The 72,089-nt window shown below is 40.2% G+C and overlaps 1 protein-coding gene across 6 annotated transcripts; it reads right to left on the reverse strand.

The window, feature by feature from the left end:
* Positions 1–10,369: 10,369 nt before the first annotated feature.
* Positions 10,370–38,634, reverse strand: SERTM1 (serine rich and transmembrane domain containing 1). 6 transcript variants are annotated; one of them, XR_003572014.1, is made up of 5 exons: positions 37,361–37,932; positions 30,773–30,868; positions 22,668–24,286; positions 14,528–14,531; positions 10,370–10,382 (listed from the first exon to the last, which is right to left on the reverse strand). XR_003572014.1 is itself a non-coding variant. In XM_027890900.1 (4 exons), exon 4 carries the CDS (start codon positions 24,104–24,106, stop codon positions 23,783–23,785), a length of 324 nt encoding a protein of 107 aa, XP_027746701.1. In that variant the 5' UTR covers positions 24,107–24,286; positions 24,949–25,091; positions 30,773–30,868; positions 37,361–37,917; the 3' UTR covers positions 23,660–23,782. The 6 variants fall into 6 exon arrangements, 5 of the variants coding, with proteins under 5 accessions (XP_027746701.1, XP_027746697.1, XP_027746700.1 ...); XM_027890900.1 differs by lacking the exons at positions 10,370–10,382; positions 14,528–14,531 and adding an exon at positions 24,949–25,091 and having other exon boundaries at positions 23,660–24,286; positions 37,361–37,917; XM_027890896.1 differs by lacking the exons at positions 10,370–10,382; positions 14,528–14,531 and adding an exon at positions 36,181–36,239 and having other exon boundaries at positions 23,660–24,286; positions 37,361–37,917.
* Positions 38,635–72,089: the final 33,455 nt, after the last annotated feature.

The raw sequence follows: 72,089 nt of genomic DNA on the forward strand, positions 1-72,089 counted from the left end.
AAAATGTGAGGTTGTCATGAGCATTTGTGACCATTGTGTACTAACACTTGTATTATTCATATTTTTTCTGAAATTTGTTCAACAAAACAGGGCTTATCCACCCCCTACTACCTGTTCCATCTCTGAATGACAGGATATTCTACATGAGGATCTTGTTTTGTTCTTATCTGTGGCAAGTCAGCATGATATCCATGACAGGAGACAGTTCAGGCCAATGAATTTATAGGTATACATAGTGACTTTTTTATCTTATCTTTTTTTTCTTTTTTTTGCACAAAAAGACATTACAAAGTAATGAAAACGAAAAGGAACAAGATTTCAGCTGCCTGCCTGACAAATGGCAATCCCAAAGTGGCTTGAATCTGTAAGACATTGTGTAGTACATCAAATGGGCCTTTTGTTAAATTCTGCATCACCATGTTCCACTTAAAGGAGCTGACACAGATTCACAGGGCTTTTCTGGGTGCAAATCCACTTAAAAGCCTTTTATGCCGTACTTAGTATCCTATTAAAAAGATATACTGCCAGTCTTTAGTGTGTCCTTTCTCCTCAAATATTTGAGCAAAAAGAGGCTGTGTTTTACGACCTGCAGATCCAAAATTGGGTTTAAAAAATCATCATGAATATCTGAGGCCTCAGCTTCAAAGATGTCTCTTTGTTTCTGTTAGCTGTGTGTCTGGATCCTGTGTTATGCCCATGCTGACAAGATCAGAAGATATCTGAGGCAGCCAGTAACCATGAAGATTTTTTCTTACACTGATCTACCTCCCCAGTAGTTTTAAGAGAAACAGAAAGTTAAAAACTGGCAAACAGTCAGTGAGAACATGTCCCCAGTTGCATTTTGAGTAGTTATGGTACTGGAATTTCCTTAACATAATCTGTCACCTTCCCACCCAAAGGAACTGTTGACAGCCTTCGTTAGCAATGGACCCATTTCTTCCTCACTAGCCCATAACTAACTTCACTTCAGCACCAGATTCATCATCTCTGTTAGAAACACATTTGATGAGAGTTGTTATAGTGGAGATTAAAATATTCTACATGTCCACAAGGCAGACAAGCCCTAATTTTTTTCATATGATATTATAAAAGTAAAAAATAACTGTAGAAGCAAATCTGTATGTTTTTTTTTTTTTCGGCTGTTTTGTGTTGCCAACAGGTAAATAGTAAGAATGTGTAGCTATTGAAGATAAGACTAAAGGAATTTATTCATTTATTCTTAAATTATGTGAGTATGATTAACTGATTTTTTTTTCCATCTCCCAAGCTTTTTCTTATAATCCTGCTGGTAAAGGCACTTTTAAGAATACAGCTTTGCATGCCAAAGTGTTGGGAAGTGTTACTTCGATTAAACATCTCTAAAAGTGTTAAGATTTTGTTTCCACTTACTCCTATTTGCCTACCATGGATTATCAGCTCCGATGTGGTGTTTTTCTCAGCTTAGCAGTGAGCAATACACCCAGTAGTCTCCTGCATTCTCTTGCAAAGAGCTCTGCAGGAGCCTACAATGTACACTGTAACCTTTCCTGGTGAAGTCAATGCAATAGTCATGTTTGAGTATACCTAGAAGCACATTCAGTCCCAAGGAAGTGAACAATCAAGGTTTAAGCACCCATGTAGGACTGACTCAGCCTAGTTGCACAAAGCTGGAGAACTGGGCAGGGATGCAGAGAATAACAACATCCTGCAAGAGGAATAGAGAAATTCTGGCTCCTTGGCCTACCTTGAAGGGACTAGAGCGACTTATCTTCTGTTAGTGTCGAATATCAAATATAAAGTGGTTCCACTACTAGAATACATTGAAGATATGTCAACATTGTTTGTCTTCCGGTGTGAATTAAAATAGGATTAAGAAGTTTAGGAAGGTAGACTGATAGAGCATGAACCTACAATCTGCCAAGGAACCAAGATATCCATTTAGAGTTTCAACTGTCCAGCACTCTGGATAGCTCTCAGTTTTGGTTCTCAGTGAGACAATATAGGATTTACCTTGCAGTTTCAGAAATTATTATCCCTTAACAATACTCTCAGACAAAAACTAGGTGCTTCTCCATTTAGAAAGAAATTTATTGACTCAGGAAGACAAAATTAGCATTGTTTCCTGAACTGAAGCCATTCAACAAAAAGGAATATGCAATTTGTTTTATTCCCACACTTGAAATGACTAACATGAGCAAGACATGCTTTCTCAGCAGACAACTCGTTCTTGGGTAAAAAACCCAGCTGCAATAAAAGTTCTTAAGGTTTCATGAAGGACCTAAAATGACTGTGCATCCTTTGTGACTACCATGACTCAGAGCACAAGAGATGGCATTTAAAGAAGCAGTTCAACAGGTGCACACTTTCATTAGAGAGGAACTATGGTATTTAATTTATTCTATTTTTAATTTATAATTCACTATCTCCCAAATATTTTTTTTCCAAAACCCTTGAGACTCTGTCTGCACTAGCAGAAGCATGAACAGGTTCTCGCCATAAATTCCTTAATTCTAGAATTAAGTAACCACTGAGGATTTAACAGCAAAATGCTGCTTCATTAATTTTACAGAATATATCAGAGTGCATTGTCAAAAATAATTATTGTGTAGCCATTCTCCGGAAAGCAGATATTTAAAATGCAGTCTTCTAACACAGGAGGTCACTCGCCTGTGAGCATGCAGTCCCTGTTTTGTGACAGAAATACTCTTTTTTGTGTTTCAGTTCTGCAAGCACCTTGTTTATTCAATATCAATAAAACTGAATATGTTTAATCCCTCAAAGGCATTCTCATCACAGTGATCACTGGGTTCATGGAGTTGTGCACAAATTTTAGAAAAGCACAGTTGGAAGATCTTGGGGCTGATGAATCTTGAGTGAGTTCACAGCTTGATTTTCCATAGGCATCAAAGCAGACATAATGAGAAGAGAATCTAGTCTAAGTTTTCGAAGGCAGGCAGAATTTCCAGAGTTAGAAAAGCACATCTCTTATTGATAGAGGCAATGTGTTTGATCTGAAAGTAATTAAGCTATAACAAATATGGAATAAAAAATGTAATTTTAAGTCACTTCCATTTTCAAACAACTTTATAAAATCAAACTGTAATTGTCCAGTGTTACATTTTATTGTGTAAGAGCCTTGTTTCAGCAAGGCTGCTCTCATAATCATGTTGCTTTATTTCTTTATTAATTCACATAACATCACATTGTAGGATATCCATCTTTCTTCACTGTTGACTTAATCCTTAAAATCCTGACCAATTTAGTTTCATGTGAAATATCACAACAGCCTGCTAGCCACCTCCCCTTCCATCATTCACAAATTATGTCAAATAGCAAAATGATCCCCCACAACTCCCTCCAGTCTGAAAACAATTCCTTCTGTTTTGTTTCCTGCCTCTTTATCATTTACTCATCCGTAAAAGCACTGTCCTGCTTGGTCCTTGGCTGCTTAGTTCCCTGATGATCTTTGATCTAATGATTTTTGACAATAGGCCTAATCAAAAGTCTTTTGGAAATCCAAGTAGACCTCCACCCATATTCTTGTCCAACAACTCAAAGAATTCATAAGGCAGTATTTCTCTTCAAAAACCCTTGATGATTCTTCTTCTATCATTTTTATTCAAGTCTCCACTAAATCTTTTCTTCATTATACTTTCATTTAATTTGTGTGGTAGAAGCATCAAGATTACAGAACTGGAGTTCCACAAAGCTTCCCCAGAGTCCTTTTCAAAATTGGCATCACACCAATTTGCCAGCCTTTAGTTTTCTGGTATCAAGACAACCCAGCACAACTTCTTCCCAGACTTCTGTGATTTATTTATTCATAGAAATGTAACAAGCAGAGAGACCAAGACTGAAACAAGCAGAGCCTTTATCCTTTCCCTTGCTTGCCAGCCTAGTAAGTTTTTCTAAATTGTAGGTTCCGTCAAGACTTACCTAAGCAAGTTGTCATAGAGCTTATTTTGTCAGTGTTTCTGTTGGTCTTTTTGCAAGCAGTTGCTGGCAAGTCACCTCTTGCGATTTCCTCATGAAACTGTTTAACTAGGAGAACAAGTTTTCAGTCTTGCTAACACCACTGTTTAACTTGTTTTGGAGCTTTGGTATTCCCATTTTGCAGATAATAGCTAACTGTTTTCTCTCAGTTTCTTTTTTTCCTCCATCTTGGGCTGTTTCTCATCCAGACTGCTGCTCTTCCTACCTACAACATCCTGTTACCAAAACAAGCCACTATTTGATCCACTGTGCCATAGCTGTACTTTGTAAATAGCTAGGAAAATATTAATAATATAGCCTATGCACTCTCTTTGAGCTCAAACCTGTCCTAAAATGGAGCACTGTAAAGGAACTTCATGTGGTTTGAGGGGTCTGTGCTGATTTCCCAGCATGGGCTACGAAGCCAGCAGGACAGGTCCGTGAGACACAATCGTGCATCTGGCATGGATGGGAAGCCAGCCAGCAAAAAGTAAACCATCTATGAGTTCCTGTAGTAGAAGGAGCTCAAAACTAAGCTTGGGAGGGCAGAGGATTAAGAGGTAGCTGAGTACAATATTCCCATGACACGGGGTAGTTCTGAAGTCCCAGGTTTTTAATCAGAAGTGTGAGACATGGATTTATTAGGGCCAGGTGCAGCTGCTGTTTCCCTGAAGCTGGAACACATTCCTCCACTCCTGTAAATGACTGTTCAAGCTGCTGAAGAGGTTTCAGTAGAGTCTGACAGTAGAGTCTGTGCTGACTCTGTGCTTAATGTGCCAAGGTACATTGACAGCAAGGGAAAACACAGAAGGAAAGGATTCCTCATCTTTCCACTCTTTGTGCAGTCCATTAGGATGCAGCCAAGCTAATGGATGGAAATATGGCATCTGTTCTTTATGTCTTTACCAACAGTTTAGTAACTCAGTGTGCTGGGTGTGGCCACAGGTGTTTTTCCTTGTGTAAATAGCAGAAGTGACAATACACAGCCTTTAACTGTTTGGCACTAATTTTACTTTAATAAGAAACAAATATGCATCTGTATGCAGAGTTGCAAGCTTCCCCCACAATACCAAACTACACTGTAAACCGCATTAAACAATAACAAATAACACAACACTTTTAAAAATAATTGTGTAGGTGCTTGCACGGCCGGGGCTTGGCAAATGGCCTGAATAACAGCACCTGATAACACAAAAGTGTGAGGTAAAGTGTGTGTGTGTGTGTATGTATGTGTTTTGAATACACAAAACTGTCTGTAGGACATCTGACCATGTTAACTGGTCATGTTAAAGGTGACAGTGACCATCAACCCCACATCGATGGTGTTAAAGGGAAAGAGAGAACTTCAATGGATTAAACAATAGGCAGGGAACTTAGAAGAGTGCTTTGAAACAAAGGAGGAGTCAGCCTGAAAAGAAATATGAAGGAAGCATGAAAATTGAGATGGGGGAGACACCTTGAAGGGTAACCAGAAGTAGTCAAACCTGGTTTGATATGTCCATAAGCTGCCCTGCCAGCACCTACATCCAACAGATCATCATCCCCATGGAATTCCTCGTGGAACGTGTGCTCAGCAGGTGGCATGACTGGATGGGATGCAACAAGCAGGAACCCACACTCAGGATGCAGCTAAGGGGTCTTGTGAAAGGGACCTTTCTTAGCCTGCAGGAGACATGATTTATCTCTTGTATTACTAGTATTGATCCTGAATGTTCTGCAGATGAGTTATGTGTCATTAACAAATCAATAAACTTCTGTAATCCTTATTTGGTTTAAATTATGAGAGCTGAACTGTTTTCCTCTGCTTCATTATTTGTGCAGTGGATGGTAACACTAGAGAAATCTTTCCATTGGAGAACTCTGCTTTGCAGGATAGGCTTATAATTTTCAACTGTCTAGTGGCTAGATAATGAGGTCCAGTCTGAGATTTGCCATACACCTCTAGTATGACCTTGGAAAAGACATTTAACATCCCACTTGAAAGACCCAATCAATTATCTGTAAAAAAGAAAACCAGCTGTTAGCTTTTTCCCCTTCCATTGTGTTCAGACTGGAGCAAGGATTGCTCCAGTTTGGAGCAAGGATTGCCCTACAACCTGTTGCAATTTCATTTGGGGCTGCAGGTATGACAAAATAAGTCCAAAAATCTGTTTCAGGAGCAGTGCTGGTGAACAAAAAACTGAGGCAAGGATGCCTCCATTGAAACACATTGCAAAGGTACCCTGCTCTAGTACCTCTCATGGTGAGGTCTAACTGTGACTCCTGAAAGTCAGTGATTTCCATTGCCCAATACAAGGACTCAGCAGACAGTAAATGGTGGCTGCACAACCTGATCCCAGAGGAAGGAACTTCAATGCTATGAAAAACTGTGGCTTTCTGAAATGTATGAGCAGGGAAACAGGGACAGCAAAAATAATACTTTGGCAAAGGCTTTCAGTTCATGTAGTTCATGCCAAACACTTCTCTAAGTTGATAAGTTGACACTGATACCCAAGCTGTATTTCAAAAAATTCCAAAAATCCTTTGAAGATTTGTATTTTATTACTATTTCATAGTGTTTGCTTCAATTAAAAATTTTCTATTTCTTTTAAGAGCCAGCTCTGCAAGTCATTGCAGAAGATACTGTAGTTGATTACTGAGGTTAAGAAGTGGCAAGCAACGTTTGAAAACACTGCTTTAAATAAAATTAAAGTGTTAGGGTTTTTTTTCTCCCTGAATAATGCAGTGAGGCTTAAATTGTGATATCTAATGCCCTATTAACTATTTCTTTAGGGTGAGTCAGACATTCCGTGCTTTAGGTAATCTTCTGTCAAAATCTTTGAGTTTAAAACAAGGTAAGTAGAGCACAATACTGCTGTACTGGTCACCTCACATCTTATGGTAAAACAAATGCCTCTGAGATGACAAAATGTTTTGAATTATTCATTTTCACTGTTGACTTAGGTGGGACAGAAGTCTGTCTGTAGCAAAGAAGTCTAATACCTTGGAAGGGCTGAGATTAGTTGAGTTTGTGATTCTCTTAGTCTCTTTCAGCTGCTTAACAGCAATTTCAGCAAATGCTTTTCCCTGAATGGAAGTGGACCTGTGTACTATGCTCTGCTACTGCCATTGCATGGCACTAAGTGGCAAGCTAACTGCATTCAGTGGCCAGGAGTGATGTTATCTCTTAGCATGGCTAAGCAATCCATACCAGAAGGCACTCATCCTTTAATCAAGTGTTTGGTTTTATGCTTAAGGCTGAGATCTCAGGAGTGCTTTTTATTTTGCTTCTTCCCCATCATCCTCATCTTCAGGTCTAGACCAATGAGCTATACAGAAGAGCTCAGATCAAAGAAAGTCTGCAAAACCAGAACAAAACAAAAAGAGAGAATCAGATAAGACTTTTAAGGAAAACATCTAAGTAGGAAAGCCAGTAGAAATGTAGTTGGAAATGATTGAAGGACAAATGAAAAATATAACACATTTTAATGAAAAAAACGTTGCCACAAAGAAAACCATCCAGAAATTGGTGAGGGGACTAAATTCACACAAGAGCTTTATCTGATTCTAAAGAGGTTATGTCATACTGAGAAAGAAAAATAAGAGCATTTAGGAAGTAAAGGAGATCTAATAAAAGACCTGTTAATTGCTAAACCAGACATGGACTCCTGGAAAATATGAAGGTGAAAAAGGCAGTGTATTCAGGTCATATGGGAACTGTGGTATTTACGCAGCAAATGTAGGGTTTAATTGGGAGCAGCCACACTGCCAGTTCCTGCAGAGCCTAAGCCATTTGAGATACTGTCTGGGAGGAGCTGTTAATCGCAAGTGGATCTGGATGTGCTGCCCAGACTAAGACGAGTGGTTGAGATACAGCAGAAAAGGAACAGCTGGCATGAGACTTCCAGCAGTGGTTTAAGGTTTGAACCAGGAAGAAGTGGATGAAGAGCTATGAAGAGCACTTCCACTCTCTGTATCCTACTTCAAGGAGAGGTCTTACAGAGACTGCCTGTTAGCTGGTGGTGGTGACCTCGGGGTGCAGGAAACTCCCCAGTAAGGCAACTCGTGCTCCAAGTTGTCTGTGAAAAAGAAGAGAAAATCAAATGTAGTTTAGTTTCACTAGAAGGGAGGAACAATCATGGCAGTTACATTTGGATGAGGATAAGCTCCCATCCTGCTTTATGCAAATTTTGCAGAGAAAATTCTGAGGAAAGAAAACCCTAGACATCTGTGGAAGGAAAGTGGGAATGACTGAGGACAGTACTGTAGACGTTTCCCATCCAATGCAGCAGTCTGTAACTCTCCCATCTGTACCTGCTCCAGAGTATCTCATGGATCCATGCACTTGCTGCCCAAACACTCTTCTTGCTCCTAGGCCATGTCTCTACCTAAAACAAGCAAATTAGGAAGAAGAAAAGCAGAAGAGTCTTCTATGAATATAACGTGCCTAATTCTGTTGATAGCTCTGACAATTTACACCAATATAATTACATTTTATTAACGCATTAGATAGAGTGAGTCATTTATGAAATATTACTCTGTAATTGTCTTGATAGATTGACTGGGATAAAAACACCCTGAACTGTAAACAAAGGGTAATGATAAACATTAATGTATCGGATTGGTGCTTGGTGGCTTACTGCTGAGACTGGCTCTCCATGCAGGCTTATTTAACATCTTATTTAATGATCTGAATGGAGGGGTAAACAGAGTATTAAAAGAAATCCCAAGGGTGAGCTGAACTGGGACAAGGTGAGCACAGTGGAGGCAAAAAGCTTATGAAAAGATCTTAAGGGAAAGGATGGTTTGGGGTTAATGGAGTGGAACAGGGTTCAGTTTTCTGATTATACCATGTGCAATACACCTCTGCCCAGGCTTTCATCCATGCTGATTGATTTGTGACTCAGATAGATGCTTTGGAGCTAAAAAAATTATTAAATCTGAGGTTACCACAATATATGACCAGTTTGGGTCTGTTTATGCAGAAACATGTCCTTGCAAAGTGAGGAATCCAGCAAATGCTCTACATGCCTGTGAGGTGACAGGAACTGCAACACTGAGTGGGATGCAGAGTATCTTCCTAGAAATGACTGGAAAATTCAGAGAAGAATGACAGAAGTAACTGGGAGGATGGAGGAGTCTGGTGACATACACACAAGCCCACAAATATAGATGTGTATGTAAGAGTGAGAGAAAATAAAATGAACTAATTTGGCATTGTCAACAAACATTTGCAGGATGTCAGACAAATCTGTATTTCATACATATGTACTGAAAGCCATCACTGGGAGGCTTGTTTTGGTCCATGGCTTTGTGAAATCATAGCCTTAGCAAGACTAAAAACCTGCACTGAAATTGTGTCTTTACTGTTTTTAATCCAGACTGTACTACTGGATTTTGCATGGAAGAAAAAGAATCCTGAAATTATAAGGAAGACTCGTTAATTAAAATTTTGTATTTCAACCCTGTAAACCTACAAATCTCTGGGGACTTCCAGAAAACCAGGATGCATCGGTGAAGAGGTATAACTATTCAGAAGGGGTGGGTTATGAAAACAAAATAGAAATTATCTGAAATAACTTAGAAAATAATATTTTCAGAACGCATATTATAAAATAACACCAGTGAGAAAGAGAGGATTCTCTCAGAGGTAATCCCACCCCATGAAGCCTGACTACTAGCAATTCACTTAACAATTCCTTCATTGGATTTTAGCCCAGAGATATAAATGACTCAGATTTTTACTTCCAGATTATGGGCAATGAAATTATGTACAAAACACTGACAGAGTTCTTTTAGTCCTTGTAGTACAGTTGTGGCCAAGAAAAACCTCAAAAAGTTTAATTCTTTCGGGGACCGAAGACTATTGCTTTCTCAAGTGTTACTTTATCAAAAACATATTCTAATTCCTTATCTATGAGCTGTTAATAATTTTATCATACTGTAATTTATTAGGATTATAATGTAAAATTTCTATAAAAATGCATATAATATAACACTCTATTATTATTAATATAAATAATAATGTTTTTCATTGAAAAATCATATTTGTACTTTCTGCTGTATAGCCAGATTATATTTCTTTAGACTAAGAATACCTTGTTGAGTGTCCAACTGAGATGTTTTTTTTTCCCCAGGCTTTCAAGAGGAAAAGAAAATGGGAAGAGAAAAAAATGCATTAATTTTCCAAAGTTCCATTTTTACTAAGTTTGTTTGTTTGTTTGTTTTCATGCACTGAGTCATGAATTTTGGATAGTCTTTTTGGGTTTTCCGTGAAAATTTTTCAGGTTTGTGCAAGTTATAAGGCCTAGAGATTGAAACAGCACATCTGTGTTTACTGTATTGTGCAAACCTCCATGTGCTGATTTTAATCATAGGATCATAAAATGGTTTGGTTTGGAAGGGATCTTAAAGATCATGCAGCTCCAACTTCCCTGCCATGGGCAGGGACACTTTCCACTAGACCAGATTGCTCAGAGCAAGCCCCATTCAACATGGTCTTGAGTGCCTCTGGGGCATTTGATAGAGCAAATCAGTACATCCATCATGGAGCTCAAATCCTGAGCTGCATTTGCCTAGCAATTCCTTCTCCTGGCTGTCATCCTTCTTGGTGCATGTATATAGGAAAGGGGCCTTGTATATACTCAGGCCATATATATTTGCAGTACTCACCCTGGGATATCTATCTATCTATCTATCTATCTATCTATCTATCTATCTATCTATCTATCTATCTATCTATCTATCTATCTTCAATACAAATTACTGTAGAACTAAGGAAATTAAATAGTCCCAGTAAATGATGGTAGAGTATGTAGTAGCAATAAGCACATTTTTCATAAAGGGCTTATAAATGTGACAGCACCACCTTTAATAAATGAAACTAATTGATTTTTATCTTACCTGGCAGACAGACAGCCTGAAATATCATTTGCAGCATTTCTCTATTTAACTGTAGAGACTTTTCCCATTATGTGCTCATCAGGTAGACTCACTGAGTTTACCAGGACTCAGGAGATGCTTGGAGAACTGGGTTGAGAAAGCTGGGGCTGTTCAACCTGGAGGAGGGGACGTTGCGTGGAGACCTCATAGCAACCTTCCAGTATGTGAAAGGGACCTACAGGGAAGCTGGAGAGGAACTCTTCATCAGGAACTGTAGTGATAGGACAAGGAATAATGGGTATAAACTGAAAGAGGGGAAACTTAGGCTAGATATTAGGAAGATTTTTTTTTACTGTGAAGGGGGTGAGGCATTGAAACTGGACACTCACCAGGGAGGTTGTGGATGCCCCAGCACTGGCAGACTTCAAAGCCAGGTTGGATAAAGCCTTGAGCAACCTGGTCTAGTGGGAGGTGTCCCTGCCCATGGCAGGGGGGCTTGGGAACAGATGGTCTTTAAACTAATCCATTCCAACCCCTTAACATTCTATGATTCCGTGATTCTATGATTCATTGTTGATAGAAATCCAAACCCTAAATGAGGTGCTGTATAGTGATATCCAGGTGAGAGGAATGTGGTCTTTATTAGACAACATCTCCACTTAAAATTTGCTACAGACAGGCAGGATGAGTAGAGTTGCTGGCAAGAAGTATTTGTTCTTTTGATCTAAAGAAGATGTTACTGATTATCAGAAGAAGGCTTGTGTTGCATGCTAAACAAAGCCAGTAATACTCAGTAAAGGGCCTTGATAAAGGTATGTGTGAGAGTTGATAGACATGTATTACTTCTGTCATGTTGCCCAACTGTTTCACTGCAGTTTTTATTGCAGAGGCTTTCTAGGCTCAATAAATTAGTGGGGTCAAGTCATACCTAATTACTGCATCACAGGGTTTAATATTGCTTAGCATAAAGTGCCACATACATAGGACAAGCCGTAATTTCAGGAAAAACAAAGAATCTAGGAAAAAACAAAGAAAATAGGGAAAAAAAAGGTTCCTGAAGTACCTACATACAAGGGGACTCAGCTGAAGTCACTGTCATATTTCATTTGAAAAACCCCAACATACTTTCTTTGTGTCATTGCTGCTGTTTTGAGTCACTTCTTTCCCCCCTTGTCCCCGTAGGCTGAATTAATAGAGAATGTGATTAGATCCATCCTGTGGACAATTCACAAATCATTGTCCTTAATGCAGATGATCCAGTCTTCCTCTTTACTGCTCCAAGGTCTCTGTATGGTGATGCACACAGTTTAGTTATTGACACTTAGTTTCTCAAAGCAGATGTTTTACACATTTTCAGGGATGTGGTTTTCTGAATACAAATTAGTTGAAGTGGCAACGGAAATGGCAATCGGTGGCATTTGTAATTCAAATGAAAACATTCGCATTTACCAATTGCTCTGTTTCTGGAGCGCTAATATGATGTTAACTATTTTTCTTATCTGATTACATTCCAGCATACATTTCTTTTTCCCATTAAGAGCCAGTAACTTGGTCTCCAAGCTGCGGAAAAATTAAACACCAATTAGAGGAATTAGAAAACCACTAATTTTGTCTGCTGAGTCTGGTTCTGCATTCCCTTTATATGCACAACTTCCATGGAGGTCAACAGAAGGTCTATGTGCAACCATGCATTAGGATCAAGTCATAAAAGAAAATTAGATCAAGGTTTTATTAATAACTGACTTTTCCTTTTCTTTTTTTTTTCCTGGATGAATTAAATACTTGAAAAAATTCATCACAGGTCTATCTGAAGTAAATTTTCTTCACAAAAAGTTGACCCTGTTTTTGAACAAAAAAATTTACTAAAATCTACTTTTAGCTTAAAAAAGATTGTTTCATTTAATTTTCATAGCAATCCTTTGGATACTTCTTTCTAAAGAAGATATTTTTGAGTCACTTTCAAGTATAGTTCAAAACAGTCTGATAACAATCCTTGTTTCAAAAATGTTGTAATAAGACATTTCAACTAATAATGGTGTTTATTTAATTCAAATTATTTTGGCAGTGAGCGTCATGCTTGTAGTGTTACTCTTTTCCAGCCTCTCTCAGCTGCAGTATGCAAAGACACAAACTGGTGCATTAATACTCCTGCAAAATATCTTTTGGATCAGGGAACAGACAAATTGGTAGCATATGGCAGGCTGAGTTGGTGTCCCGCTCAGGAACCAGAGTGCTGGCACAGGAAAAATCCACTTCTGTACTGAGGGCTTGGATTGACTTTAAGGCCAATGATGTTCAGGGTTACAGGAATAGTGGTGGTCTCCTTCACAGCCTTGGAACCATCACTTTCCTCATTTTGTCCCAGAAGAAGTGTATGAACTACCACAGGTTCTGCTTTCACTGGGACTTCAAAATATAATAAGAATATTAAGGATAACCATAGAAACTGCTTAAATCGTAGTGGGATTCATATTATGATTTACACTGAACTAGACCTTACTAAGTGGAAATGTAGATACTAAGTGTTACAACCTATAGCCGTGGACAAGTTTCAACTTCTACATTAATTTCTTCTCTCCTTATTCAGTGTTGGTCTCAGATTAACTCATATCATGGAATTCTAGAAACATTAAATTAGAAGGGAGATATAGAGAGCTCAGTTAGCCCAATTCCCTGCTCAGTATAAGGACACTTCAAAGCCAGAGCAGACTGTCCAGAGGCTTCCCCAGATGAGTCTTGAGTATCTCCAGGGATAATGTTTCCATAGTTTCTATAATATGTGCCTATAATTTAATGGCTGATATATATACCAACACAATAGAAAGAATTGAAAGCATGTGTCTGCAGGGATGGATATGGACAGCTATGAACTTTTTCTGCTGATGCTCTGAGCTAGGTGAACAAGAGGAGGTCTGTTCTAGAGGTTATACAAATTTTAGGCTGGGATAACACTACACCAACACAAGCTGTGGGCCCTACACCAGGCACTGTCTGTCACCCTGCACCCACCTGTGCAGACCCAACCATGTGGAGTAACACAGCTCTGGTGAGGGTTGGGGGGAATAGTTGGGTTCCTTCTAGCATAATTTCTTTACAGTTTTAATTTTGAAAAAAAAAAAAAAAAAAAAAAGAATAGACTAAAACAACTGCAAATCCTGTGATCCTTGGGAATTATGTAGGGCAAAATTGGTCCCTCACTTCTGTACTCTGCCTTGCTCTCATTCTCCTTTTATTTCTTTCTTCACTATGCCACAATCCTCATAGTAGCAGACAATTCCAGTTTAACAGAAGTCAGTATCTTCAGACACAAATGAGGTATGTTTTTCCAAGTCACTTTTTTATGCCTTAGCTTTAAAGCAAGCAACAACAAAACGGAAAAAGAAAAATATAACCCCCTTTTTTTTTCCAGGCAAGAGAGAGGCCAGATAACTACTTTAGGTGACCATGAAGCTGTCCTAAGGCATTTATAGCTGGTCACTATGCAGATGTTTCCAGGAGTCACACTGCCTCACAGCAGCTCCTGCAGCATCCTGGCTTCTGAGGAGAGGGGGAAGCAGTGGATGGCACCCGCTGGCCGTGGGCTCCTGAAGATGCCAGTCCAGTCCCTGAGGGTGTCTGGAAGGGATGTAAGTGGAAACAGATGAGAAACAGATCCTGCTTGCTCAAATCCCACTCAGAGTTCCTGGATCCCAGTGTTACTGAAGGGAGAGTCCACCTGCCTGCTATTTCTTGTCTGCAGAGATGGCTCTGTTTCTCCATTATCTCTGGCACATTTCCTGCAGCAGCTGAACACAGGGGCAGAGAAGACACCATGCTCCCCAAACATTTAATCATATCCGTTTTCCTAATTACCCTTCCACTTATCTATTTTGCATGGCGGGTTTCTAGTTGTAAATAGGAAGTAACTGGGGGTGGTTTGCCTCAAAGAAAAATTTTTTTCTTTTTTTTTTCCCTCTTCTCTGTCTGCAACCAGTTTTTTGAGATAGAATTGAACTGAATTTGCACCTCTTCTGCCTCTCTATCTAAGCATAATTTCCAACCCCTTTTTCTTGTTCTCTATTTATTTATTTGTACATCTATTTATTTATATATCCAGTTCTATTCTCATTAAAACGCCCTTGCTTTTTGCTTGTCACTTTTTCCTCTACTGGGATGTGTCTTTGGGGAAGAAAACCAAAGACCACCCCAGAAGACCATCTATTGGGTTACTATAGAACGACAACTACTCAGACAGACCAGGGCATGTGAGGGAGCAACAGTGGAGCTTTGCAGTTTTTGATAACCACTTTGAACAAGTCCAGATGACAGAAGCTAGGAGCACCCCAACTGAGCACAGGCCACTCTGTCTTGCTGGTTTTTTTTCACTTTCTCTCTGCAACCACCCTCTTATTACAAAATTATAATCATTTTCTGTAATGCAAAATCATGCAGAGCTAATTTTTTTCTGCTTTCTCTTCCCCTTCAACTGAAGCACTCTGATTCTAGTACCTAACTAATTGCTTTTGATCTTGCCAAAGTTCAAGTTACTGTATCTCATATTCTTCTTCATTGCAGCAGCCTAGGTTTCCACTTAATGAATACTGATGAGTTAGACACTAGGAAGCGCCTTTGGTCGAACAGCTTGCCTTGTTCTGAATTCTCAGCAGATCTAAGTAATTACAACCCTGTCAGTCCAATCTTATTTACCTTCAAAATGAGCTACAATGTGTTTTAAACGTTTCTACATTTCTAAATGTTTCTAAATTTCTAAAACTATTTACCTATATAATATTTTTTCTGGAAGTGTTTTTGCTTGATTAGATTACATACAGCTGTGGGGTGCCTTTAAAAACATACACGTAGCTTGAGCTATTGAGGACAGCTAAAGTGTCCATCAGTTAATTAACATTTTTATCTACCTGCAATAGTAGATTGCAGATTTTATGATATGGAAACCAGAAAAAATCTCTGCATCCTAGATGAAAAAATACATAAGTAAGAGGATGGCAGAGTCTTCTAGTCAGTAACATTTGACCCTACATGGCGACAACCACAGAAAAGCACTCAAAGACTGCAGCTGGGCTGACAGGGGTGTGGTACAGGTACAGTCATGAGAAATATCAGAGGGTGTTTCGCTTGTTGTGTGTATAAAGGGACACTTCACTGGCTTTGCTCTTTTTTAACGCACCTATGGCACTGTGAGGAGCTTATTTAGAGGGTTACGGGAGTCACAGAGCCCATCAAACACATGTGGTGTGGACTTGCCCAAGCTAGGATCCTTCTAGTGCATTTCTGCGGCAGCCAGGTCTGACCAGCCCATGGAACACCAGACAATGTGGGGGAATGCAGCAGTGCAGCAGGGAACCTGTGTACTGGATACCCGTTCTGGGTGAGGATGCGACCACAGGATCTCACCACAACTGCTGCAAAGCACAGACTTGCCCTTTGCTTGGTATCAGCAAGGCTGGCCCTTTCTTACAACAAACACCATGAAATTTGAAACACCTGGGTCTAACAAAATAGTCTGGCAAATCTAACCCAGCCTTTAACCCACTGTTGGGATCAGACATTGGGATTACCCTTTTTCCCTACAAGCACTTGTTTTCGTATTAATGGCTGAAATGGCAAAGTTGGACATTTCTTTGGGAATATAACATAGGGCTGTAATTTAAAATAGTGTATTTGCAAGCTTCTCAAATGTAGAAAAATCAATAAAGAAAAATTATTCCTGTAGAGATACAGTGACATGTTTGCTCAGGAGTTAATTTCTGAATAAAACTAACCTCTTAAAGCATGAATGGAAACTGAAAACCATGAAGCAGCTACTGTTTTAAAGCAAATACTGAAAATATCTGTTACTCATTCTTCAGACTTCTCACTATAGAGATTAGGCATAGGCCTTTGGGGTTTCCAACAATGTTACAATAACATGCAAAATTACTAGGAGAATAGAGGTATTTCTCATTGAAAAGACCTCTCTGGACATGTAAGGAACAGTTTTTGAGGAGTACTTAGTTCCGTGTGTGCTGAAGCGTGCTACATAGCATGAGAGCTGGGGCACTGACAGGTGGCAGGACAGGAAACCCCAACTCAGTGCCTCTAGATGAGGAGACCTGTTGGGCCACACCATTAGTGTTGTCTGTGTTTGGTGAAGCCAAACTTCCCTGTAAAGGTTGCTGCTTGCTGCTATGCTCGTGTGCCAGGTTCCCTGTGCCACTAGTCACAGCTGCCCCCTGCCTTGCCTGTGACTTGGGCTGAGGAGGGGCTGCAGACCCAGGGTAGTGTTAGTGGGGTGCCCTGGGGCGGCTGCTCTGGCTCCTGCCCAGGAGCCCAGGCTATGCAGAGATGCATCATGACAACCAGGGAGAGCCTTTCTATGATATCCCAGATGGAGTGCAGTTTCTTGAGCAACCCTTTGGAGGCTTCAGATGCAAAGAGACAGCAAAAGGAGCACTACAGCAATGGAAGAAGCAGGGCTCTCATACGGCCTGAGCAGAAAATGCTTTGCCAGAGGCAAAGGATTCAGGAGCAGAGCAGCAACAGCCAGAGCTGCAGCAGGAAGGGAGTGTGTGACGGGGTTGAGGGGGGGGCTTTCCCATGTGTTACTTGCCCAGATAACTAATCTTGCTTTTCCCCTGCCATTACCTGTCCTGTGGCAGGAGAAAAAGGGACAATGTGCGTAATGGGGAATGGTAGCCTCCCTTACCTTTTTGCTGCAGTATTGCCTATTTGTGTCCAATTCACCACCCCCTCTCACCAGAAGATGCTTTTCTGTCACTGCTACCACCTGTTTCTCTAGCCACCAGTGGTCCTTCTTCACTTTACTCCTGCTTCAGACACATTCATTTGCATACTTTTCAAGTGGCATCTCCTTTTGCTCTCTGCCATGCTTCTGTTCTTGCTGGGTGCCTTTGTATCATCATTCCTTTTTCCTGGCAGGTGTTTGCAGCTTGTCCTAGTTTAATAAGTTTCATCTTCTGCATTCTGATGAAGCTGTTTGGAAAAAGGGGGGGTCCCTTGGCAGAAAGCTCCCAGCACACAGCTCCAAGTGCTGGAACAGCATCCAGTGAGCCAGAGCAGGATTTGCTCTGAACAAACCACATGGGGAATCTCCAAGATAAATATGCCCTTTGCACTTATTTCTTACTTCTCAGCAACTGCTGAGCCCAGGCTCAAGATAAAGCCATGCAAATGATCTATGGGCTGTAACTAATATTCTAAGACAAATGACAAACTGATCCCTGTGCTGAAAGTGCAATGAGGGCAGAATTTGTTAACTAACAGCTGTCTCCATCTTATATTTAACTAATAATACTTTATGAGAAACAAATAAACAGAGAGATGTAGCTGTATTTTAGGATCTTGTCTATATGACCAAATCAGCATGCAGTATTAGGAGTGCAACTTCATAAGTAATATGTGTGGCAAAAACGCTCTGACAGACACCTATCTGTATCTTGAGGATAAGGCAGAGAAATAATTGGATAGAGTAATTTTAAGTCACCTTAAACAGTGAAAAATCTGTGGGCAAAAACATTTATGTTAGCACAGCTGGAATAAAATGTTCCATTTTTAACAACTCAACCAAATAGTTTTTCCATTATTCTTTAAAAATTTATATTTTGGCAAAAATGTAATTTTCCAAAGAAAACTTTCCAAGGGTTGGTTTTTGTTTTTGGTTTTGTTTTTGTTTTTTTTTGTAAAGAGGTATACATTAGATTATACATTAAAGGAGTATACTTTTTTTCCTTCTGAACTTTTAACTGAAGCTGCTCACAGATGTTTATTGTATTAAAGCCGCATCTTTTGGCACTGAAACAAATGCAGCCATTGTGTTGCTGCTTTCCATAAGGAACAGAAGGTGAACTGAAACCATTCAAAGAAGCCCAGTCCAATTTTCTGAAGGCAACTGGAGATCCTATGTATGTTGATAGCCACCTACTGTGATTTTCAGACTTACAGCGGGTAATCAGCTCCCATTGGTATAAAACAAAGAAAACAGAAGCGAAAAATAGCTCATCATCCTGGTCGTGCCTCACTGTCACCTGCATGGTGATTACTATGATTACGCTAATGCACCTACCTGGCCTTGGAAGTAAATACACAGGAGGTTGATGCTGCTTTTATTTCCAAAGCACAGTGCTGGGAGGAGCTGTGGAAACAGCTGGCATCAGGAAAGTGTCCCTAGTCAGGCCCCAGACTGGGGCAGCATCTAAAATGAGGTTTTAGCCACCTCATTTATGGGAATTGTGAGTGACCTAGGAGCTTTGAGGACTTGTGGTGTGAGCGTGGGGCTGTGGCTGCAGGTGGGTCCCACTGGCACATCAAACTGACTGGCATCACACTGATCATTTAGTGTAAAGCAACTTGAGGGCTGCTCTAGGCTAAGCCAAAGACAAAGGCAAGAGCAAGCCCACTTTTCTTGGAGAAAGAAAAGGGTGTTTTCAGTCTACTTTTGCACCCTGCATTTGGGGCATGTAATCCTCTACTGTAGCCACAGAGTGGGGCCGTTGTCTTCGGAAGCCTACAAAGGGCAGTGGATGTGAAAAGGTCATTCAGCTGGGGAAGCAGCTGGGCTGTGATTCACTATGTTTCCTTAGACAAGCATAACAGATGCAGTGAAAACAGTCTCATCAAGAAAAATGGGAGGTATATGGACCTCATAAATAACCTTCCCACGCAGATGTCATTCCCAGTGCTCTCACAAAAAAAAAAAAAAAAAAAAAAAAAAAAAAAAAGAAAAGACTCTGAAGGAAAAAAGCTCAAATATGGCACAGCATGATGCTCCATGGGAATTTGACCTTGCCAGAGTACCACGGGGTTAGACAGTGAGAGCAGGGCAAACAAGCTGCACAGAGGGGGAATAAGAATTATTTCCAAGTTAAAAGATATTTATAGGAAATCCAGACAAGACTTTCAGCTTACGGAGAGAAACCTTTCAGGTGAGCTGGCAGACAAAGAGGGATGAACAGCGAAAATAATTCCAGTGGAATAAACTCTTGACAGTTGAAGAGTTGCTAAAAGGCACTAAGAGCATGACATGTTTCAGGATGGGAATAATTTGATAATGTTGAGGACAAACTAACATGATGGGTTAGTTTCACAAGCAGGGCCAAGGTGGCCAGCAGTACAAGAAAGTCTTAAATATAGAGCCTGCTACTGCCTTCACCAAGTACTCTTTGATTAAATATGCTTAAATGGACCGTATTTTTTGAACTTTCCTCATCCATGCTTTATCCATATTTTTCTTCCTATAGATTTCCAAGTATACTTTGCAACTACCTGATGCAGTCTTGGAGTCAAATATTACCAAAGCTAATGGCACTGCTGGGAGTCAGAGGGCTCAGTAAAACCAAAAAGGGCTCAGGGCAAGAGTTGACTGTTAAATGTCAAAATTGAAAAAAAACCCCACACCACAAAAAGGCAGTGGAAAAGCTGGAAAAATATGTGGCTGCAGGCAGAAGGGGGAGCAGAGCAGCTTATTGAATTGAACAAATCATCTCCTACTCAGCTCCAGGGATGAGAAAACACATCAGAAGGAGGCAGCAAGCCAGAAGCCACTGAGTTTTTGCAATGATGTGATCCACAGGATCATAGCATAGATAGGGCATCTCTGAGGATTATCTGGTCCAGCCCTCTTGCCCAAAGCAGGGTCAGCTGCAGGGAGCTCAACACATGCAGATGCCACAGCCCCTCTGGGCAGCCTGTGCCAGTGTTTGACTACCCTCATAGTAAAATATTTTCTTGTGATCAGGTGGAATTTCCTGTGTTTGTTTGGTCCCATTGACTCTTGTCCTGTCGTTGGGCATCACCAGGAAGACCCTGGCTCCCTCTTCTTCCTCTCTCTCATGAGGTATTTATACGTATTGATGAGATTCTTCTGAATCTTCTCTAGACCAAACATCCCAGATCTCTCAGCCTCTTCTCACATGAGAGATACTCCATCCCTTAATCATCTTAGTAGCCAAGTGCTGGCCACTGCAGTATCTCCACATCTCTCTTCTACTGAGGGATGAAGGAATCGACACAGGGAAAAAAAATTCCTGCGAGAATAGAATAGAATAGAATAGAATAGAATAGAATAGAATAGAATAGAATAGAATAGAATAGAATAGAATAGAATAGAATAGAATAGAATAGAATAGAATATTTTTCCTTGGAAGGGACCTAAAGTGACCATCTAGTCCAACTACCTGACTACTCCAGGGTTGACCAACAGTTAGAACATGTTAAAAGCATTGTCCAAGCGCCTCTTATACACTGACAGGCTGGGAGTATCAAACACCTGTCTAGGAATCCTGTTCCATTGTTTTCAAGTTAACTCATGCTGAGGTTCTCAGATTGATCTGTTTTTTCTTTCCTTTTTTTTTTTTTTTTTCTTGAAGAACTGGTACTTAGCAATCCTCAAAAATGCCATGATGCTTTTTGCCTGTGGCTTCTCCTGACGCTATTTTGTTGGATCCTACTTGTTTCTACTCAAATCTGTCCAGAACAGGTACAAAGCTGAAATCATGATGACTACACAATCCCATATGTCACTGCAGAGTGGGAAAAAATTAACAGCATCTAGTAAACTACAAAGCAAAATCAAATGTGCTTTCAGTTATCATTGCTACTTTCTGCAGTCTGAAAAATACTTTTTGGTCTTGTGAAGTTTGACAACAGCCAATTGAACAAAGCCAATGGGGTTTCAACAGTCTATATTTTAGTATTAAATGTCTCTATATCTGCAATCATAAACACATTGCTGGGAACAAATACCCATCTCAACCTCTTGTCTCATCTCTGGTTTTGATTAAATTCCTGCATTTGTAGCAGAGGAAGCAACAAATTTACAACTTTGTCAGTAAGAGAAAGCAGTTGAACAATTGCCCTGTCTTGATTTACAGTTCATTTTTTTTTATCTGCCAGTCAACACACAAATACATTCTGCTACAGGTTTGGGATTTGGAAGAGCTTTCAGAAAGGAAATAATGTTTCCTAATCCCTCTTAATAGTCACCTCTTTTCTCAAAGCCTATCATCAGTTACAGTGAAAAGTGACATACAAGAAACTTTTGTCTGGATGAATAAAATATTCCAAGCAATAAATATATTCATCAAACCAGTTTGGCTCAGGGAACTTGAAGGGTTAAATTTTTTATTAGTCAGCAAATTCTTTGACTTCTGTAAAGAGTTAATCACCACAGTAAATCATTATCATTTACCATACTCGATACTCACTTTTGAAAATTGAAAACACCAACTTCAGAGTCATCTGTTGTTGTTTGGCACTGAGAAGCTGCATTTCTAATAATTATATTTACACCAAGCTTTCCAAATTTCTCTTTTAAAGCCTGTGTAGTTAATGACAGTCTGTCTTGTTGACGAACAAGCTTGGCAGGAGGTTGAGAGGTCTTCTGCAGCTCACTAACCCCTCAGCCTGATGGGCAGTAGGCTTGTCATGCAAGGGGAAGGCAGCTGCCCTGTGTTCCTGTCCAGACCAACTCATCACCCAGAGCTGTGCCTGCTGTTATGTCAGCAACAGAAACAGCAGCAACATCACCCATACCCTTCCTCAGGTCTCTCCAGTGGCTTGGATCCTGCCATGAGTGCAAAATTTGCATGGGCTTGAGTGGCAGGATGGGGCTGTGCTCTCACTGTGCAGTAAGGCAACAAGGCATCACACTGCAGTATGGGGCTGCAGTCTTAGCAGGTCACACTTGGCATTCCAAATCACTACTTTGAATGTTTGGCTTGATTTAAAGCCCAGATGACCAAAGGATCCTGTTCACAAAGCTTCTAGTTATTTCACTGCAGAAATTGAGTGATGTGCTGGGGGAATCATAACCCAGACTATGACATGGCAAAAAGGAGTGAGATTGATGAAACATCAACCATTTCTCTCCCATCTCTTCCTACCCTCTGCAGGTACAGCTCTAAGGGTCAGGGCACAGGTTTGCCTGGCCATAATGCAGATCTTCGAGTCCCCACTCCACCCTAGTGTGCATTTGTGAAACCAAAGGACAAAACTTGGCCCAGAAACTCTTCACCAGTACAAGGGATTTCTGTCCCTGCTGGCCCTGCTCACATAAGTACAAACATCTTGTTCCTAAAGGACAGTTTAGGAGCTATTTCCTTGCAAACTGTATTTGTTGAATGCAGGTCTTTAAAAAGAAACCACTGATTTGTCCTAGTATCCAGTAAGAATAAGCTATAGTATCACTGAAGAATGCAAAGGAGTCGAGTGGTATTTATGATTCAGCAGCAAAAGCTGCCCCCTGGAGGAAAAAGTCATTAAGCAAATGAGATGCAACAGAGTCCAAAAATACCTCCACACATTTGATAGTGAGTATTGTTATTAAAGTCGCTTTACTAAGTTAACCAGAGACTCAAAAACTGAAATACAGACTTTATACAGAACAAGTTGGGAGTACAAATAAACAAAGGCAATAATCTTCAAGAAATGGATTTTAGTTGTGTTTTATAAACATCAATAAATACAAAAAAGACATGAAAATTAAAAACAAAACCATCAGCTTTAAATTTTTATAATATTTATAATTTAATCAGATTTTTCATATACTTTTGCAATAGGGATTTCATTCAGAAGTCCTTATATAATTAAAAAATGAGAAAGAAAATTAGTCAGCATATTACTGACATAAAACCAAGGAAGGGGTCACAACTAGGGCAGAAAAATGACACATCCAGTTAAAACTGTGTTACAATTTGACAGGAATACTCTTAATGAACACCATATATGTGTGAGAAAGACACAGCATTGCTATTACAGGCAAGAAATGATGATCAGGTATCATTATTCATTGTCCAAAATGAAAATTAGTTAGAGGGCAAATGAAGACTAGAAAAGGAAATGGAAAAAAAAAAATAAGGAAACTTTAAAAACCTCCTCTTCATAATAGTCTTCTAAGGCAAATGTTGCATGCACTACCTCCCCAAGAAACTAGACAGAGCTCTTCCATTCCGCATGTATTACCTTTCATTTAGTTTCATGAAGAAAGGTTTGAGAGAGCAGAGCGCTGGGAAGAAATACTGCAAACCTCTAAATTAGTGAACGAACTTCCAGCATCACTATTGTATTCGGGGTAGGAGGAACTGGAAGAAATTATGTTTTTCAGCCTCTGAAGTGCAATGATCAATAGCAAAAGGAGAAAAGCTAAGAGACTAAGGAATATAGAAACATAGACATAGATATTGGATAAACGGCCAGGTGATGAATCCACAGAAGTTGAAAGGGATGTGGGATACAGCTCCAGAAAAGTCCCATTTTCCATGTTTCCTAAAAATCCAGATGAAGGGTCAGGTTCTGACATTACTGTGTTTGTGTTTTAAAAATCACAACAGATCTTGTATTCAAAGGTTTTAGTAGAATAAAAAGGGTTTATTTTAAGCAAGCATTTTTCCATCACAAAGGTGAGATGACAAGTCAGCCAGTGAACAAATTTATCCTTTACTGCTGAAGCCAGGACAATTTAAGATTATATCCTTTGGAACTGCAAGGGAAAAAAAAAGAGGCAAGATTAATACACTAGCAGATAATGTGCACCTGATACAATTTAACTCTTAAGAGTTACAAGTTATTATTCCTTAGCACAAAGCTGCAATTCTTAAACAATTAGCTAGCAACTATCTACGTATCTCAATTTTCCAAAATGCAGAGTCTAGGAAAAATCCTACTGAATCCCAATGAATTAAAATTGACTCTTCTCCATCATGAGTTGTTTAAATGAAAGGCACAATCAAAAATGTGCTTTATATGGGACAGAGATACCGGAATCCAAATTCATCTTATGGAAAAAATTTAGTCAAGGAACGAAACTCCTTCTCAAGACTTCAGCTTCTCAACCTAGATGGATGATGAATCCATTAGCCACTTACTCCATAGTGGCTTGCCAGAGGTACGCAGAATGAGAAAATCTGCCAGACTTGCTTTTTTACTATATATTTTTAAAATGGTTTGAATAATTTCAAGTATCAAAATGCATCTTGCTGTAATTCTGCCATGGCAGATCTCAATGGCAGGCAGGTTTCAGTGAAGTGATGCAGCTTCTGATACCTACAATCAAAATCCCAAGGGAATAGGCTGCCCTGTCAGCTTAGCAAGCATGAGGTGACTATTCAATTGCAGCAAACACTAACTGGGAAGAGATCCCACCTTTGAAAAAGCTTTGCTTCCAGCCGTTTGTCAGAACCTGGAAGTTCCAGCGCTGGCAAAGGTCAGAGTAGCACAGGATAAGCAGATAAGGAAATGCTAGGATACTTTCATTTAGACAAACCTGGTCAGTCCCCTGGTGCAGGCTGGGAGCATAAGAGAAGACTTGGTGATGGGGAATTGCTTGTAAAAAACTGACATGCTGTAGCTGAATTACATGGCATAACCCTTGCTTTTGTCTGGGTACAAAACAGATAATGCAAGTTGTACACAGGAAGGAAATTAAGATCATTCTCTCCATATAATCATCCACGTCTTGCCATCCATCCATTCATGGTCAGCCTCTCAGTGCAGATACCCAGGCACCGCAAGGAAAGTCAGCAAGCTTTCCTCCCACAAGGAAAACAATGTCCATACAGAACTACCTTCCCAGTGTGGCTCCTCTCATCCTGACCATGCTTTCAGCCAAGTCCTGTGATCCCAGGTCAATACAATTATCTCTAACTCACAGTTAGAAGCTTTGAGGAAAATTCCACTGATTTTCATAGTGATAGAGAGCACAAACACCATCAGCATCAGTCAGAGAGACAGAATCAGAGGCTTGAACTGATGATGTGACTGTCTGGAGTCTCTCCTTCTCCCAGGTATCTATCTGTGTTTCCATGGGAGGGCCCCACTAGTGTTCCCAGCAATGACCTGCCTTATAATTTTTCCTTTAAACGTGAAACTTTTTCTAATTTTCTTCAAGTACCTCTTTCTTCAAGAGGCTGACACTTTTTGACATCAGGTGTGACCATAAAAGACCCTGAACTAAGGATGCTTAAAAAGTATAAGGTATTTAAAATTGCCAGAAGTTTACTTTCCAGACACTGAAGTTATTTGCATAGTTACCTACTGTACTTTGGCACTGTAAATTAAATTTAGGTTATGCTAAATGCCATTAAAAGCCCTAAGTAACCTGAGTAAACAAATACTACATTAAGTGGTAAGTAGAATTTAATTGTACATTTTTAAATGCTTATATTATTTTCCAGAACTCTGAACTCACCTGTACTACTACATGAAACAGTTCAAGGTTATTTTCTGTTCTTGGGGACAACTTATGTGGCATGCTGCATCAAGATTGCTAAACTCCCTTTTATCTGCAGGGACAGGATGGCCAAATCACAGCTGACTTTGGGAATGAAAGATGGCCAATCCTAACCCCAAATATGTCCAGGCGTTGCTTGAAGGGTGCTAGCTGGCCAAAACCATGCCAGAAGGTCAGTTTGCTAATTCAACAGGAGCCTATGCCCTGGGCTGGATTAATTTACTAGTACACACACATCCATAATGCCTTTATGGACAAAAGGTTACATTCCAGATGTTATTTTATTGTTTATTGTTTTAATTGTTTTATAGTGGAGGTTTTGGTAGTCTTAAGCATCCCAGTAGCCTACAAGGCATTCAGGAGTACAGAACTGCACCTAAAAATACCAGAAAAAAATATTCTTACCCTTGTGGTATACAGCTCATACTGATGCATAAAATATACTAAACCAAAACAATTTTATAATCTTAATAGTATTTAGCCCCACAGGAAACAGTATTTTTGTACCTTGTGAAATAACTCATAACAGACTGAACAGAGAGAGATCCTTATGAGATTATACTCCTTTTGAACTTGTCTTTAATTTAGTGATCCAAAATTAACTAATGGAACAATATGAGTTCATTTCATGTTCTGGAAGTAGTTAAGTGTGTTATAGCTAATTTATCCTTTTTAAAAAATAAGCTTTGATATAGGAGATATTTATCCTTACTTACTCGTCATAATGAAAAGCAGATCCATTATTAATTGAATTGCTCCATAATAACTTAAGGAATTAATTCACATGAATTCTTTAACATGGCAGAAGTTAAAAGTCTTTAAATTTTTCACAAATTTTAAACCTACTACATTCTACTTTTACCATTAACACTTTTGGCTCTGGTACAGTACAACACATCTACCACTTCGACTGAGGTTCCTACTTCTGCTGGGAGATGGTGGTAAGTGGCATAACCATTTGTCTCTCTTACCCCAGTTCTCCCAAAGGAATAGCCCCCATAAAGCCAGATGACAGCTTTAACTTCATGTTTGGTTATTGGTTTTTTTGCACTTCAGAAAGTGAAACAGAACAACATCATAGCATTTCGCCCAAACCTAGTCCCAGAAAAACGTCTGAAAGATTTGTCACTGACTTCAAAGCATAATGGCAAAACTGGCTAACTGCAATAAACCCATTGTCTTTGTGAGAGCCACAAACTGATCAAGGAATTTAACAAAAGAGCCAAAGTTTTCAGTTTCTGTAGCGGTCCCTGCCTTTCCTTTATCTATTGTTGGAAAGCTGAGTTGGTTTAAGGCAAATAATTAATTGAAAGTGTTGTTCCTGAGTGACTGCAGATGAAGAAGAATTCTGACTCTATTTGACAGGAGAAGACTTTCCAGCTAACTCCTGAAAACTCCTGGGACAGGAGAACTGGGACCTGCCTGTGGGGGACTCAAATTTTGTGGTGTAGTCTGCATCTGGATTACTTTGTCAGAGGCACTTCTGCAATGCCAGGGTAGGGTTCTGTGACTTGAGGAGACTTCCTGAGTCATTGAGTCCTGCCCCACTGCTGAAAGATCCAAGTACCTTTCTGACACTGGCTGATTTTTCCTGGTGCTATTACTCCATTATTATACAGCCTTGCTGCTCTGATGGACAAACTGCTTAGAAGATTCACCCATTTCAGTTAAACAACTCACTGTTTCAAGTCAAAGAGTCTACCTCGATCCTCTGTTGGTTTTAGATGTACAAGAGAGCAAAACCTTGTTCTGTTACTTTAGCCCGCAAATATGAGGGTTGGCACACAAGGAGAGGCTCTCTTAGACACATGGTGTCATTTTTACATCCTGGCTTTTCAACCAGAACCATTATTTAAGTATTTTCTTCAAGCTATGCATTGTTTCTCCATTCATGTGCTTGGTACAAATCATCTGTCTCAGCTGAGGACAACCACTCATATTCCAAGGGTTGGCCTACCTGGCAGATACTACAGGCAGGCTCAGTTGGAGGTTTTAATATTTTCTTTTATCCTGTGGTAAGTGGAAGATAGGTAAAGAGGCATTCATCAGAAGGAGGGCCAACTGGGTAGGTGAGGGATCAAGCAAGGCATCATTATGTAAGTGGTCAGTCCCAGGTACTGTGCAGTACCATGCCTGGGTAGCTATGCCAGAGCTGTTCACTATTTGCATATTTGACAGTACTGGTCATAGAAACTATTTTGTCAGAAAATGCAAATGTGGTCAGGAGCAGAGGCCTCACAATTAGCATATGCCCTGAGTGCCAAATTATAGGTAACATATGTAATTTAATCTTTAGCATCGCTGAGACAGTAGTCATCTCCCTGTTCAAACTAAGATGAATGTCAAATGAGACTGCAACACTCCCTAGGATGGCATGCAGCAAACTGAGCTTTTTTACAGTCCCAATGCCATAAATGCTTTACCATCCAGACATCTGTATTGCACACCTCCACTTATCTTGATGGAACAACTCTATCTCTTCAGGCTCAGTGACATATTATTTAATGGAGCATACTCACAACCACTGAAACCCTAAAAATTGAGGAACAGGAAGCAAAGATAAGTCTGGTAGATTGAATTTCTTGGGAGTTTATCAGCCATAGAAAAGCACTTTGTTTTCTTGGTTCTTCCTGTATTTTTGTGACTACAACCTGAGAAATACCTTGGCTGTTTCAGAGGCTTCAAAATTTTTAAGCAGAGAGACAGACTGAAATCAAAGCAAGTTTATTTATGCAAAACAAACCAACATTTTTGTCACAGTCTCCCATGAACTCTTACTGTACAGGTAGAAGGTATTCTAGAAAGCCCTTATCGTAAACAACACCTAACAGATGAAAGCTTAATTTGTCTTTAGCAGTTACAACAGTGGGGTCCCTCATTTGGATAAACTTCAATACGCTGTTAATTGTACCTGCCTTCCTCCCCTAAAATTTTAAAATCCCGTTGGCTGATTTCAGCCTAGTGTATACAGAAAGCCAAAGGAGGAGGGCAACAAAATGGATAGATTTAATCTTCAAAAGAGAGGGCTCTGTGAAGCAGGACAGGGAATCCCTCACTGACCCATGCAGAACAGCTGAAGAAATTTGCCCTTGTCAGATGTCTCTGGATGCTCACAGAGGGAGCCTCTGGCCACCAAGTTTCATTGTTTTGTACTCCCTGCCATCCTGTGAATCTAATCCCCATGCTAGCACACATGTGTTTCTCAGGTGACATAGAGATGAAGGTCAAAGTAGTAGTATCACACTAGTAGAATAATGCACCCACTATGGACGATTTGGGACCTGCCCATGATGGGGATGATCTGGTGGTTAGCAGATCCTAGATGGCACTGGAAATCTGGCTAGAAAATGGCTAGGAAAGGGGGATGGGTTGCAGGATGGTACTCTGGGCCTGTGCAAAAATTGCTTCCTCTGTATGAGGCAAACAGCTCTTTGTTTTGGGTAGGAGAGGGGAGGCAGAGGACATTCATTAAAAGTGACACTGATTATTTCTATTAAAGAACTCTCAAGTGTGTTCTCTGCTCCATTTTGCCCTTTTGTAAAGTTAAAGCCAGAAGTGAGCAGATAATAATATCATTCTCTCGTGGTCTGAAACCATAACCACATCTCCTTTGTTCAGCATCAGGGCAGGAAGAGCAGGAGCTTCCCAGGCAATATGGTGATGCCAGCTCCAGGACGAGACCACTTCATCCCTAAAGGTGTGTTGCAACCCCTCTCCTCCTCCCCAAGTTCTGTTACTGTAGTGACTGCTTCCAAAAGCTGGCAGCAAGTTTTTACTAGGCCAGTGAGCTTCTGGTTTCATCTTCCCCCTCACCACTGCATTTGTTTTCTACATTTACTTCCTTTAGCACATAAAACTATAATACCATTGTTGTCTTTCCAGCTAACTTGTAACACAAAGCATTTAATGCCAATAAAAATATATTTGCACATATTGAAGGGCTGAATGGACTTTAGGTGGCATGAACACTTCAGCCTTGAAAGGCAATTTACTTTAGCCCGAAAAAATACAGCAATTTAACATCATTTGACTAAATAAGATGGTAGCTCTAGAAAGAAAAAAAGAAGTATGCAACATCTTATTCCATCGAAAATGTAGGTAGGAAAGGCAAAGGATGACTGCTCACTTGGAGTTTACCAAGAATATGATCCTTAATACTTCTTATTCTTGCATAAATGCCTTTGGCAATTAAAAGACCTGAAGTAAGTAGGATGCTTTTTTTTCCTATTACAATTGGACCCTCCAGGAGCAGTGAATCCCTTTACCACTCTGTCTAGCAAACAGGATCAGCTGGCAACTGACTCAATAAAATAGAGCACAGCAGGAAAAGAAAAAAACTATTTCCTGCCACAAGCAAAGTTTTCCTTTTAATTTATGATCTAATTTCATTTTTTTTATTATGATTTAATATGATTTAAATGTATCTCTTTGAAAATCTAAGAGGACAAGTGCCCAGATGGCTTGGCTGAGGGTTAAAATCAAGTTATATTTTGTTTGGGGTTTTGTGTGGGGATGGGAAAAGGAAACTCTCAGAGCCATAAGGATACTTAAATTAATTCAGATAGGCTCAGATGATTCAATAATTTACATTTCCCATGGATCTGCAGACTATAGAGTCATTTATATTAATGTAAAGCAAAGACACCATGACCTCAGAACAGACCCAGAACCTGCCAGTTGAATCTGGTCTTTAAAAGTAACAGAAAAATGAGCAAGGAAAATGAATAAAATACTTACAAGCAGGAAGAAGATATAGGGATACAAGCCAAATGACCAATGCACAGGTTGATTATCACGGCCAACTCTAAAGGGACTGCATCGTGAGAAAAGCACCTATAAAAAAGCAAATCGAAGCTTTAGTAATCAAAGCTTATTAATAACTACATTAGTAATAAAAAACTGCTCTTAGTGCCAGAAATTTCAGAAAAAAACCCAAACCAACTGGAATCCTGGCTTGTGTTTTATTCCTGCTGGTGACATTCTTCGGCTGCCCAGTTACAGCACTGCATGTGCAATATAAAAACCATGATCTTGAACTCTGCTTTACAGCCATTCTTTGATAACACCTTTCTCCTATTATTTTGCAGTATGTCTAGGACCGAGACAGACATCTGTCCCCTGGCACCTTTCTAAGCAACGGAGCACTGTATCTGCACTCCAATTCATTTCATATTATCCTCTAAAAATTCCTGCCAAGAATCAGCTCATTCAGATGACACACTATTATTTATTTATTCTCTTTATTTCATCTGCAGTTTAAGTTCACATACCTGAAATCCCCAAATTAAATACTAAATATGCACAAGGATAATTAGAAGAATTGTGTGGGCTACATGCATTCAATATCTAGAATTAAAATGTAGACCCTGAACTGTTTTTACTTAAGTAAATTAAATATCTTGTATATGAAGAAGCAATCCCAGAAAATGCAGATTAAAGCAAAAGTAGGGCTACTTTCAGAAAGATCCTCCCCTCTGGGAGAGAAAAGACACTTTCACAATCATTGTACATCTCAGAGCTCTACCTTTTCAGCACATTTGGTTCAACTGCTTTAGAGAAGCAGATCTCTGGGGATGGATGTTAATGCATTGTTGTATTGCTTTTATCCCTTCAGTCACTGAATCACTTATGGTTTAAGCCTCTCCAAGTTCAATATAGAAAATTATCTCATGCAGCTGTTAAAAGTCAGTACTGTTGAAATCCAAATGTTTTGATAACATTGACTATAGTAATGTTCTACCCAGAGGAAGTCAGACAGCTTCCTGACCATCTCGCTGTGCAGAAGGAGAGGTAGGAGGCTGCAGATGAACACCAATGTCAACTCTCCCAGGTATGGACCCAGGACATCCTCTGGATGTGAGGGCATGCACCATGCCACCTTGCCCAGAAGCAGGTAGGCTGAAGCAGGTGGTGGTACTAGGATGGAGAGGGGGTACATGAGCCCCATATACCTTTTCTCTAGCAAATATGCCTCACATAACAAAGAGCTCTATACTATGTCCTTCAGTTTTGTCTGCTGATAGCAGGCACCCTTTCCCTTCCCTTCCCTTGACGTCTTTCAGAACAGCTCTCTTGGAGAAAAGATTCGTGAATCTCTGCAACAGGGACTGTATCTTCAAACAAGACAAGTATAAATGATTTTGCTTCTTTTCCAGCTTTCTTTTGTCTCTCTACCCCCAGATACACAGAGCACTGCTTTTGCCCATTTGGTCCTTCATTCACCCCAACAGCTGGTGAGGCGAAGGAAACAGAACCCACCAAGTCTTGAACTTATTGAACAAGCCAGAGATGAAGTGCGAAACACAAGGCATCCTCAAGGCTCCTTAAATGAAGGCATCTTATTCAAATGGCAAGTGTACTCAGTGAGAAGGGGAGGTCTGAGCTTTTGATTACCTTTGAAGAATAAATATCTGGACCAGTTTGATTACCTTTGAAGAACAGATCAGAACATCAAGAAGCTTATCTTCAGAAGACCCCTCAGCATACACAGTTGTATCCCACAGTCCTTCATCCTTCTTGCACTACTTTAATGCCCTTCACAGCTGTTTTCACTGTCTCAGCTGCAGCACTAGCCCACAGAAGGATTTGGCCCAAACAGTGTATTCATTCTCATTGACATCAAGATATGGAGAAGCAGGGTATCCTGTTTCCTGTATCTCTCAGGATGTGAATGGGTAAGGAATCTCACTGCTGTACATCTGGGACCTTAGATAGAGAAAGGGGGTCCTTCTGATCCTGCCTCCCATGGGAGGATCAATTTGAATCTCACCCCAAAAGACATACAGTCGCCAGGGAAATTAGTCTCCTCCTTGTGCTGATGTGCTAAACATATTTTTTTCCCACTTTCATTGAAAATTTCTGGTGAAAAATTACAGGCTGCTGAAAAAAAAAAAAAATCACCCAAAACTCAACAGTCTACTCCTGACTGACGATAGTGATGGGTCAGATTTCCTGATGTCCAGCCCCAGCTTTATTCCCTTCATTGGCACTCTGAATAACTTTTGTTACTGACACTCTCAGCAAAATTCAACCCAGTCAGAAATCTCAAAAACCTTTGAGTTTCTAAAGTTTAATGACAGTGGGTGATCAGATAGAGGGGACATGAAGGTTCACAGAGCCATTTGGTTGCCCCTAATAGCTTTAAATCTTGATAATTGACTTCTACCATCAAACACAGCTGCTAAGTTGTCACTATCAGAGTAAGAGACCCCAGGTGCCCATCTGGAAAGGAGGTCCAGGGCAAGGCTAGACAAGAAAGAGGGAGAAACCAGCGGGTATCAGGAATCCTTAATTTCTGCATTTTGTATAATGACTTCTTATTTGATTTCTTGCAACCCCAGATTTGGAAGTTTTGTTTGAATAGAAAATTTAGTGTAGTGTGGAATGGCTGCTTAATGAGAAATGAAAATTCCATTAAAATCCATTTTCCTCAGCAGAACACGTATATGAAACTATTTCAACTGTTCCTGCTTTATTGTCTCCTTTCATGGTTGAGCCATCCCATTCCTGCTACCCCTCCTTGCCAAGGCCACAAGTGGCTGTGCGGAGCATCCCACTGACACTGATAAGCCTTTTAGGAGAAGGTGTCATCCAGTTGGGGAGAGGGGGTTTAGGGGTGAGGGTAGAGGAATGATGATGTAAATAATCTCAGAACAAACAAAAAGTAATTAAACTTTTCTACGTTATGCCCGACTCTTAACATGGGCTGCTGATAACCACCTTTTATATTTGACACAAACAGACTGGTGCTGGGCTCCACAATTGGGGCCAAAGGGCCAGTGCAGTGGAGGGCTGTGTACTGTGTTTGCCCTTCTGGAAGCCACACAGATTTCTCTTGGGGCAGTGCTTCAGGTCCTCCACACCCTTTACTCAGAGCAAAACCTACCAGATAAAACATCAAGCCCCAGGGCAAGCAGTCCTTATTATCAGAGCTTGCTTTCATTTTTCATCACCCTCACATGTGAGGCTAACAACTTGCAGGGCTCAGTCCCTCAGATTCAGCATCCCTCCAGGTAAAGAGGGGAAAAAACCCTCAGAAATATCAGGTATAGTCCCCTTCATGTACAAGGAATACAGTTTTAGGACAAAATGTGGCTAAATCTGGAATTGAATGGATTTAAGGCCTCTGTTGTCTCTTTCAGTGCTGCAGCACAGCAACCTGACCGATGCCAGATGAGGTGGCTGCACAACATGAGTGTACCTGAGAGCCTGCATCTCTCATACTCATGTGGGCACATCCACTCCCATCTCAGGAGACCTCTGTGCAGACTTCAGCAAGGGGCTCTGCTGAACAATAAGTGGCCTTTACCTTTGCTAGTTAATAGGCTTATTAGTCCTTAACTAATGAACTGTGACCCAGAAAGTGGAATCCTGATTAATAAGAAAACACTTTCCTATTGTAAAATTCAGCTGACATAGTGGCTTTAATGTATTTTATTAAAAAAAAAAAAAAGGGTATAGTACATATCAAACCCAAAAATGTCAAGCAGATTTCACTTTAGCTTAGAAATCCTGACACAGTATAAACTAGGACAGAATTTTGTACACTTGGTTCAAAAGGAATCTCTCTTAATGCATCATTTTGTTTCAGATATTTTTTTTCTCTGCAAAAAAGGCAGATTGTAGTACCAACTACATACTGTGAACTTAAATGCAAGGGAATTTTAGACACAGATGTGCTATCACAGTAACTTCATTCACTGTAACTCTGCCTCCACACTCCAGTGGCTCAGTGTACTTTACCGAGAAAAGTAAGAAAATAACCTTCTCCTTTGATTCTCTGTTTCCCCTCACTGATACAATAAAGATCTCTATCCCTGCGACATTCATTATTTTATCAATGCATGCTGCATGCACGCCCTCCCTTGACAAAGCATTGACCATGGCATTATCCTATCTGTGTTTGTGTGCCTAATATTTACATATAGTCACTGTTTGCAATACAATCTGCAATAACTTGGGCAAGGATACAACACTATTGCAAAGGGACTTGCATTGAACCACACTGTAAGCATAAGGGGACAGGGTTGCACCTGAAATGCCAAAAAAGAGCAAGGATAATGTGGACTATGAAAGGAGACTTTCTGCTAGTACTAGATGGAGTGATCTGTTCGACAAGTGCCTCTCAGATGTCCTAGCTTTAGAGGACAATGTTGTGCTCAAATCCAGAGCCAGAATAATTCCAGTGACAAGGATGGTGGCAGCAGTGGTGAGGGCTTGTCTTAAGCATCTCACCAGGCAGCTGCTGAAGGCATCACAGCAAAAGGGAATGTGCTGGGACATTTCAAAGAAATTAAATAAATGATGGACAAGATGCCTGCATGAAACTACAAGTAAGTGCAAGGTGGAGCTCAGGGAAACACAAAGATGATGGCTTGAGGGAGACAGAGAGCACAGGCTGATCAAAGCCCAGGGGGTATGTCTTGGTAAAGCCTGAGAGGTGGTACATCACGAATGGGGACACCTGAAAGTGAAGCCTGTGACTGACATGTCCGATGCAGGGGAGAAGGGGGAGCAGCAGAAGGACTGACAAAGAAGGGAGATGAAGACGAAGTGGCAGGCTAAGAGGTGGGCTTTGCAGCAGCGCCATGGATCGGCTATGTCGTAACAGGACTTCCTCTGCGCAAGCCAGGAAAAGGAGGTAACCGCAGTCATGAAGACACAGGGGGAGGAATGCTTGCAAAAGAGTGGAGGAGGTAGAGGTGAAAATATATCGAATTTTTAGTAATGGATTTTTTAAATTCCAAGTCTCAAACCTATCAGAAACATTAGATTTTTCAGCAACTTCTGAGTGTACTCTGTTGTTAAGATAATTCCTCTTCTTCTTCTACACAGATAGGGTGCCAGGAGGAAAAACTGTGTTGCTTCCTGCCTCTAATGAGGAATTTACAGGATAAGCTTATTTGCACTGCACCAGTAAGACCCAACTATGAACAAAGACACTTGCCAGACATGAGCTATCCCAGTTCAGCCTTTTACATTTGAACAGGTTAACAAAATGCCAATGCCAATAACTGCATATACATACAGTCATCTATATGGTGATAATACTAGATTAGACTTCAATGCTGAAATAGCCCAGGACCCCTTCCCCACCAGTTCAAGGTCCTACAGCATTTATCCTGTTGACAGCGAAGCACACTTACTAGATACAGCAAGTAGCAGTCAGCACGCAGGCAAGCCTGTGCACCAGAGCAGAGGAAAGCTGGGGAAACATGAAGGAGGCAGGGGTGACATATGCCTGCTTTTCCTTCCCTCACCTTGGGTAACATGGATGACCTAGTCTGAGGAAGAGGTGGGGAAGGAAGGCAGCCAGTATACAGCTACAACCAGCAACAGTCCCTAAAGGGGATTAGGTATTACAGAAAGAAAGCAGCTGGTGGTTTCAGGTTGCCTTTCGTTTCAGTCTGTTCAGGCACAGAAAAGTCATAGTGGGTTCAAAATGACTGTAAAAAGCAAAATCACAAGGAAACAGGTATTGACCCTCCATCCGGACCCCTTATCAGAATAAAACTGCCAGTATGATATACATCCTGTAGGGTCCAGATTTTGTACGTCTCCACTTTTCTCCTATTCTACTATAATTAACTAAGAATTAAATGATAGTCAATATGTATTCCTAACTGTCTTTGCTTATATAAATGTTAATCAACATGGCACATGCTCAGCCCTTTACCACTATTTTCACAATTTTCCTCCAACTGTTTAGCATTTGCAAGGGTAGGAAGAGTTTGCTTTCTGCTCCAAACTTTATTACCTCTACCAAGATGATGTTGTAACAGCCTGCAGCTTTTAGCTGGATATAAAGTGTTTGGAAAAGGCACATTTTTATGCACCCATCCTGTTTTCTTTTTCTACTGCTGTGCTGTCTAAGCTCGGCTCTTCTTTCAATACGTTGGATAGGCATGTTACAATTTATTTGCAGAGGGAGCAATTCTTTTCCCGTCATCTTCCCGCAAACAATGTGAAAGAGCACACGGATGGCAATCTATGCTTATGCCCACAGAGCAAAGAATGTGCTCGCACAGTGATGACCCAATGCTCTGCACTATCACACCCCTGGTCTGCAGCATCTTTCAGCAATGGAAACCAGCCTGTGCCTCCCTTCTCTCCGCATCCCTCCTTCCAGAACCAGCGCAACCCCCACGCTGTCCCCACGCTCTCTCAGTGCGTTCCCCTTTCTGCCTCCAACAAAAGCGATTTCTCCGAACCCAAGAAGAGTTCATTCAGTTCAAGCACTTTGACAACCTACGAAGTGAGCTAGGCTAGAAATAGGTTCTTTACAAAACACGTTTGCGAACGATCAAACACAGGCCTAACACGTACCTCAGTTAAACGCTTGTGAAAATCAAATGCCCTTGGTTACGGCACAGGACAGGCAAACCGCTGAGAAGGCTCTCTCGGAGCAGCAGCACCGGCGAGGCACGGCGGGCGCTGCTCCCGAGCTCACGGCGGCTTCCCAAGCCCACCGGGACCCGCCTCAGCCGGTGCCGGACAGCGGGAGGAGCAGCCCCGGCGCTGCGGGACGTGCGAGCAACAGCGCCCTGCCGCTAGGCAGCCCTGCCCGCCGAGAGCACGAACAACGCGCACGGGGTACTAGGGCAGGGGGGAGAAAAAACACCCCAAGCCCGGAGTGCCCACCTCCCTTGGCAAAGGGAGACGGCTGACCCCGCCGGGATGCTCCGCCTCAGGCGCAACCAGCAAGCGCGGAACCTTCCTGCCCGCAGCCGCCCGGCTGGGGCCGGGGCAGCTCCGCTCACCGCTCTCCGCTCTGCGCTCACCACGCCCGGCTCCCAGTGCGGCTCCTCCTGCCCGGCTCGGGCTGACTCCGGCTCCGTTCCCGGCTCCCGCTGCCGTCCGTCCCGCGCGGCCGCCGGGGCGGCACCACCCCCGGCCCGCCCCCCGCCCGGCCCCACCGCCCCCCGCCCGCTGCCTCTCTCTGCTGCGGGGCCGCGGCGCAGGAGGGCAGTCGCTGCCGCATCTCCCCGCACGGACGGTCCCCTCCTCTATGTCAGGGGCTGAGGGCTGGGGACAGGGGGTCGTCCCGCCCGCCCTGCGAGCCCTCTGTGTGCGAGCCTGGGAGAGGCGCTGCACTCACCTGGAAGGGAGGCGAACCCTTCGCCTCACTGGCGTTAGAGGGTGGAGGTCACCGGGCATCGTGGCAAACCCGCCCCAACGCCTGGGTCTTACCGTCCCACGGCCGTCCCATAGCATACATCCTCGGGGCTAATCTTTTTCCTAAGAGTCCGTGTGAAGTCCGTATTCCCCAGGGCAGAACGACCCGTGGGAAATGCAGGCTCCTTCGGGGCAAACCGTCTGCAAAGGGTCTGATAGTGGCAGCACAGCTGGGAGCTGGGCACAGCGAGGGAGTGGGTTAGAAAAGAGGTGCCCTGGGAAGTGGAAACTTGCAGGTGTCTTTTGAGAACTCTTCCAAGTTTTCAAGGTCTCTCAGGGATACTCTGACATCATGTACATGACAGTGAATTAATTGCTGTGCCAAGACCAACTGAGATAATGACTATAAGGTAGTGTAAATGACAATAAAATCTCGCTTCTCTAGTTTACTTGGAGCATGACTTACCTACAAATATCACATGCTCTGGAACCAAATAGTGAGAAAATGCTGGCTAGATCAGGCACACTTCCTTCTGTGGACACTGTGGCAAGAAAGGCTCAGCTGGCTTCTGGTATACTTGTCTCATCCACTATGATTTTTTTTTTGGCCAAATGACTTTACTGTGGGTTAGAAATCAGTGATGAGCACTGTGAAGAGCAGATGGGGAGTATAATGCACCCTCTGCAGTTCAGTCTTGTATCTGGCTAATGTCCATGTGAAGTTCTGAAAGGATGTTGGGAAAGGTTGTTCTTCATTTTAAATTGCTCTTAGGGAGCTGTGCAGTTCTTAATATGCTGCGGAGGCACTTCTGTGAATTGTACTTTCTTTGATACAGTCTACACAGTTCCAGTAGAAGAGTAGCTTGGAATTTCATGGAACAGTCAGTTTTGGAAGAACAAGACATATGAATAAATAGATAAAACTTAAAGGGAAAATCATTCCCAAGACTGAACCATATTTCTCCTTGATAAAACTGGTGAGTGCAGTGGCATAAAAAAGATATGAGGTTGGCTTTCAAGTGGCAAAAATGCTCTTTCTGTATTTCACCTCTGAAAAAGGAAGTAAATGTTTTTGTGGATTTGGGGGTGGTTTTTTATCTGGGTATGGCTTTTCAGGGTGGAAAGTGATGTGCATGGTATATGTACACAGAAAGAACAGCCTGTAAGTTAGTGGTATGATATCCCTAACCTAGAAGCAGACCACTGGCTCACTTCAACTTGTAGCCACACTTGACAGTGAACTTGCTGATTGCAAGAGCTTTTGTGGAAATAATACACAAAGCCTGTTGAAACTGGAGGGAAAGAAAAATTGTAGACAGCTACTACAGTACTGGCAATGATTAGGTTAGTTGTGAAGAATCCTGCTGAAACCATTTTTAAAAATATCGAGAATTTGCTATATCCTTTCTTATTTGTGTACTCAGACTAGAGGACTCTTCAGTACAATCCCTGTGTCTGGGATGTCACTGGATATAAACAGAGACAGATGGTGCATTAAAGTTCTCAACATTCGTTTTGCATATAGATAGGAGCCCAGGTACAAAACTCTAAGGAGACAGGAGAAGCAAAAGTGGTAAAGCAAAATGATTGGATCTTGAAAAAAGAAAGAAGCCAAGAGAAATGTTTCTATTATAGCTCTATTGTTCTAGCAGTGGAATTGCAAGCTGGGACATACATCAAGATTGTCCCCAGGGTCAAGCAGGAGGAAGACAAGGAAAAGCAAAAGCAACAGAGCTGAAGTGACTGCTAATCCAGGCATGCTGTTGCTGGCACTGGCCACAAAAATCAGTGTTTTCTAAAGAAAATGAATTGTGATCTCTTGGACTTCTATCACTTTACTGGATTTTAGTTCAAAGCCTAATCCACTAAGGAATGAGGAAATTCTCAAGTGCTTCCTACTGATGACCGTGCTTATCCCACATCATTAGCCATAGTCACTACTAATCCTTAACTCTAGAAGAAACTCAGAAGTCAGATCCAGATCTATCCAGTAAGTCTCACAATCTCAACCTACATAACACTGGTTAGGTCATATCATCCTATCTTGTACAGCTACAAAAAAAAATACCAGTACTTGGGCAATGAGTGGGAATTCATTTTTGCAGCTGTTCTCTGATTTTTCACTCTTTTCCTGAATAAAGCAGCTCTCAAGGGGAGGTGAACAGCACTGTTAGAATAGGGTATGGTTTTTTCGGCAAAGGAGAACAGGGCAAAAAGGCTTTTGTGCTTCTTGGAGGTCACTGGTATTTCTTTAAGTGTTTTAGCTTGGGTTACATCACTGATGTCCTGCTGCTCTTTGTGGCTTGTTCATTTGCCATGAGCTGCTCAGTGACATTGGGTAAAGCTGCACCAGAGGAGTTGTCAGCAAGATCAGGCTTCTCAGTCAACTCTGGTAGCTGTGTCAGGACCTCATGCAGAGGCCATGGTAGTGGGAAGTGCTGCAGCTCCAAAGTAATTAAATTGCTCTTTTATTGCTCTTCTTCCTCCTGGCTTTTTGTGCAAATAGCACAGTGTGAGCTGGCCATTCCTCAGAATGGCGTCTTTCATGCATAATGTGTCTCAAAATGTTTTGCAATGATAAAATACACCAATGGAGCATTAAACAGCAAAATGGGAAGACAGATCGTTTCAGAGAAGGTTTGAAAAAGAGATGACAGTACAGCAGAAAAAAAAGCAGAAAAAATATATAGAGTCTTCAGATGGTGAGAATACAAAAAAAAAAAAGGTAATTACAAATCCACTTTTTTTTTTTTTTTTTTTTTTTTTTTTTTTTTTTTTTTTTTTTTTTTTTTTTTTTTTTTTTTTTTTTTTTAATGCAGTTGCAGCCAGATAAGTACTGACTTTGCCCTGGAGTCAGAGTGTTAGCTTGAAGGTCAGGAGAGTGCACTGGGTGGGTATGGTTGACTCTGAGGTTCTGGCCTGGAAAGGGCACATCAAGGAGATGCGGTTTGACTGTTGCTGAGTGAGATTAGGCCTCCAGAGCGGTGTCATTCCTGCTGCTACTGGACTGCCTACAAGACAGCATGGCTGTAGTGAATTTAATAAAGCTTTTCTGTCTTAGAATGCAGAAAAGTATGGGAAATTCCAAATTACTGTTATTATTATTACTGTTTTGATGGTTCTGAATATGATTTCCTGTACCTGCTCAGAGTCATTAGGTGGTGGAGTAAGCAAACACTTTCTTAGTTCCTCCACATGGTAGGAATGTCTGCCAACAGAGTTGCTATATCCATGCTGTCTGCTTGGCTTCACTGTCTTTTTGCTTTAGTATTCCATCCAGGTGTACAGAGCTTGGGGAACTTCAAAGAAGTAGATGGAATTCCAGCCTTCTGCAGGCTATTTCAATGTGAAATGCTGAACATTTTATGTTGTCATGAAATCAGACACCAAAGAAATGTTTTATCCAAATTTCTCCCTTTATCTTTGTGGTTAGAATCTGTGCCTTGCAACTTTTTATCCTCACAAAGACACAGTAACTTACTTATTGAAGTGTATGGTTGGATGCTGGTCAGCCAAATTATGCATCTAACGGAGCCATATCTTAGGACTCTGAAGATAAGTCTTTCTGAAACGCTTAAATTCCCTTTGTTGTCAGTGGAAAGTATCAGGCGATCATGAAAACCTCCAGAGGGAGTTCTTACTCATCGAAGTTTGAGTACAGGCGTTAGGTGTACATGACCTTTTCTGGTGGCTTTAAAGCCATTTATCTTTCTCCTTTTGACTACCTAGGGAATTTAGGGACTTCCTCGGAAAGGGCTGTTTCACTACACTACTAAGATATAGAAACATAGCAGTTAAATAAACTAAATCCCACCCAAGAAAATCAGATCCTCATCTGTCCAGCTAAGATATGCACTTTCAATATATACATATAGAGAATGCAGTTCTCCTGAGAGCCAGGATAAAAATAAACCCCTCTGCTCTTTAGAAAGATAGTCCTTTCCCCGGAATGTTGGCTCTGCCCTTGCTCTTCACAGAGCTTACAGGGGAAGGCAGTGAGTAGTGACACCTTCCTGAACCTGACTATGTTGTCTTAGTGCCTCGATTTGTACTCAGCTTGTAGCACTGCCTTCAGCACCTATTTTGTCTTGTATTTTTTTGTGAATATGGTGGCTGAAAATTAATGAGTTTTCAGGGTAACATTTTCTGGTATTGGAAAGGTTTCAACACTGTAATTTACATAAACATTACTATTTAATAATGGCTGACACTGCAAATGGAAAAAGTCCTAAAAGACTTATTTAGCCAATATTTAACTTCTAATTCCTCCATCACATAAAAGATACTTGTTAATGCAAGGACTGTCTAAATGAATTCTAAAGCTCAATTAACTCAATCGTTAGATGTTTTTAAAATACTGTTACATGACTATTAGACCTAGAATTCTCTAGATACCTCTGGTCTTTTTAATTACCTGCAGTCATTATAAAGAGCAGTCACTGCAAAGTTCATTCATTTTTTCCATGCTTCCTACTAATCCATTTAGGAACTTTGCCATCGAGCAACCTCAGGAGAGGTTGTCTTTAATGAGACCCCTATGGAATAATGGGATATTAATTTCCCTAAATGTCACTTGTATCATATTAACATATTCACTTGCTAATAAAGGGACAAGCGCCCCATATGCTGCTTATTTGTGATGTAAAACCTTGGCATGGGTCAAGTCTGTCTGTTGATAATTAACATTTTTCATAGAATCTTTTTAATGTTTATAAGTTGGTTCTTTGTTTAGGACATATCTGCATTGAGGTACATTAAGTACACAGATAATGTCCCAGGTCAGACAGTGATGTCTTCTCATGTCCAAGGACTGCTGCTTCTTCTGGGAATCAGGGTGCATGAATAGTCAACAGCAAATCCTGCACAGAGCCAGATGAGAAGGTTGCACTTGATTTTTAAAGGCAATGAAATTCATACATAACTTATGATGAATAAATAGTTCTGCAAGCACTGCAACCACAAGAATTTGTTTTCTTGGAGATTTGTGTTTTGTGTCTAATGGCAGATTAAACCCATAATCTGTGTCATTTTGGACTTGATTCAGTTGCCCACAGATACCATTCATGACATTTTAGATATCATAGGATACCTGAGACATTGTGGAATGCTGGTAGATACAAAAAGGGCTTATAGAAAACATTCAGGTTTCTTACTTGATAACTAGGATGCAGGCAGGATACCTAGGAACATCTCAAATGGCACTTAGCTGAGATGAGCACTAGTTCTCCACTATCTGTATTGGTATCTTGGGTGCTCAGCTCCCATAATCTCCAAATATCCACATACAATTAAGTACTTTAATGAAAATCCAAGTAACCAACTCCTATCCCCCTTTATATTTATTTATTTATTTATTTATTTATTTATTTATTTATTTTATTCTATTACTTTTGTCAGGCAGTAGCTGTCATCTGGGAAGGGTTTCTGTCCTCATAAATCTCACTCGAACTCGAAAAGCTTTAAGAGCAAAACCAGGATTTCCAAAATCAAGTGTTGTTCTGTACCTTTGACTTCCCTGCAGCCCACAATCTCTCCCAAAAGCATATCTATTTTTCACTGATATCCATAGCCTTTGCTGATATAACCAGTTGGTGGTTTTGCTCAGATTATATGTATGTGTATTTTTCTATGAAGCCAGACTGAGCATGGCTTTTAAATTGTAGAATCTGGTCACAGCTATGTGTTGCATTTCGTCATTTTAATTGCTGTATCATATAAAGAGTTAGCCAACACTATTCTCTGTAATAGTAACTGATAAACTCCCAGATCAGAGTTTCTCTCCTTATAATACACATTCAAAGTGCCATTCAAAACATAATTTTGTCTTTAGTCAGATGATCCACTTATGAGAACTGCATATACCCAAGGAAGAGCTACTCTGGTATCCTCACCTGTGATGTTTTAACATTCATGTCATTTTCAAAAGGTAGTTATGTAGCTGTTAATTAATCAAGACATTACAAATCTGATGCCAATGTGCTCTACAGCCATCTAATACCATTCTGTCAAAGCAGAAGTGCTTTGAAGTGGGTACAAATGTGATCTAAGATGATTTTAAAGCCCCATTACATTACAAGGTACTCCAAAGTGGCCTAATTGAAAATCAGGATCTCCATCACAAAGATAAATGATCCCACCGAAAGATCAAACTCATCCCCACAAAACAGCAGAAGCAACAATAGTAGAGACAAATCTCATCAGTGGCCTCTTGTCTGAAGCCTACAGAGCCAGCTGCGAAGCCAATAATGAGAAGGGAAAACCAATCCAAAGCACAAGACATATCTCATGTGGGGCTGTCTTTTACTCAGGGGATGAAGCACAGCTACTGCAGCCCATCTATTTATGTCAGATGAAATATTCCCAAAGGAGTCCTCTCTCTCCTTAGAAGGCACTTTTTTTTTTTTTTTAATACATTAATAAATTCTGAGCTGAGAAAAACCTAAAGCAGTGTAAGGAAAGGAAGTTCATTATAATTCAGAGAAGTGGGAGGTTTTTTGATAATTTTAGCATCTCAATGGTCAGTGGCTGCTGCTTCTCTTTGTCCATGAGGGGTAACATTGCCTTTTCCTGCAGTGTCTCTGTTTCATCAAAAATCGGAGGAAATCTATGAACTGTGTGATAACCTTAGCTAATTTTTCAGAGAGTGGTAATGTGAAGGGCTGTGACATCAGCACTGAGATAGAATAATTCTGATAACGTATCAGCTTTTGAGTGCATCTAAGCATGCCAGCCTAGGAACTAGGAATTATGAGAAGATAGGCTTCTCATCTCAACACCATAATAAAATGCAAGTTCTGTCACCAACCAAGAGTGAAGAAATAACAGCTGTTCCTGCCTCTTTCTGTGATCTATTCACATTTGAAGCACTAGCAAAAAAAGAAGCAGATTCCCTACTGGTTTAGAGTCTGAAAATATCAAAGGCAAATAATCATAGGTTGTCTTTGGCCAGAGACACCAAAGATATATAAAAGGGATTTGAGTTCTTTTTCTTCCCAAAACTCAGCTATGTTGATTGCAAGTGCAATTTTCACAGGCTTTTTAATTGAGACAGTGTTTAAATAAGCTGGATCTTATTTTGAGGAGTACTAAACATGCACTTGTTAATACACGAGGGGAGTCCTTCATTGACATTGACATCAGATCCGTTGCCTTTGGAATCTCTTGACTGCAGTCAGGGGTGCTAAGCATAAGACTGACAGAAAGACACATAAGTCTGCACTAGACATGCTTATCTCCCTGTTATAATTGGAGCTTTTATTCTGCATTCTTATCCTAAAGCAAGCATATAATATATGCTATGTTACGCAGCTGGGCTTCAGACCACTTACAGACTACAATTCCCTTATTCCTGCCTCCTTAGGTTCCTTTTGTTGTCTCTCCTCAAGTTTTAAACAGAGAACTCAGGACAGGAATAGTTACACTTTCTCATCTGATTTTATGCATATCTATCAAAATACAATTATTTTTTCTTATGGCTTTTTGACTGTATTTCAGATCAGAGGAAACCTAGGAGACAGGCTCTTCCTATGTTGCACCTTTTGAGTCTTGGAAGCTCAAAGCTCTGCTGAAGCGTAAACCACAGCAGTAAGAGAAGTGCCTGATCCAGCCCTTTAGAGAGATAGGTTTTGCCTGTGAAAGGCAGATCAACTAGGTCATAGTAGACTTCTGGGTTATGCTCTCCAGCCCGGGCTGATGCAAGACTATTACCCTGGTCTAGACAAACAGAGAGGATAGTGCAACACTTAGTCACGTGTACGTTGTGTAATGAATACAGTGCCCTGTATTTTGTCAGTCTGATAAATTTTAATATTAAGTTTTTCCCTTTCCTGATCTTCAGTTTTTGCTAGCTTGGAAAACCTTACTCTTTTTTCAAAAATCACCCAAGGTCTTTAGAGGACCAGCTCTTGGTGGAAGAGACAAGGCAGCATGTGGAGAGCAGGACCTGTCTTGATGTCTCTAATGAGTCCTCTTCATTGCATTTCCTAATGTCCTTTCCTTATGCTAGACTATTTGAGAGATCTTTCAACGAAAGATGCTATAAAAAGATTTTATTTTGTAATGATTTGTTATTACCCAATAAAATGGAGCAAAGCTAAACACATCACTGTTGAGAAGACTCAAGGGATGACTGAGAAAGATGGTTTAGCAGTTTCAGGATGGGGGGCTAATAGCTGCATGCTGGAGATGATTTACTTGTCATATAATTTTATGCATATGCAATTTTATGGGCACCATTGATTCACATGAGTGTCAAAAGAAAGCCCTATAAAGGAAAAGTCAGCCAGAAATTGATTTATTCCCATCACTCCCTCTGGAAGATAGCTTTCTTGAGCCATGTTCCCCAGTATTGAAATCCATGAAACTATTCTGTTTGGCATAATTCTATTTCTTTTTGTCAGCAGAAGAGCTATGACGAACAAATTTGTGATTTGATTTATAATCTCTGTTCCAAGTTGTCCTTCATAACTAATTAAAGGAGATCAACTGGTGCCAGTCTTTCATTCTCTGGCACTACAACACACTCATCACTGCTTAAAATCTGAATTTTCATGGAATGAAATGAAAAATTCCAGCAGCTTTTTATGATTTGATTCTTTGTTGCTCTCTCATAATTTACACATTGATGTGCGCACACATTTTAGTAAGTTGCTGTGTTTCTTGGTCTGTAGTCCTGATTATCAGTAAGAGGTAAATTCATGTTCCTGGTTATGATCACGTGAACTGTGAAGGACATGACATTTGGAAGCAGGAAAACATCAAAGAATGCTATTTAATCAACCTTTTAAGTTTTGGACATGCTGTCATGTAACGAATGCAAAGTCCTCAGCAAATAACATCACAGGTGAAGGAAGGATTTGATTTAGTATTTCCGTTGCCCTTAAACTGAAGTAATTGGTTTAAATATGTGTAAAATAGTTGACAATAACAAAGGAGTGATTACTATTCAGCAGTAATAAATTCCCAGAAAAGAAGTTGAATATATGAGTTTGACTTTTTTCACCTAGTAAATAAAAAGGCATCAGAATTAGTTATAAAAATTCAAAAGTTTTCAATGTGAGACGTATATTTAAGCCTTTCTCCCAAGATAGTTTATTTCCATTAAGCCCAACTTAGTAATTACCAAATTCTTCAGTTTTACCACTTCCTAGTTGTTTACTTGTCTATCTGAAAGAAGACTAGTTGTTTCAATCCAATCAACCCATGCCAAGTTGAATGGATTAACACAGCTCTTTTCATGTCAAATCACTTCACAAAATTCTAAATGTATATTATAGCTCTGAACTGTACCAGTGTACTTTTGGTAGGCTTTAGCAATAATCCCACGGAGAGTTATACCCTATGAGCTTGCTTTACTGCTTTAAAATATTCTTTGTACAAGTACCAGAGATACAAAAATGTAAAGTTATCACTTGAATTAAATCAAAGACATTCCACTTTTCCCCAAAATTAATTCTTAACAAACTATTGTTCCTGTTTTCTATCATGCAAGTTGTGACATTATGCCTCCTGGCTTTCTATTAACTGAAGTATATTAAATTACTAGCTGATAAAGGATAATAACTTTTTCTTTAATTTATTAATGTTCCCACTAATCCTGTATGTTAATGTATCTCTGAATTAACACTGTTGTCCCTCAGTGGAAGGACAGAGCTCTAAAACCAGAACAAGCAATATACAGTGTTGGTACAAAAAACTAGCTATGCTAGTGATACACACATTTCAAATTAATTCTATCACTCTGTTATGGCAGAGCCTTATCTTTCCTCTATTTCTTACCTTTCAATGGGCTGCAAAAATACAGGTGGGCATATAGTGACTGCAGGAGAGAAAGCCTGCACATTCCCAGAGGTCTCCAAGGGCTCAAGAGGCATAAAAACTCTTGCTGTCTCTGATTTTTTTTTTCCCCACACTATATCCCACAGTAGGATTATAAGGCCAGAATTTATCCCTTAAACCTCACCAGGGTATTTGAGTTTCTGTAGTATATCACTGTTCTGAACTTAGGAAATAATTATAGTATTTAAAACTGCCACCTTCATCTAAGAAGGTAACCAACCTGGAGCCCACATGTGTTTTTTTCTGTAGGATGTCAACAGCCATATGTGAATATGCCTCTTCTCTTCATTTATCCCTCTCAGCTGAGCTGTTTTATATGTTAAAAATGTTCTTTCATTAATTTAATCTTGTTCTGGGAGACACTGAAGCATTTCTAAGAGAGGACTTAATTTCATTAGCTTTTCTGAAAACAAAAGCACAGCATGAACACCTAAGTAGAAAAATTAAATTACTAGATGCGAGTCAGAGGAGGGAAATGCCCTGATACCAGCTTTACAGACCGTAGACTCTTGATAAACTCATCACTGTGGTAACTACAATTATAGCCACAGTCTCAATAACAAAACTTGGTTCAAGGAGGAGCAAGACAGGCTGGCTTACTGCTGTGGTGTTCTCTGTGTGTGTCAAGAGAACAAAGTTATGTCTGAAATTCAAAGAGCTATCAAAGCAGTCTCATATGGTCCTCTTTGATTTATCAAATAGTTTTGCTTCTTCTGAGTGAACACTGTGATGGAATGCAGGAAGCAAACAGAGGTGGAGGGACTGGGAGGATGGTGTGGAACCTAAGGATGTGGAGGTGAACCCCAGATGCCTTATGGATCTGCACTTTTTAAAGAACAGAAATGTCTGACCCCAGGTGCCCCACACAAATTAATTCTACCTTTGACAGAAACAGGTGAGACAAAAAGACTGTGACTGAGGTTGGCTTTAGAGAGACCTTGCTCAGAATATACAATAAAAATAAAATATATGCTATGATAGGTACTGAAAGGTTGCTATGAGGTCTCCTTGGAGCTTTCTCTTCTTCAGGCTGAACAACCCCAGCTGTCTCAGCCTGTCTTCACAGCAGAGGTGCTCCAGCCCCCTGATGAACTTCATGGCTCTCCTTGAAGGCCCTGCTTTGTGGGTCTTCCTCTTCATATTATCTTTATTCTATATGCCATATTCTAGCTGAAAGAGTAAAATAATCTCATCTGTTTGTTGCAATGAGTTTAATATATAACACTTAGCATAATATAATGCTTACAAAGTATTTTGAAAACATAATGTGAAAGGACTAAGGGCTGTTATGGTAATGGATGTTTTAATTTTTGCATAAAAGACTTGTACCAGACAGTTTTAAAGCAATATTGTGAAAGACAAGAAGCAATTATTACTTTGATGGTAAGAAATATATAATGGATAGCCATTCTTTAGAGCTTTTTCTTCTTTGGGTAGTGTTATTTGTTCCTTAATTTATTACTTCTTTATCCCAAGACATAAATGGCTGTTTGTAGGCCTGAGTGAGATGGGTGAGACCGAAGGGACTGGGGGAGGAGCTGGGAAAGGAGGAAGAAAAACACCACCACTAAGAGCATATGATTATCAAAGAGGAAGGTGACAGCTCTTTGCATTCACCTTTAGGGTTTTCCTTGAGCAGTTTTGCCCTTGTACTTGGGAAGGAAATACAATACTACATCAACATTGATGCAGCAGGATACCCCATCAATGGAGTTGTTTCAGGAGGAGACAAAGGTTGGTGAGGTGCCAGGCATGGACAGGTTGGAGTTTCCCATAAATCCTTTGAGAATGCATTGGTGGGAAGAGGTGAGGCTGACATGATTTAGGAGTCTGAGGTTCCTATGTAAACTACATCCAAACCTGAGCAGAAACCATAAGTTTTGTGCTGCAGAGTTCTTTAAGTATTTAATTCCACAAAGGAACAAACTCTTCACCCATTAGATCAGCTGGGCAAATTTCAGTATCCTTTTCAGTCAGTTACTAGCGAAACTAGCCATTAACCCGTCTGCATGGCTTGGCAGTGAAGCTGCTCTCCTGTAATCCAAGGCTGTTTGCAAAGCCCCGCTGAGTATAGCTCTGTATCCCCCAGTCAGGGAGCCACCTTTTCCAAAGGTTCATTTTACTTGTGATAAAGTCCCAAAGACTTGCTTTGCAGTCTTTAAGCAACAGCACAGTCTCCAACTTACCAAGTGTGATAAGCCCAGCTGAGGAGTGAGTTGCTGCTGCTATTTCAGTTTAGGCATTGATCTGTCAGTCTTGGGCTTGACAGTTGTCAGCTCATCTGAGACGTGCTTTGGGGGTGATCAATTGCTTTTTCCACCTTTTGAACAGTAGTTTCTGCTGCCGCTGTTGCCTGCTTTTCCACTGCTGTGCCCCAGCACAAAGCTACATAAAAAGGGGATTTTTTTTATGCATATGGCTGCTCACCTGCCTGAGCTCGAGGATGTGGTGGGCTGTTGGGCAGCATTCATGGTGCTGTATGCTGCTGTGAGGGAGGCCAGCATTTCCCCCAGGCCATGGCTGTACTTGGAAGCTGCTGTGAACATGTTTCTATGTGACATGCCCTTAGCAATGGAAAGAGGCTGTCGTCGTGCTATCATAAACTGGCAATATGGATTTGTACATTTATATTTGGCATCAAGGAAAAAATGTATGCTGGCCATGAGGAGGGGAATAGCTTTCACTCCTGGAGCAGAAGGAGCACTGCCAAAGGATCAACTTTCTGGGTAAATCATTCTTGGTGTGCCGTTAAGGCATGAGGAAATGCCCACAGAAACCAGAGGGCATCTGTCAGGCAATTACCATCATGCTTCACATTTGGGGGTCAGTCAGAACTGCTGACAACCTCAGGTTGTAGGCAACTAAAAGTCAGGATAAAATCTGTTAAGGGGAAGTATGAAAATGTTTCTTCCGATTATTTGGGACCTAATGTGGTTGAACAGAGTTTTAAATCCTTCCAAAGGATGATTATCATATTCTAAAGTGAACTTTTCTCTTTTTTCCCAATAGCCTTCTCTTTTTTTTTTCAGCTGTGAAAACCAAGGTATTTTCATTTGAGGGTATGTGGGGAAATTTTAGATTAACCCAGTTGAATCAGATGTTAATGCTTAAAATTTTTGAAGTTCTCCTGCTTTTAAAATTCATTAATTATTACTTATCTGATAGGAGGAAATCTGTTTTTAAGTAATCCTCAGGCGCAAGTTTACAATGCCTTTAAATTCAAAGAGAAACTATTTCTTGTGCCACTTCCTAGGGCTTGTAATCTATGTTCCACTAATTAACACACTGTTTGAGTTATACAATAGTTCCTCTTCTTGCTCCTATATAGCACACAGACTAACCTACAGTTTCACTTTTTCCCTTTCAGCTGTCAGCCCTGGGAATCAGGCCGAGGTTTTGTGTGGTACCACTATTGTCCAGCTGGGGTGAGACCCCCTCTGTTTTCACTGTTCTCAGCTCCATTTGAACAACTGGAACAAAAGCAATTTTTTTGTGCATGGGTCTTTTCCTCTTTTCCCTCCCCTCTGTTTTATGTTTTATTTTGTTTTCTCTTGGGCTAAAAAGCATGCTGTTAGTAGTAAGGCTCTTGAGGTAGGATGGTTTGTGCCATTCTCTGAACGTAGTTAAGGAAAACTTCAAGTCAGTGACCAAAAAAGTCTGATAAATCTGATAAACACAGATCTGAGCAGGAAATTAGCCAAGGGGAAGAGGCACGCCTGTGCCCATCCTGCAAGGATGCAGATGCCAGCAAACCAACTATCAATTGATTCCAGGGTTTTAATGGTCTCATCACCTTTCTGTGGCCACCATGTATTCTACATTTCTTGCAGGTAACGTTGTCTACCCCCAACAGCACCCTCCAGAAATAAAACCAAGGCAGCAGCACATTGAGTGTCAAAGGTATGTGGCAACTCTGAGCCTCACAGACAGGTGTCAAAAATATGACAAATATTAACCAGGGCTTCAGAAGAACTTAGAGCTGTTTCATCTTTCTGCTGCTGGTTTACAGTCTGGCTTGTGTTTGGACCATTAAAATTTCCTCTTCGCAGAAGAAAAATGACCATATAAGGATAATAGCATCTGATTTATGAATGCTTGCATTTCTGGGTTCCAATGTACACACATCACAGATACATTCATGTTTGTACATGTGTAGTTCTTAAAGAGCATTATATAAAAAATTACGAATATATGTCCATATATTAATATATCATTCCAGCCTGTACTAAAATATTTTGCATATTTTGGTGCCTTTTTTCTTTTTTAAAATTTATTTGTAACTAGAAAAAAAAGTTGCATACCGAGACTTTTTCCTATGGTTACATTTGTATGTACATGCATACATAAAGCAAATGAATATTTGTGAAGTGCCAAAGCATTCTTAACACTGAATTATGTGAAACAGACTCATTTTTACCTTTACTAAATAGTTAAAATTTGTATTCTTTCATATTTTCTGCTGATGATCATGGCTTCTTAGTTTTTTTTTTAAAGCTAAAAATGAACATTCTGCTACTGTTTTCATTCAATTGAATATGGAAAAGAGATATTACATTTGCTGAAATCCAAAACATTTTCGTAATGCATCTTGTACATCTTCTTAACAGTGACAGAGGAAACTGTGCCGACAATTTCAACTAGTGTAAGCTTTTCTCCAGACCTTTAGCAACTTTTGTTCTCTGAATTCCCTGTAGCCCCAGTGCAGAAGAGCATGCAAGTGCTCTGCTTGCTTTTTGAGTGTGTTCTGACAAATCTTCTCATCTGAAGCTCTGTTGTAAGCAGAACCCTTTTGTAACATTCTCCCTTCTCTTGAATATAACAATTTCAGATTATTTTATTTTCAAATACCTTTTGTTCCCTCTTCTAATTCTTGTCAAGAACATGGCTTGGAATCTTTAATTTTATAGATCATTTTAACTAATAATAAAAAGACTAGACTTGACTTGGGTAAATGCAAAATCTCAGTATGTATTTGTTACAAAGGTGTAGTCTACATGAAACATGGGAGAGCATCATATTAGTTATTTGCCAATCTAGGGTCTAAAGGGTCAGTAATTTTGTGTCCCAAAAGGACAGGTACTTACTCAATCAGTGGCTGCCTCTTCTTAAAGCTTTAGTTCAAGTCTGTACCAGAAGCTAAAGAGTCACCTTCATCTCCATGGCCCTCCAATATTTAATAAGGTGACTGAGTTCACCCAGCAGGCTTTCCCTCATTCCATTAAGTGATTCAATTCACCCCCACATTGCCAATTTGCATGAAAATAGTGGGATTTAGTAATTTTAAGATTTTTTTTTCTCTGAAAATGGACAACATTAAAAAGATGCAAAGAGGCAGGAAATTATACACAGATGAGACAGATGAGATTGTGTCAGCTCTACTTACATAGGAAATCAGGCATGTAATCTGTAAAATTTACTTTCTTGTAATATAAGAAACATTGCTGCTATAACTCCTAATAAGAAAATGCAATTCCCTTTTCTTGCCCTTGCCTCCACTCATTAGAGGGTCAATGGAGTTTCTGTCACGGCCCAGGAGTCTGGAAAAGTAGGCTTCTGCAGGACTCAGATCTTGACCCTAAAATAAAGTACACATAGGATATAATTCTTCACTTCCCTTGGGAAATGGATTTCTTCTGATCATAGAAATAATACAGGGCCCAACTCCACTGTCACTGTAAATACGAGTGTCCCTTACCCTTGTAAGCATTGTGTTGCACAATCAGGTCTTATTTTTCCTCATGTCTTTATAAAACCATTCCATACCTCAAAATATCAGTCTTATTTCTGGATCAGTCACATCTTTCTTCCCAAATGCTGTTTTGAAGAAAACTGCTTCAGACCGTTAACTTTTTCTTTTGGGACATGATCAAAGCCTGTGATTTGGGGTTTGCATATATTGTAAAAGAACAAGCAGTGCACAATAGGTAAGTTTGTCATGTGCATGAATACCTGAAGTCACACAAACCTCAAACAAACAAGTGTAAACCACAATTACTGGTATACAACATGATCTTTTTGGTGGAAATCCTGGCTTTAAGAGGCCATATGTGCTAAAGAACATTTTTTTTTTTCCTAGAACAGGATTATCCCTGCCAAATAATGGGGCAGACTTCTAGTAGGGTTATAACTCCAAGCAAGTAAAAATAGTTTGATGCAAAGAACTTCCAGTTTAGCAACCAGAAGGGTTTGATAATTGATAAAACTGATGTCAATATCAGTTAATGGTTTTCAGCAGCAACAACATAGTCCCTGTATTACTAACTGGAAGGATAATTTTCGCATTGTTATGAATAAGTTCACTTTTTAAACTATCAGTTTTATTTGTTTTCATCAGATATTTCTTCAAAGTCTCATAAATCTCACGCAGCTTTTTGTCATCTTTATTTTTTCCTGACACCTCAGATTTTAGCAAATTTTCAAAGGTCCTTGTGCTAACTCTACAAGGCTTGACAGGCACCTGCATCCTGTGTCTGCTGGATCTGTATGTGCAAAGAACTGAGATTCCAAAGCTAAATTGTTTTAAGTTTTAGTAGTAATGATTATCATAAAAGCCAAAAATCAATGAAGTATAACTCTGGTTTTGCACCATAGTTTCTGTAGAATCTTACCTGGGATTAAATTGGAGAAATATAAGTAAATAAATATTATTTATGTTAGAACTGGAGTGTCATTACTTACAACTAAATACAATACCTCATTGTTTTTATTCACTGCAGGAAAAAAATTCTGCCATTTCTGCTGCTTTTCCTTTGGTGTTACTACAATGAACTGTGCATATCATATTTTGCACTTACTATTCCTTTTTAATTTGCTCTAGCACCAAAAGACTTCAAATTGAAAAACTCAGTTGAACATCTCGATAACACATGGTTGCCCTAACTCCATGGTGCTATAATACAAAGTTTCACTAGTCCAAGAGGTGCTACAGCTTCAGCGTGTTTTGGTGTGCAAGGTCCTATCATGTGTTAACAACACTAGAGTTAATTTTCATGCACATATTAGAGAGATGTGTTTATAAATCAACATCACATACAAAATAACGCTGAGGGGTTTTTTTCTCCTTTGTGCATGTAATTGCTGATTTTACCGCCATTTAAATCAAATAATGCTATCAGTTTTAAGGCTAGTGGGTTCATATTTTCTGTCAAAAGCTGACTTGTTTATATACCATGTCAACTTCACTCTCACAGTGAGGTTCCCTTTGGATAATGGATTCACTTTAGAGATTGGAAAAGCCATAAGTATAGCTCATCCCCCACTTCCTCATATATGGAGAGTGAAAATGAAATTTGGAGTAAAGATATTATAAGAAAGAAGACCCATATCTTCTAAGATAACAGTTACTAAGCAGTATTATTTTTCCCTTTAGTAAAGATGCATATCCCAACATCTACTCCTTCTCAGTTGAACTTACATCCACCTTTCTATTTTCCACAATCAAAAATCCTGTTCCCAAATAACTCATTACATTTGGTGCTGTATGAAGAGGATATCCTGATCAGGTGTCTGCTGATGGTTCCATTTGACATCAAACAGTCCATGGCTTGGGTCACAGAATGGTTTGGGTTGAAAGGGACTGTAAAGATCATCTAATTCCAACACCCCTGCCAAGGCCACAGGCACCTTCCAATAGACCAAGTTGCTCAAAGCCCTATCCAGCCTGGTCTGGAACACTTTCAGGAATGGAGCATCCACAACTCTGTGCAACTTGTTCCAGTCTCACATTATAAAAATACTCTTCCACTTCTTTGAATGTTACTATTACTTTTGAGTCCCTCATTTCTAAAAAACAAAAACAAACAAGCAAAAACCAAGTGAAATCAATTTGCCTAAAATAGAAAAAGGGCATACATCCCTTTGATTATACAAATTATCTTTGCAATGCCGAGCACCAGTAAAGAGCTGATCTCCTATTTCAAATTATTCTGCACAAAATATAAACTTTTTTTCTCTTAAAACCCCCACATATGTCTCTTTAGCCTATGGTTACCTTCCCCTAGGTGACAGGGCATTTTCTCTTATCACTTGGATGGAAGTACTACTTGTCCCATTCACTGGCTCTGATTCTCAGAAGCCTTCAGGGACTTGCAGATTTCCAGTCTTTCACATTCAGAATGAAAAATCTTTTCAGCAAAAACCTGATGGTGCAGATCAGACTTTCTCCTTGCTGCAATGATTGAGGACAAAAAAAAGATATGAAGCCTGTTCTATTTCATGTATTAACTGTCAGTTTTCCTATAAAGTGTTTCCCTCGTTCAATTTCACTTTGACAGATCAAGTCCCATGGATCTATTTCACCAAAACATGAAAAATGTGTATCACATGTGGCATATTTTAGCTTATTATCACCTAAGTTAACTCTTAGTCTCAGTGGTTAACCATAAGGTGCAGGTGGACCCTATAAGACTGATAAAAACTATACTAAAAACCATACTAAAAACTAGTGGTTTGGATTATAAGTGTTTTGAAATTCTGTGCATTTGCCTAAATTAGAGATGGCTTTAATTTTTCCAAATAATTAGGAGTGTGCTTTCTCATAGGAGAGATTTCCTTTAACCAGAACTAAGCTTGGTTGCAGATGGTTTGAGGTCCTTTTAAGCCAACCGTGTTCTATTATTTGATGAAGTTCAAAAAAGAGCACTCTCCTCCCCGCTTATAGGATTAATTAGTACATACATTATATTATTTTCACAGTATTTTTCCCATCCAAATTTGATTAACAGCCTTCTACTTGCAAGCAGCTCTCTTGTTCTCTTCAGAGATTCATTAACCAGAGAGAAAATTCACACTGCATGCTCAGTTTTATCTACACCTGGATATAACTCAGATGCTCCTTGTTTGCCTTGTCCTGCTGTTGTGGCTTAAATTTTTGCCCTTGTTCTAGTTCTATATAACTTCAGAAAATTCCTCTTCCTTTCTTCTTTTATTTTTCCAAAATTTGTGCAGAAATTTGTATTGGCCTGAGCTACATTTTCTATTTATTACTTTTATTTATTGTTTGCCTATTCTCTTAATTTAAGCTTCCATGCCACTTCCATATCTGTGTTCTTTATTTGTGTTCCTTGGATGCTGAGAGTCACAAAAGACGTACCTGAGCCACCCACCACCTTCTCTTCTGATTTCGCTGTGCCTTAGTGAAGTGTTTGGGAAGATCAAATGGGTTTCAAGGGCATATTTTTGTTAACTGTGCCCAGTTCTGCTAGTGACCTGTGGCCATATTAGATTATGAAGAGCCAGCACGTATCCTTCTCCTGTTTTCCTGCAGCCTGGCTCTTGTTTTGTTGGATGGCATTTTACCAATACATTAGCACAGTGCTATATTAAGTCTGTGTCAATTAGTTATCAAAGCATTTTGTTATGGCAAATATTTTTTCCTTAGCTGTTCAATGTACATGGCAGCAAGATTATGTTAGGTACGTGATATAGGTTGGTTTGCAGCACAAATACTCTCAGAACCTTTTAAGACTGGGCTGCAATCCCTGTTATTCAGTTTTGTAGATATGAGCTCATGACGGCTCTCAAAGGTGATAATCATATTAGCTGGTTTACCAACTCCTGTAGCTCAAAAATGAGAGAGTTTCTCTCTCAGATAAGTAAGTCAAATCAATTAGTATTCATTAATACTCAACATCAACATTAAATCTCCACACATTACCTAAAGGGAATTGTGCTTGTTGCGCTCACATCCTCATTTTCCAAAACTATGAGCTCAGAATTGTTCCTATTTATATGTCACTTGTTTATGGCACTTGAAACATTTAATTTCACTGCTGTGGATCTCTCCCACGCCTGTCTTCACTCAATGTTTTTAAGTCAGTTGCTGTCATGCTTTTAAAGACCATCATACTAAGTGTACCTAGCATAAGTACAGTTCTGCTGTGCTTCATCAGACACGTGTCTCGTATATGATCACATGCAAACCCAGAAATTACAGTAATTACTTACTTTCCCAACCAAATCCTAGCATGAATACAAACCATTATGGGAGTAATTTCATGATTAGGTAATTTACCCCATGTACCGTGCAGTCTGGACCTCTATTGTACTAGATGACTGAAAAATGACATTTGGCCCATGCTTAGAATCATAGAATCATTTAGGTTGGAAAAGACCAGTAAGGTCATCCAGTCCAATATCAAAACCTACCCCTAAAGTGGGATGAGCTCCACTCAATAATATTTAAACAGATCTTGCTCTTATCATCCTTTCCCTGGCCTAGGTATGGATGAGAATCTTTCTTATTTGAAGCACTTTAATGAAATTCAGATAAGCATCTCTCCAGTATGGTCCAAGGATGCCTAATTCTCAGTATAGTGGGATGATAGCCCTTCTTTTCAACATTTCTATAATTCTACTGAAGTCTTAAATTCTGAAATAAACACCAAAATCTGCAGTTAAATGAATCTGTCATCACTTGCTCCCCCAAACTGACATTCCTGTGTGATATTGCCACATTTAACAGGAGAAGGAAAAACACATAAACTAAAAGAATTGCCTTGTCTTTCCCCATTATCCATTAAGATATAGGATCTCTTTCCTAGTGTCTCAGTTTGAGAAAACTTGGAGGAGCAGTGACATGAGTCAGAAATCTCCTCCTTAAGATTAAAATACCCCTGATTTCTCCAATACAGAGAGAGGGACCAAACAGGCCCAGATGTAAGTGAAAAAATAACTCTTTACCAAGAAGAACGCTAATAACAATACTGATAAAAGTCAGTTAAACCAACCAACGAGGAGAAACTCCCCAAGCCCCACGCGCTGGACCAAATCAGAATGGCAGCTGGCCTCCCCCACCTGGAAAACCTGACAGGAAACAGCAGATAGCTGGGATTCAATATCAGCAGATACTTGTGCTGCGCTGGAGTGAGGCTGCGGTGCTGGTGCAGGCAGTGGGAGCAGGGCTGTGGACCCCCCAGGCAACTGGAAGGACCCACAAGACGCGCAGTGGATCCAGCAACGAGACTCAGTTGTTGCAATTTTGATGTTCATCTGTCAAAGTGGTGACTGTAGTCCCATCGAAGTGGTGGTCAAAGTCTGGATACATTGAGGTGGGGGGGAGGGGAAACCCCGTGGCAAGGGAAGCCCTGAAACTCAGTTACATGTAAGATTGGATGGGAATGCCTTCTGTACCTCTCCTGGGGTGGGGAATTTTACCCTGGATAATGTAATACTGGGAGTCCTGGAACACATCGGGAGTCTCTGACACCTTCTAAGAAGGTGCAGCTGTTTCTTAATGTCAGTGCAGCTGAGTCAGTTTTGGCCCACTGTGGCTCATCAACAAGAGATGAATATCTTCAGGCTGGGTGTGAATGTTCTGCTGAGTTATCACAACAGAATCATCTGTGTAAGGAAAAAGAAACACTATCCCACCTCGAAGGGTTTGCCCCTTTCCTTATCTTGTTTAGCACCCAGCTTGCAGCCTGAGGTGTCGAATGTGCATGCTTTCAGCCTCTTGCCTGGGTGGCCACTCTGCACATTGTTGGCAAAGCACACTGCTGATTGAGCCACTAGCACCAATACTCCAGTCTCTAAAAAAACCTGGGCGGTCACTGCAGCCAGTGGAATGTTTGAGTGATTCTCCTTAAAGTTTCTTTAGAAAGAAGGCAAAATACCAAAAAGCCATATTTGGAGAAAAGATAAAAGAAAAAGTGGATATCAGAATTTTTGTGTAACCCAGGACACCTCTCCATTTAGATGTGCTCATGTGTTAAAACCAGAACATGTTTAGGTTAAGGTGCTGAGGTAACTTAATTTGTCACAACTGATAAGACAGTTAAAAGACTTCAGTTGTTTCTCCTGACATTTGCTGAAAGGTGAGGAGAAGTGACATTATGGCCCGTAATGATGATGTAATGTAAATGTAAACCAAACAGTGGTTAGCTAACAGAATAGGATAGCCTGATGTGTACTCCAGGACTCATATGAGGTGTTAATTAAATAACCCATGGATTGAAATGTGATACATTGCAGCCGAAAAGATTGTTATACATTGTTTGATTTCTGATTCAGTGATAAAAGTTATTGTTCTAACAAGGAAGTAGCTCCTTCCTCAAGATTTAAGTATAAAATCACAACTACTTTACACCTGCTGTAAATTTTTATCGGTTGGTGCATAGTCTTTTTATTTGAGTTGTATTAGAAGAAGAAAATGTCACATAAATGTTGTTTTTCTAGGTATCATTTATTTATTTCACCTACCACCTAATTATCAGGAACAGTTATTTTTCCCCCAAAACAAGGTTTCTAGCCAAGAAGGTGTGCTCAAATATCAATATATAAGTTTTTGTGTAGGCTATTAGGGTATTTTTTTTTCAAATTACTTTAAAAACAGGCCATGACAGGTGAGTTACCCTGACAAAGCCTGGTGTTGTTCTCAGAAGATGAGCACGGTCTTTAATTTACCTGCAGCATTTTTATGTCAATCAGTGTAAAGAAATGAAAGCACTTCATACCCTTCTGGATGAATAACAGGGTAGGTGGGGTTTTTTTTTCACAGTATAGTTATTGGAAGATGAAGAGATCAATTGGTGACTGAGAATTCAGAACAAATTCACTGCACGTCATGCTTTATGTAGACACATAGCTCACTGAGAGGTAGTAGCCATATTATGATGAACTATGAGAACTCTGTGTTCAAGGCCAAGCTGGATGGGGCTTTGAGCAACTTAGTCTAGTGGGTAGCATCACTGCCGATGGCAGGGGGATTGAAACAAGTTGATCTTTAAGGTCCCTTCCAACCTAAACCATTCTATGTGTCTATGATAAAAAAATAGATTAAGTAATTTTGAGTAATTTTCTAAACTGTGACTCAGGTCTTGGTGTTCAACCAAATTAAAGGACAGGTAACTAGGCTATTTAGTTTAAACCCTGTGTTGCACATAGAATATATATAAAAGATACTCAGAGAAAAGCTCATCACATATACAGGTAATTTCATGTCTATTACACAGGGTTAAATTTGTCTCTCTTTTAACAATCCATATCTACAATTAAATATCTCTTTTATCAAAGCAAGTGATAGATCATAGATGGTCAGGTATTTCTAGTAACTTGAGAGCCAACAGTTGTTACTAAGGAGCAAAGAAGAAATTAATCCCGCAGAGAAGTATGTCTTAGAGCAAATAGAGATAGCTCCGGCCATTCTGGCCCTAGGCAGCTGGTTGGTAGCTGTAAAGTGTGTGAAGAAAGGACCTGGATCCCTGACACTGGGTGAGTTAGGAATAAACTACATAAGAGAAATGGGAGAAAGGCTTTTTTAGTAGGGAAGAATTCTGTTGCGCTCTCTCTGCTACTCAGGGGAGAGAGTGATGAAATCATAACTGTTAGGTTAAGATGCACTTAGCCTGAATGATGTGGTCTGATAAGTCATTTGGGAACTGGGGTGGTGCATTACATACCTGTGAGTTCACCAGGACCCCAATAATTTTTTACTATAGAAATGCCAAAACATAAATAAATCTATGTTTAATCAGAGAAATGAGGTTCCCCAAATGAACTGTGGAATATATGACAGCAGAGAAATAAATATTTAAATGACATCATCTATGTTGTAAAAGAATAAGTGCCTGGAGTGATTCTTTGGCACTCTCCCAAAGACAATACCTTTAAAATATGACAGTTATATTGCTCTGCTAGGTTAAGAAAGTTTCAAATTGGAAAGGGATGACAAGCTACTGCCTTAGGTTTGCTTTATAAAAGTCTTGTTTCAACGATTAGTGATCAAGAGCGCTACCTTTACCTCCTACCTTTACCTACCTTTAAGTTCAGAGATAACAGCCAAAACTTGAAGCCTTGCAAAACACAAGTGATAACTGGCTTGCATAGTTGCAGTCCAGTCTGAGGGAGACAGGCAAAGTGGTCTGGGATTTAATTAGTTAAAAATCCTAACAGGCACCTTTTTTTCTTAGATAAAATACCTGTAAAAGTCTCTGAGTGTGAACAGTGATCATGATTATTTTTGTAGCAGTCACACAGTTCTTAATCTCTCACAGAAGATAAAAGATGCTGTGTGGAGAGCATGGTGCAATAAATGCATATAATCAGCTGCCAATTATCTAACTAGCAAACATAAAAATGGGTGGAGAGATTTAGAAAATATAGGGGTGGTTGTCATTTTCTTGCTGGCATTTACTTACCAGCATTTATTTGTAGAAGGAGGTTAAGCTGCTCCTATTTCTTGGCATAATAAATGTCCTTATACACTCTCAGATTAAATGATTAATTTCAGACATAAAGGAGCTGATGGATCACTATGAGCAAGGCTCTCCCTTACCGTCTGAAAACCATGGAGCTGCCTCAGTGGTACCAATGGAGAAAAGCAATGCTCATCAGCACTTCAGGTCCTCCCACCCTCAGCTTAACAGATAAACCAGGTTTTGGTGGCACTTGAGTGTCTCCTCTTTCCTGAGAAAGCCCAGACAGCTAATTTTGACTAGAAACAACCTTTCAGAGAGCTCACATGAATGAGGAAGAAGTTTGCACATACCTTTTCACAAACCAAGGTAGCTGAGGAAAATCCCCTTTATACCTGTCTATAGCTTTCTTTCTTTTCTTTAGGGTTGTGTAGCTATTTGGTGCTCTCCTTATTTTTGTCTACCCATATCTGAGGTATGCTAAAAACTAGAATTTTGCACTTACACAAAGGTAGCTAGAAAGCCAGTAAATATTAGTCAGTATTGAGCAGCTGAATTAGCACAACCAGAAAGCTTTAGAGCTTCCTTCATAGTGCGGATAAACTCCAAAGTCCTTACCATACCTGGAAAGAACAACAAGAAAAAAATAAATATCAACTGAAAATATACATCTATCTAAATTGTTTCTTACATGGAAAGATCTCAGTGAAACAAATGAGGTCAAAAGCAATTTTGAGACTTTTTAGAAGGAGTAGGGAGAACATCTTAAAAGTCTGGAGAAGTCAGTAGATACTGACTTAGTTTATCATAACCTTAAATTATTATTATGTTAAATTGATATTTAATATCCGTGTATTGATGTTTTAAAAGTAATGTGCACAGCGGATTTATCTTCTTTCCCAAGTATTCATTTCATGCTCTAGCAGAACTTAAAGACTTGAACAGAACAGGACTCACTATATTAGTATTTATAAGCTACTTTAAAAGGTGTAGAAGGAATATAATTTTCTAATACATTTTCTTAGACATTTTTCTCTGTGTTCTCTATCCTGAAACTATTTTGTCTCTCTTTAGGAGAAAGTGTCTAGAAACACATTTATAACAAAATTTCTCTTATTCAGTTGTTAAATCCCTTCAAATAGTTTCCTTTGTTTTCTTGTCCTGCTCTCCAGAAACAGAGGAGTAGTCTTATATTGCATAAAGAAAGCCATGACTTGTAGAGACTTTCAGAAAAAAATGTAAATAATTGCAGTCAATAGTTTATGTACTTAAGCACTTAAATCAGACTTTGCCCTTTTGTTTTTTTCTTTAATCAAATGAAATCTCAGAATTACTAGGTAAAGGTTTCAAAGTTCCCACATCAAAATTTTTAGCTTCTTTTATTATTCTGTGGTTTTACATTTGGAGAGAGACGTGGTAATATTTGCTTTTGTTTCTATGTTTCATACTTCAATATTGCTTCTAGGACTATTTGAAGATATGAGGTTTTTCCTATGATTTTGCAACAAAATGGGTATTTACAGCTCTTTACACATTTTAAAATTGCAGTGGAGGTATAAACTCAAATAGGAAACTTCCCACAAAATTAAGGAAAATAAGGAAAATATGAATCATTCCCTGAGAAAGAGAATAATATGAGCTGAAGATGCCAAGATAGGAATATAATTGACATGAAGAAGCTAAGATAGGTAAACAATCGGGGTGCTCAGTACTGCAAGTGTTTTCCTGAGGGAAACTGCTGCTTCTCTATGAACAGATTCAGGAATGCTTTGACTGCACAGTGCACAGTGGTGAAGCTGCTGCCCTCCTTGTATCTGAGCAATGAGTAATTAGTGTGCCTGCCTTTCCTGAGGGCGTTTGTCTTCTTGAAAGTTGCCCTTCTCCTGGGGCTGGGCTGAAGTCAGGAGATGCTTACGCATGAAAATCCCAGAGTGTGTTCTTGGACTAAGTTTTCTCTTAAGAAGTGACTTTTATCATTTTTCCCTCTTTGTTCCTCCTCAGTTAAACACTGCACTGGTTTGCCTTTTGCCAGCTGTGCTGACCTGAAGGTGCTGTTTTCCAGGTCTAAGAGAAACAAAACTGCTCAGTTTCTGTGGTGCATGCTGTTGGAGACTATGCAGTTTTATTTTCGTTCTCTGGCATGATTTGCTTTAGGAGCTTTTAGTGGTGGCTAGGGTCCTTCATTCCCCTTCCTAGTACAAGCATGCACCTATCCTTGTGCAGCTCTTCATCCACACACACGTGCCCACAGCAGAGCCATGAACACAGAGAAGCAACAGGATATTTCAGAGGCACAAATTACACTTGCAGACAGTTCTTTCTCTAATTTTATCCTCTGCCCACTGTTAAAATCAACAATCTCTCCATTATTATTTCAAAGCTCTGGCTACCATAGGAGAGAGTGTGCTAAAACTTTCACATTCTTAATTCTGATCAAAAATGAACCCATTTCTTTGCAAGCAAAACAGGTAAGTAATACAGAAAAAGGAATGAAAATACTATAATCTCTTCTTCTGGTTGCCCAAATCAAATTTTTATTACTGTCTGAGCTTTAGACTTCTTCTGATTTGCAGAGGCAAAATTGCAAAGTTTTAGTCACTTCTAATATCCCTAAAAGGAAGAACTGTCAGTTCCACAGCAGTGACTGGAGGTGCTAAGGGGGCTCTGGCTGCCCCGGATGGAAAGAACCATATCGCAGCTGCTGGGAGGTGACAGGTTTTTTCCTGTTGAAATTCACCCTCATCAGAAGGCTGTCACATCATCAGCTTTTAAGCTCTTTGGACAGGATTTCCTAATATAACCTTGATGGTTGGCTGACCATCTCCTGTGCTTTCAGAAAGTCTTATGCAACACACATACTGTACCTTGCAGAAGAACATCTCTTTTTTCTTTGGTCATTAAATATAAAAAGACTGCTCAGATGTGATGGTGATAAAGGCCTTTAGAAAAAAACAACACATTCTCCCTGGTGACATCTTGGGGTGATTTTTCCGTTATTTATACTGCTCTAATCCCTATCCAAATCATTCTATCTGACTTCTTCCAAGCTATTTCACCAGAAATAAGCATAAAAAACTATGGCAAAAGCTGCAATCAGCTGTTATGGGGAATAACAATTTTTTGAATTTTTAAAAAAACTGAATGTTTTGCACACTAAAGCAGAGTGACATTCAACTCTTTGTCCTTTGAACAAATATAAAGACATCACAAAGAATATTTTAATACCACCATAAGGAAAAATAGGTACATTAGTTTTACATGAGGAAAGAAAATTGTTAATTGTAGGCCCAAAATAAGAAAACCCATATGTCATGCTGAGGTCAAATGAGATTGTATATGAGGAAGAAAGATGCAATTGTGAAAACACATAATTTCCCCTTTGTGTTAACACGTGGGAGGTGAAATTTTACCACCTTACATGGCAATTGCATCTGCTGTTGAACATCTCTTTACATCCATAGGGTTAGTCTTTGAATGTTACTAGTGTCTTTCCTTCTCTTTTATATAAAAAAGAGAAAACATATGCAACATTCTTTGAAGAATCTCCATGCTCAGGAGTGCTTCTGTTCTCCCACCTCATCGAGACCCTTGAACACCCTTGAATACCTTTGCAGTATCAATCACCCCACGCTGCTTTCTCCCAAGCCAATGCTAGCAGTTTTGGGTAACATTTTTCCTATTTGAATTGGTTTTATATGTATGTGGACAGAGCAGTAGGATCAGCACAGACAACTTGGCTGGCTGAGGGCCAGTGGAGCCAGACAATGATGCTTTTCCTCTGGGGGCCTTACACTTGACCCTGAACATTGCAGGGACCAGAACCACTGCTACTGAGCCTCACAGAAAGGAAATGAGTGTGTGAAGCTGTAGGAGTGCACCTTGGTAAAAGTGTGTCCTGGAGATATCCTGCTGGAGGCAATTAGGGAGATTGAAGATAGGGACAGGAAAAAAAAAAATTAATGTATTTTTAAAACAACATGGGAGATAGTTAAGATGCACAGCAACACATGTTAATACCACTCCAGCCCCACAGCTGCTCTCTTTTTCCTGTACTGCCTTACTCTTAGCCTGAGTTTTGCTTATTTTGGGGCTAAATTTGCTTCCCTCCCCGTTGTTTTGCATTTCACATTAGCCTGCTTGAAGTAAAGTCTGCATACCGGGTTGGAGACAGGCAGAAAGAATCACTCTTACTTTCAGACAGGTCTTTTACAGAAGTTATTTCCCCCTCCCATTCTTTAACCAAGTATCTCTTTGGGACACATCCCTCTGCCATGTGCAGATCCCCATGTCCGTGCTGGGACAGTGTCCTGCTGTAATGGCATCCTGAGAGTATGCCTTGAAGCTGCCCCAAGTACTGGGTATCCTGCAGGATTACTCGCTCTCAACTCACATTTCTTTTTGGGACCTCAGCCTCACATTTTTCCTTCCACTAATTAATGTCAGAGATATTTTATTGTCATGCTTTCTTTATCCCAGCATCCCTCTAATTAGCTCGCTGAGTTATTCAGTGTGCATTTGAGGCTGTTCAATGTTAATGAGCCTGTCAGTCACAGTCTTCAAAGACTCAGAGCTTCAGAGAAGCCAGGGATGGTTACTTCCTGTCTCTGAAAGCAAGAGTCCTCTAGGGTTAGTTTAGCCACTTGTAAATTTGGCAGTGTTTCTTTTGGGCTTTGGGGGTGGCATATGCGTTTTATTCAGCTCAGCAGTTTGACCAAGCCAAACTTTGCATGCTAAAATGGAAAGATACTGCAAGGTGTCAAAGGCACATGAGAAGATGATAACTGATTTGAAATTATCCTGGTCTGCATTCTGGTCTTGTTTTCACAGCATACCTATATTGGAACTGCATTTTATGTAAATAAAATCTTTTCTGATGTTGTAAGATATGGACAGTACAGAAGCCAATGAATCCTCTGAAATGCACATGGGATTTTTGAAAAACAGACACACTGAACCTAGGATTTTACACTTGGCCTTTTACTGGGTTCTGAACTACCTTTTCAATTTATATCTACTTCATGTATATCTGGATTTATCCTTTTTGGCTGCTGCTGCAGACTTTCATTGAGCCACAGCTCCAAAGAGCCACTGTTTTCTGACCCAACAAACCTTTTCTATTTTATTTATTTTAATGTTACAGATTTTCTAGCTACTTGAATGACAGCTGGATGGTTTCTATTCACTGATGTCTCTGCTGCGGAAGGGGGCTCATTCTGGGACTGCTTCATCCAATTGCAGTGCAGAGATCCAGCCTTTCATTCAGGGAACTGCTTTCTCTGTCTCCTGAATATGCAGCTCCACTGTCTGAGATGACTTGACAAGGTTGAAATTCAATAATCAGAGCTAAAATTTGGCAATGGCACATCATGACAAGGGCTTATTTCCATGGGGACTCTTGATAGTAGCAGTTGATTCAACTGCATAGATATTTTTCATGAATTGCAAATGTCCATTTGCTTTTCTCATCTCCTTCTGTCTCTGCATCAGCACCATATTCATGACAAATGAGAAAAGCAGTGGCAAGGTCCTTAGAGAGATTTATGTGAGTGTGGTTTTTATTTGGAAGCTGCTCAGAGTCCTGATGTGATTGGAACAAAAGCTGCAAAGCTCTGGGGAATTCAGTAACATTTCAGCTCCAGCCCCCTCCACCTGGCAGAGTAGCTGTGGAGCAAGGTCCTTGACTTGCCATGGAGGGCTGGTTGCTTATGCTGCGTTACCTCAATGACTCTGGCGTCCGCTAAAGTTTCCAAGGAGCTGTACCCAAAAAATCTGCAAGATTTTTTAGCTTTTCACTGAAGTTATTAAACACAGCTCATCCTTAAGTGGTTGCAATGCCATCTCCTCCAGCCCACCCAGACCCACCCACACTGTTTCCATGGGGCTGTTTGGCTGACAGGTCCTTTGGGTTGCAGTTCTCACAGAGACTTGGAGGATGCAGAGCTGAAAGATGTCTCAGCGGACAGGATCCTCCCTGCTTGTAAGGCTCCTGACAGCTCTCAGCTTCCAAGCAGTAGTGCAAGCCCCTGACCTCCCACAAGCCCACACTAGGGAGAGATCAGCTTTTCTTCCTTTTGGCAATCACCTTTCATACTTACACACCAACCTCCTCTCAGCAGACTAAACAATGCCAATGCATTTGATCTTTCCTTGTATTCCATACTTTGCCCTTCCTCCAACCATTTTCTTTGCTTTTTTGCAGCAACAAAAATTGATCACAGAAATCCAGAACTGACCATAAAATAGCTGAGAGAACTGGACAACTTCTTGCCTTGTTGGTAGGCTACTTTCCTGTTCAGGGCTGGTGCTTGCCTGCTTTACTTTTCAAAACCATGCAATTCCTGCCTCATATTCAGGAGTGACTGTAACTCAACCTGTCTTCCACCACATTGTCTTGGGACATTTAACCCTAAGTAATCTCAATAAACCCATGAAAATTCATACATCTGGCTTTCTTCTAAGTGCTTCCAAAAAGCTTACTTCTTGCAGGATCTTTCTGAGACCTGAAGACTGGCTTGACTGGTTCTCCCCTCCCCTCCCCTCCCCTCCCACACAGGCTCAGCAGTGTCCCTGCCTTTCCCAGCCTCCTAGGAGCTCATATATTTCACAGCTTCACACAGCTCTGCTCTTGCTGCAGCTGCTATACTCCTGAGGTGCATCTTGTCCCTTTGTCATGGTATGAAACGATTAGTCAATTGATTGCAGTTAACCTTTTTACTAAGGGAAGAAAAAAAATCATTTAATGCAAGCAAAAGCTGTTGAGCATAGTCAGTTAATAGCTTTCCCTCTCTACTGATAATGGATTATCACATTTTCCTTATTTGTCTCCTTATTATTGGTGTTCCTACACAAGCTAACAAGAAATCACACTATGACCAGAGACAGGAGTATCTCATTTAATGCTTTTCTTTTCCTGATTTCCCTATGTTTTCGAGTTGCACTCAACAATCTTCTCTCACCTGTTTTTTTATGTGCCCCTTGGGCCTGGGTCAATGAAGAGCTCAGTAATTAGCCACACTCACCTCTTTCTAAACTTCTCATACCTCCTCCTCTCTGGGGGAGTTGGCAGGTTTTTTTTCAAGAACATTTCCTTAAAGAAATTACCATCTACCGCATTTCTAATTTAATTGCCTCCCTTGAGATCTTACTACCAGTTGCCTATCAAAATCTGGTTACCTCAAAGACCATTTTGCTGCTCTCCCACCTGAAGTGAGATCTTTCCATTCTGGCACATTCCCTTGCATCCTGTCCTCTCCTTGTCTGAAAACAAAGATGAAGAGAATGTCCCCTTTCATGACTAACTTTCATATTAAATATAAATTCTGCATGATCTACCACTTTCTTGGAGACATTCTGTACTTTACTTGGTCTCTTTGGGACTGATTACATTCTGGCTTTTCATTGTTTACAGCTCATGGCTTTTTGTCCTTATGTACTGGTTTTAGCTAGGATAGAGTTATTTCTCTTCATAGATATCATATTTTGAATTTGTGGTGGAAGCAGTGTCGATGACACACCAATGTTTCAGTTATTGCTGAGCAATGCTTATACAGCATAAAGGTCTTTTTTGTTTCCCACTCTGCCCTGCCACTGAATCAGCTGGGGGTGCACAAGAAGTTGAGAGGAAACAACTGGGACAGCTGATCCCAACTGGCCAAGAGGATACACCATACCATATGGTGCCATGCTCAACAATAAAATGGGCTGGAAGCCAGATGTGGACTCAGGGGGAAGTTGTCCAGGGATACCATTTCTTGGCATCTAGCTGAGCATCATTTGGTTGATGGTGAACAACTGGAATTTTTTTTGCATCACTTGTTTTTCATAGTTTAGTTTTATCTTCTTCTCCCCCCCCCCTATTTTGTAGGAGGTGCATATTTCAGGCTTTTGTGCTTTTGGTTGGTTGACTGGTTGATTGGTTGTAATTTTTTTTTGTTTCTTTTGGTTTTAGCTAAGAAACTGTTCCTTATTTCGAACTAAGGTTTTTTTGCGCTCTTACCCTCCTAATTCATTCCCGCATCCCATTGGAGGGGGAGTGAGTGAGTGGCTGTGTGGCGCTTAGCTGCCTGCTGGAGTTAAACCATGACAACTTGCCAAGCAAATTCTCATTCATCTCATGCCTTGCTGCTGAACCTTTAGTTTGCTCACGTGTCTAAGTCACACACGATTAGATGTAATCGTGCTCAAGCAATGAATTGAATTGGAAGCAGCAGAGTGACTGTGGTAGAAGTACTTGTTTAGTGTATCATGAGCAAGGTCACAGTCAGTCACAGCTTGCCTCCAGAGATAGATACAGATAGTGCCTGTTTTTTGCAGTTTATGTGGCAGGGCTATTGAATCCCTAGAGCTGGGTCACAGCTTGGAAATATGTGTGTGAAGGGCATGCACAAGTCTTTTTGTACCATCTTCAAGCCCTTGCAGATGAGTGTGCTTTTGTAGCTATTGACCCTTAGATGCAGGGTGCAGCTGTCAAGGAAGAAGAGGAGAGGAGAACAAGGTCTCTTTTTGATGCCTGCCAAAAGTGTCCAGGTATAACTGCAGTCTCTGCAATCCCTCCTGGCAGACATGAGGGACAAGCCATTTCAGAAACACGGAAGAAAAACGCTGACCTTAGGTGATGTCTTTGTCATTGCAGCAACCAGACTGTTGCTCTTTCAGCAGAAAGGTGCAGCCTTGTAGGTTCCCAAAAAAAGCAAAGCCAAGCTTCAGGCTTCCTCCACAGAGTCTCAGTAGGTGTTAGCTGGCCAGATCTTATCAACTATCTGTTCAATGGCTCACAGGAGAGCTGTCCCAATTCACATGTATCCTCAGTCAACAGAGAGGAAAGGCCTTCTCTGGAACATCTGTGTTTTTTTCTAGATGTGTAGCAAGTCCAGTAGTCATCTGGGCTATGGCATTTTTCTTATGATAGCAAAAAATTGTATGCAGAGCCAGCAAGACATAGTCAATCAGCAGTAGACACAAACAGTAATAAGGGCTAAAGCACAGACCCAGTATTAGAAAAGCAAATGACTGACTGTAACATCTTTGCTTGCTTATCTTTATCTCAGGTTCTTAGTTAATTTAAAGAATTACTTGTCCTTATTATTTTCTTTTGTTGTTGTTGTTTTTGTGTTTTGGGTTTTTTGGATTGAGGATGGGGTGATTGCAATTCATAAAAAGTGACTCTGACCATTAAATACGACCATTCATAAAATATGACTCTGACCATTAAATCTCACCAACAGTCCCTAGAAGAACTACTCAGAGATTATAGCAACTCTGATTGCTAAAACCTTTCTAATGAAATATTCCAGCAGTAAGAACATCAAAAGCTAAATTTTTTTAAATATGTACTGAAAAGAGAATCTCCAAGAGCTGTTCAGACTGTTTTTACACACTCTACATTCAGAGAAACATTGTGGGGATGCTGGGATGAGCTCTGGTTTTGCTTCTCCATTGATGGAAGACTAGTGCACTGGTAAAGTTGTGTTTCAGCTTTAGCATTAGCTGCAACAGCAGTGCTTCAGCTCATTGGATGCCAACTCCCATATGAATATCTGAAAGCTGAATGACTAAGCCATTAGAACGGAATAAACTCAGTTCTAGTAATTCTACATGCTGTTGTAAAACAATCCCTATCAGTGCATTAGCTCTGGCTGCACAGGGGGGCTCTAGGGAAGGGATATAGGAGCTGTGGATGAAGGCTTTTTTGCTGCTTACTTCCTGTTCCACCACAGACTCCCTATGTCATCTTTGACAGGTCACTTAAGCTCTTTGTGCTTCAGTTCTCTGCTGGAAATGCAGCTAATGTGATTTCTCTGAATTGCAGGAGGGAGTTTTGTGGCTAATTAAATGGAGGCATGTGAGAGGCTCTCAGATATTGCAATACCAAGGTCACAATTAGTATCTTTCAGAGTGACTGATGTAGCAAATATGGTGGACGATAACTCCTGCAAACAATAAAAGACTAAGTCTCTTTTCAATTGAGCCAC

The sequence above is a fragment of the Empidonax traillii genome, unplaced genomic scaffold, assembly GCF_003031625.1.
Source record: "Empidonax traillii isolate 1590-97213 ecotype Southwest subspecies unplaced genomic scaffold, ASM303162v1 scaffold302:size813347, whole genome shotgun sequence".
Taxonomy (NCBI): domain Eukaryota; kingdom Metazoa; phylum Chordata; class Aves; order Passeriformes; family Tyrannidae; genus Empidonax; species Empidonax traillii.

Bases quoted from the DNA above. Each gene is read 5' to 3' on its own strand.
- SERTM1 (XM_027890899.1), bottom strand. From the start codon at position 24,106: ATGTCAGAACCTGACCCTTCATCTGGATTTTTAGGAAACATGGAAAAT.